This window comes from Benincasa hispida, chromosome 4 (genome assembly GCF_027475165.1).
Source record: "Benincasa hispida cultivar pf3 chromosome 4, pf3_genome.v1.1, whole genome shotgun sequence".
NCBI classification, from domain to species: domain Eukaryota; kingdom Viridiplantae; phylum Streptophyta; class Magnoliopsida; order Cucurbitales; family Cucurbitaceae; genus Benincasa; species Benincasa hispida.
In genome coordinates, this window is record NC_143481.1 from 446 (window position 1) to 72,534 (window position 72,089).

The 72,089-nt window shown below is 35.7% G+C and overlaps 4 protein-coding genes and 1 long non-coding RNA gene across 13 annotated transcripts; 2 read left to right on the forward strand and 3 right to left on the reverse strand.

The window, feature by feature from the left end:
• Positions 1–2,878: 2,878 nt before the first annotated feature.
• Positions 2,879–5,044, forward strand: LOC120076880 (uncharacterized). The gene is made up of 3 exons (XM_039030829.2): positions 2,879–3,742; positions 4,277–4,369; positions 4,460–5,044. The coding sequence occupies exons 1-3, from the start codon at positions 2,879–2,881 to the stop codon at positions 5,042–5,044; spliced, it is 1,542 nt and encodes a 513-aa protein (XP_038886757.2).
• Positions 5,045–21,903: 16,859 nt separating this feature from the next.
• LOC120076372 (strigolactones hydrolase CXE15-like) lies at positions 21,904–23,196 on the reverse strand. The gene has a single exon (XM_039030185.2). It carries the CDS (start codon positions 23,194–23,196, stop codon positions 22,189–22,191), a length of 1,008 nt encoding a protein of 335 aa, XP_038886113.1. The 3' UTR covers positions 21,904–22,188.
• A 4-nt stretch (positions 23,197–23,200) lies between these two features.
• LOC150036387 (uncharacterized) lies at positions 23,201–24,948 on the forward strand. The gene is made up of 2 exons (XR_016529142.1): positions 23,201–23,366; positions 24,685–24,948. It is a non-coding gene; the product is annotated as an uncharacterized LOC150036387 (long non-coding RNA).
• Positions 24,949–34,385: 9,437 nt separating this feature from the next.
• Positions 34,386–41,755, reverse strand: LOC120075317 (transcription factor TGA2.3-like). Of its 8 annotated transcripts, none has more exons than XM_039028597.2 (11): positions 41,418–41,627; positions 41,152–41,214; positions 39,173–39,256; positions 38,304–38,503; positions 38,035–38,109; positions 37,873–37,932; positions 37,178–37,255; positions 37,006–37,057; positions 36,308–36,579; positions 35,705–35,953; positions 34,386–34,794 (listed from the first exon to the last, which is right to left on the reverse strand). In XM_039028597.2, exons 4-11 carry the CDS (start codon positions 38,370–38,372, stop codon positions 34,648–34,650), a joined length of 1,002 nt encoding a protein of 333 aa, XP_038884525.1. In that variant the 5' UTR covers positions 38,373–38,503; positions 39,173–39,256; positions 41,152–41,214; positions 41,418–41,627; the 3' UTR covers positions 34,386–34,647. The 8 variants fall into 8 exon arrangements, with proteins under 8 accessions (XP_038884525.1, XP_038884526.1, XP_090168924.1 ...); XM_039028598.2 differs by having other exon boundaries at positions 41,148–41,214; XM_090312798.1 differs by having other exon boundaries at positions 41,304–41,537.
• A 2,815-nt stretch (positions 41,756–44,570) lies between these two features.
• NUDT16 (nudix hydrolase homolog 16) lies at positions 44,571–52,892 on the reverse strand. 2 transcript variants are annotated; one of them, XM_039030724.2, is made up of 4 exons: positions 52,371–52,892; positions 50,600–50,714; positions 50,268–50,351; positions 44,571–45,096 (listed from the first exon to the last, which is right to left on the reverse strand). In XM_039030724.2, exons 1-4 carry the CDS (start codon positions 52,439–52,441, stop codon positions 44,845–44,847), a joined length of 522 nt encoding a protein of 173 aa, XP_038886652.1. In that variant the 5' UTR covers positions 52,442–52,892; the 3' UTR covers positions 44,571–44,844. The 2 variants fall into 2 exon arrangements, with proteins under 2 accessions (XP_038886652.1, XP_038886653.1); XM_039030725.2 differs by having other exon boundaries at positions 52,401–52,882.
• Positions 52,893–72,089: the final 19,197 nt, after the last annotated feature.

Here is a 72,089-nt window from a genome sequence, read left to right on the forward strand (position 1 = left end):
CCTATTATATTTGGGATTTAATCTAAGATTGAGTAGTTTCGGAATGCGCAACGTGTTGCCCAGCGGATTTGAGTTCGTACGATAAGTAGTTTGGTAAGCGTTGTGATCCTTGTTGTTGGTTGTTGGGCACCCATTGATTATTGGACTAAAGAATGGTTTAATTTTAAGTATTCTTGAAGGTTCCAAGTCACCATCCATTGAGTTTTAAAATCTGCTAAGAGGAGATTTTGGAGTCGAAATCTTGCGAGTGTTTGTTGATCAAGTTTCGTTTGGGTAAGTTAGTTGATGATCATTGGATTCAATTTGTATGTTTGGGTCCTGGTTCTAAGACTAAAATTTAGTATTATGTATGTATTAGGGGACTAAATTCAGGACTTATTTGGTTGGAGATCATTAGCTTTGATTAATATCTGAATTTGACTTCGAAGTAAGTAATCTTACTACTAGAACTGCCAACGGGCTAGTCACTGGATGTATGCTAGCATGATGGATGAATGTTATGGTAGAATGACAGCATGATGAACTGATAGTTTAGTATATGTTACGATAGAATGACAGCATGATGAACTGATAGTTTAGTATATGGTACAGTAGAATGACAGCATGATGAACTGATAGTTTAGTATAACTGTTGTGCGTTTTTTCTTGAGGCTATGAAAGATGTATTTGTGCACATGGATACTTAAATGCTAGCATGAGATGATATTTGATTCCATGAGGTTGTATGTGATCTGTGGATGTTGAGGCATGTGTGTTTGTTGTAGAGCCATGGTGTTGAAGCATATATGTATGTCATAGAGTTGTTGTGATAATTATGATGTCAAGCCTATGCTAGTGATTTTACTGATTAGTTAGAGTGCCCGCTAGGTTTGTGTCTCCTTCGAGATTCACCAGTTTGTGTTTCCTTCGGGACTCACCAGTTATTGTGTTTCCTTCGGATACACCAGTTCGTGCTTCCTTCGGGATTCACCAATTATTGTGTTTCCTTCGGGATTCACCAGTTTGTGTCTCCTTCGGGATTCACCAGTTTGTGTGTCCTTCGGGATTCACCAGTTTTTGTTTCCTTCGGGATTCACCAGTTTGTGTTTCCTTAAGGATTAACCAGATTGTGTTTCCTTCGGGATTCACCAGAGGTAGTGGGCATATTTAGCTAGAGTAGGATAGAACTCAATTTTTCATGTATGTACGTGTCCCCTGAGGACTAGGACAGTTTATATGTTCCACCAGAGGTAGCCATCTAGAGGACATAGATGCCTAACCTGACCCCAGTAGTGGGGTTACTTATTGTGTATTTTATACTCATTCTTTTTCATGTTGTTATTTCAGGTAAAGGTAGAGAAGCATCGGCGATGGACAACGGAAATTCGTGATCGAGCTACTGGGACTAGTTTTATGCTTCCGCTCATGAGATTTAGATTTCTTTTCATGTTTTTCTTAACTTTCAGTTTTGATGTTTAAAACTTACTATTTAGAATCGTTTTCAGACTTATTTATTATCATTTATGATTTATGGGTTCTCTATTGTTGTTTTTAATATTTGAATTTAATGAAAGTCTTTTGAACTTACCTTATTTAATTAGTATTTATTTCACCATGATAGAGTGTCGTTTTAAGTTCCATGCATGCATGTATTTAGTAACGGCCTAACTTAAGTCCTAGGGGGTCGGGTCGTTATAGTTGGTATCAGAACCCATGCTTTGGGTTCTGTAGACCGACTTACTACATAAGTGTAGATAGTCCCTGTGGCACTATAACGGATCCCTCATCATCGCCAGGTATGTCATACTAATGAAAGTTTCAATGCATATATAAGATTAGTGATGTAGTGTTTTAATAGCATGATTTCTGAGAAAGACCCAGAGATAGATAGTTAGTTTATAAGTTCATGACAGGACATAACACCTAAACTTAGAACAAGAAAGACCGCTAGAGAAGGAGTGCAAAAAGAGGGAGCTGAGAGTAGCCAGACTGTCCCGACAGCTCTAAACCCACTTATGACCCAAGTTGATGAGAAAGCAATAGAAGCTAGAATTAGTGAAGTTGTTGCATCCTCCCTAATGGGAAAATTGCAGGAGCTGATCTGTAGCATGATGGCAAGATAGACTGCCCAGACCCAGGCTCAAGAGGAACCAGTGCCACCCAAGCAGTTATAGCAGACCCAGTCACAGAACAGAGACATGCATAGCCTATCTCTTGAGACTAAGCATCTTAGGGATTTTAGGAAGTTTGACCCCCGCTCCTTTTATGGGTCGTTGGGGGACCCCACTAAGGAAGAGATGTGGTTATCATCTATTGAGACAATTTTTTGTTTAATGAGGTGCCCAGAGGAGCACAAGCTTCAATGCACAGTTTTCATGTTGACTGGTAACGCAGAAATTTGGTAGTGCTCAACAGAGAAAATGAGTGATACTTGCGGTGAACTTGCAACCTGGAAGCAGTTCAAGGAGCATTTTTATGAGAAGTACTTTTCGGCCAACACTCAGTACAACAAGCAGGCAGAATTCTTAAACTTGAGGCAAAGAGTTATGTAGCAGGAATTTGATAAGTTGTCCCGCTTTACTCCTGAACTAGTAGCCACTGAGGCAACGAGGACAAAGAGATTCATCCAGGGTCTGAGGAGCGGAATGTGAGGCATGGTACATGCCTTAGACTTCAAGACGTATGTGCGGCACTGCGGGCTTCCGTGAGAATTGATGCTGACTCCCAGGTGGGAGAGGAATACAAGAGGTTACTCTAGATTGCGACCTCCGCAGGTCAGAAAAGAAAGGCTGAACATAGGGCTCCTGAGCATCAGCAGAGGAACTAAAATACAGTGAGTGTTCCACGTCAATGGGGACAGCAGGGTTCCCAAGTTTTAATTGACAAGAAGGATAGGTCGATGTGTACTACTTGTGGTAGGCGACACTGGGGACGTTGCCTAGCCGGCTCTTGGGTCTGTTTTCGATGTGACCAGAAGGGGCATATGTCAGAGAGATGCCCAAGGAGGAACGCGCCTGAACATAAGGGGCATCCCGTAAGCTTGTTTCAGGGGGGCTCGAGTCATCAACAGCAGCAGGGTAGGGTGTTCTCTACCACTCGGTGTGAGGCCGAGAAGTCAGGCACAGTGGTGACAGGTACGCTTCCCATTTTGAGGCACCATGCTTTAGTTTTGTTTGATTCTAGCTCTTCGCATTCATTTATATCTTCTATATTTGTAAGGCATGCCATGTTAGACTCAGAACCTTTGCCATTTGCATTGTTCATTTCCACTCCATCAGGAGAGATCATGTTAGCTACAGAAAAGATAAAAGCATGTCAGGTAAAGGTAGAAAATCGCGCATTAGATGTAACCTTGATAATTTTAGATATGCGTGATTTAGATGTGATATTGAGCATGGATTGGTTAGCTGCTAATCATGCCAGCATAGATTGCTTCCGTAAGGAGGTTATCTTTAACCCTCCTACAGGAGCCAGTTTTAAGTTTAAAGGGGTTGGGATCGTAGTCCTACCCAAAGTGATTTCAGCATTGAAGGCCAGTAGACAGTTTGACCAAGGAGCCTGGGGCTTTATGGCGAGTGTGGTGGACACTAGAGAGACTGAAGTCACCTTGACTTCAGAACCAGTAGTGAGCGATTTTCCAGAGGATCTTTTCGGACTGCCCCTGCAGCGGGAGATTGATTTTGCTATTGAGTTGGAGCTAGGCACAACCCCTATTTCGAATGCTCCATACAGGATTGCCCCGGCAGAGTTGAAGGAACTGAAGGTCTAATTGCAAGAGTTGTTGGACAAGGGTTTCATACGCCCTAGTGTGTCACCATGGGGTGCACCCATTTTATTTGTGAAAAAGAAGGATGGAACGTTACGTCTATGCGCTGATTACAGAAAGCTGAACAAGATAACCGTCAAGAAAAGTAATCCCCTCCCCAAGATTGATGATTTGTTCGACCAGTTGCACGAAACTAATGTATTCTCAAAGATTGATCTTTGGTCAAGATACCATCAGCTGAGAATAAAAGACAGTGACATACCCAAGACAGCTTTTTGTTCGAGGAATGGGCATTATGAGTTCATAGTGATGTCGTTCGGTCTAACAAATGCACCAGCAGTGTTCATGGATTTGATGAATAGGGTGTTCAAGGAATTCCTCGACACCTTTGTGATTGTTTTTATTGATGACATATTGGTATATTCCAAGACAGAGGCCAAATATGAGGAGTATTTATGGAAAGTTTTGGAGACGTTGAGGGCCAATCAGCTATAAGCTAAGTTTTTTAAATGTGAATTTTGGTTAAGGCAGGTGTCCTTTCTAGGGCATGTAGTACCGAAGGAAGGTGTCTCTGTGGATCCTGCAAAGATTGAAACAGTTACGAGTTGGGCTCGTACAACCACAGTCAGTGAAGTGCGCAGTTTTCTAGGGTTAGCAAGCTAATTTAGACGATTTGTAAAGGACTTTTCTCGCATAGCCACCCTATTGACCCAGTTGACCCGAAAGGGAGCGGCTTTTGTTTGGAATGAGGCTTCTGAAAACAGTTTCCAAGGCCTCGAGCAGAGGTTGGTTTCAGCCCTAGTCCTTATAGTACCAGACGGATCAGGTGGTTTTGTCATTTATAGTGACGTGTCCAAGAAAAGGTTGGGATGCTCATTGATGCAGCAGGTCAGAGTAGTTGCTTACGCTTCACGTCAGTTAAAGAAGCATGAACAGAATTATCCCACTCACGACTTGGAATTAGCAGCAGTGGTTTTTGCTCTCAAAATCTGGAAGCATTACTTATATGGAGAGAAGATACAGATCTTCACCGACCACAAGAGTTTAAAGTACTTTTTCACTCAGAAAGAGTTGAACATGAGGAAAAGAAGATGGTTGGAACTGATGAAGGATTACGATTGTGAAATTTTGTACCACCCAGAAAAGGCAAATGTAATGGCAGATGCTCTAAGCAGAAAGGTAGCTCATTCAGCAGCCCTCACTACCAGACAGACTTCTTTGTGCAGGGAGCTAAAGAGGGCAGAGATTGTAGTGGCAGTGGGAAAGGTCACGACACAGTTAGCACAGTTGTCAGTGTGACCAAGTCTAAGGCAGAAGATTATTGATGCGCAACGAGGTGACCCTCATCTGGAGAAAAGAGTTCGTAGGATGAAGTCAGGCCAGGATGGCGAATTCTCAATATCAGCGGAAGGTGGCCTTCTTTATCGGGGAGGTTTATGCGTGCCAGCAGTTAGTGATATTAAAGATGAGTTTCTGTCAGAGGCTCATAGTTCCTTATTTTCGATTCACCCCGGCAGCACCAAGATGTATCAGGACTTGAAACGTTACTACTGGTAGAATGATATGAAAAGAGAGATTGCAGAGTTCGTCAGTAAGTGCTTGGTGTGCCAGCAGGTGAAAGCCCCGAGGCAAAAACCAGCAGGCTTGTTACAGCCATTGAGTGTACCAGAATGAAAGTGGGAGCATGTGTCTATGGACTTCATCGTAGGGTTGACACAGAAAGTCAAAGGTTTCATTGTGATATGGGTTGTGGTAGACAAACTTACAAAGTTAGCACATTTCATACCTGGGAAGCCCACCTTTTCAGTGAATAAGTGGGCACAGATATACATGAAGGAGGTGGTGAGATTGCACGGAGTGCCTGTGTCCATCGTGTCGGATAGAGACCCTGTTTTGCGTATAAATTCTGGAAAAGTCTTTAGACAGCTTTAGGGACCCAGTTAGATTTCAGTACAGCTTTCACCCGCAGACTGATTGGCTGACAGAGCGATTGAATCAGATATTGGAAGATATGTTGCATGTCTGTGCCACAGAGTTTTCAGGAAGTTGGGATGCTCACTTGCGTTTATGGAATTTGCTTATAATAACAGCTGCCAGTCCACTATTGAGATGTTACCCTTTGAGGCCTTATATGGGAAGAGTTACAGGTACCTTGTGTGTTGGGATAAAGTAGGAGACAGTAAATTGTTCAGACCCAAATTGGTGCAGACCACGAAGGAGACAATGCAGAAGATCAAGGCTCGTATGCAAACGGCTCAGAGCAGACAGAAGATCTATGCCCATGTAAAATATAAGGACCTGGAATTTGAGATTGGTGTGAAAGTGTTCTTAAAGGTGGCACCCATGAAAGGTATTCTGAGGTTTGGCAGGAAGGGAAGTTGAGTCCGAGATTCATTGGACCTTTCGAGGTTCTGGAGCGGGTTGGCCCTGTAGCTTACTGATTGGCATTGCCTCCAGCACTGTCTTCAGTTTATAATGTCTTTCATGTTTCGATGCTAAGGAAATATGTGACAGACCCATCCCATGTAGTTGACTTCGAGCCCTTGTAGTTGAACGATAAATTGAGCTACGAAGAGAAGCCTGTAGAGATCCTCGCCTGAGAAGTAAAGACATTGCGCCGCAGGGAAATTGCTTTTGTGAAAGTCCTGTGGCAGAATCACCAGTTCAAGTAGGATACTTGGGAGAGAGGATAAGATGAAGGCCCAGTACCTGGAGCTTTTTCAGGAATGAACTTTCAAGGACGAAAATTCTTTGAGGAGGAAAGAATATAACACCCTGTACTTTTTTTAGTATTAATGTAATTTTAATATTTTATTAGTGGAGGGCATTTTTGGAATTTTGGATTTTCAGTGTAAGTCCAGGAATTTATTTTTGACCTTGGAAATTATTACATTTGGAAATTAATGACAGGAATAAATTTCTTTTCGGGAAGGAAAGGTAGTCAATAAAATAAAGTAGAATAAGGAAAAGAATAAAATAAAAGGTATATTTTATTTCCTTATAAATTATTATTATTATTATTTATAAAACAACTTTTTTTCTTCTTCTTCCTTGCGCCACCGAAGACCTAGCCTCCCCCTTGTTTTCGTTTCTCCAACCATCATCGACGCAACTCGTGACCATGCCGCCTCCAGCCACCAGTTTTCCGCCCGACGTCGGTCCGAACCGTCTCTGCCACCGCCAACCCAGTCCGTTCCCACTGCATCGTTGCAGAGCTCAGCCCCGCCCTCCGGATCTGTGCGTCCGCTACCCCTCTGTCAGAAACCCAGCCTCGTTCGCCACTTCACGTTCTCTCCAGCTATAGACTCGCGCGACCAGAAACCCAGCTTCGTTCGCCACTCGTCCAGCCCACTGTCCGAGCCCAGCCGCCGATCTCCACTGGTCACTGTCTTCCTTCACTATCGTTCATTGGATTTCGGCGAATGTTGGTAAGTTTTTGGGTGAGATCGGTTGAGTTTTGAAGGTTTTGGGTTGCTCATTAAATTGTGGATTTTCCTTTTTGTTGATACCTAGTATATTTGGGATTTAGATCCAAGACTGAAGTACTTCAGAGTGTGCAACGTGTTGCCCAGCGGATTCCTTCGTTCGATAAGTAGTTTGGTAAGCATTATGATCCTTGTTGTTGGTTGTTGGGCACCCATTGATTATTGGACTAAAGAATGGTTTAATTTTAAGTATTCTTGAAGGTTCCAAGTTTCCATCCATTGAGTTTTAAAATCTGCTAAGAGGAGATTTTGGAGTCAAAATCTTGCGAGTGTTTGTTGATCAAGTTTCGTTTGGGTAAGTTAATTAGTGATCATTGGATTCAATTTGTATGTTTGGGTCCTGGTTCCAAGACTGAAATTTAGTATTATGTATGTATTAGGGGACTCAATTCAAGACTTATTTGGTTAGAGATCATTAGCTTGGATTAATATCTAAATTTGACTTCGAGGTAAGTAATCTTACTACTGGAACTACCCACGGGCCAGTCACTGGATGTATGCTAGCATGATGGATGAATGTTATGGTAGAATGACAACATGATGAACTAATAGTTTAGTATATGTTACGGTAGAATGACAGCATGATGAATTGATAGTTTAGTATAACCACTGTACGTTTTTGCTTGAGGATATGAAAGATGTATTTGTACACATGGATACTTGAATGCTAGCATGAGATGATATTTGATTCCATGAGGTTGTATGTGATCTATGGATATTAAGGCATGTGTGTTTGTTGTAGAGCCATGGTGTTAAAGCATATATGTATGTCATAGAGTTATTGTGATAATTATGGTGTCGAGCCTATGCTAGTGATTTCACTGATTAGTTAGAATGCCCACTAGGTTTGTGTCTCCTTCAGGATTCACCAGTTTATGTTTCCTTCGGGATTCACCAGTTCGTGTTTCCTTTGGGATTCATCAGTTATTGTGTTTCCTTCAGGATTCACAGTTCGTGTTTCCTTCGGGATTCACAAGTTATTGTGTTTCCTTCGGAATTCACCAGTTTCTGTCTCCTTCGGGATTCACCAGTTTGTGTTTCCTTTGAGATTCACCAGTTTGTGTTTCTTTCGGGATTCACCAGTTTGTGTTTCCTTCGAGATCCACCAGTTTGTGTTTCCTTCAGGATTTACTAAATTGTGTTTCCTTTGGGATTCACCAAAGGTTGTGGCCATATTTAGCTATAGTAGGATAGAACTCAGTTTTTCATGTATGTAAGTGTCCCCTGAGGACTAGGACAGTTTATATGTTCCACTAGAGGTAGGCATCTAGAGGACATAGATGCCTAACCTGACCCCAGTAGTGGGATTACTTACTGAGTATTTTATACTCATTCTTTTTCATGTTGTTATTTTAGGTAAAGGTAGAGATGCATCAGCGATGGACAAGCAGAATTCGTGATCGAGCCACTGGGACTAGTTTTATGTTTCCACTCATGATATTTAGATTTCTTTTCATGTTTTCTTAACTTTCAATTTTGATGTTTAAAACTTACTGTTTAGAATCGTTTTCAGACTTATTTATTATCATTTATGATTTATGGGTACCCTATTGGTTGTTTTTAATATTTGAATTTAATGAAAGTCTTTTGAACTTACCTTATTTAATTAGCATTTATTTCACCATGACAGAGTGTCGTTTTAAGTTCCATGCATGTATGTATTTAGTAACGGCCTAACTTAAATCCTAGGCGGTCGGGTCGTTACAGCAGAAAAAGAGAGAAAACTTCAGCTACTAAAGCTGGACGAGTGGAGATTATAGGCGTATAAGAATTCCAAAATTTACAAAGAACATACCAAGCGATGGCATAATAAGCATCTTTGCGAGAAAAACCTCAAGGCAGTTCAAAAGGTATTACTGGTCAACTCTAGGCTGCGTCTCTTTACTGAAAAACTGAAGTCACGTTGGTCCGGGCCTTTCATAATCAAGGAAGTATTCCCGCATGGAGCGGTGGAATTGACCAACGAAGATAGGACCAACACATTTAAAGTTAATGGACAAAGAGTAAAGATGTATCATGGAGGAGATTTCCAACGCGAAAAAACCTCCATTGACTTGGGTAAGCCAGAATAAAGAAGAAACACTCAGTCCCTATAATGATAAGCGACATACATTCATCAGGGACGATGTATATCCTTTTCAGTAACTTTTTAATTTTTTGTCAAGAATCTATTTTACTCTTTGCATATTTACTACTCTTTATGATTATCAACTCTTTCTTTCGTACTTCTAATTTTTTTTATTTCATCATTTTGATCGCAATAAACAAATGCGGTGGGCTTAAAACATGCGATCGGTTAAGCTTACAAAAATAATAAAAATAAATAATAAAATAAAAATATCAGTCCATTGCAATTACAATTTCAGAGAATCACAGGAAAGGATGCGATCATAATAATGCGGGTGAATCCTTCCTTGCCTCATCTTATTTCAATTTTTGTACTTCTCACTTTCAATTTAATATTGTTGAATTCTACTATCGCATTCTCTCTCGTTTGGCTCAATCCTGAATTTTTTATTACTTTATTTGATCGCCGCATTCATTCTGTACCATTATGACTTCAATGATGAAATATATGCTTCTTTTCTTATTACATGAACTAGCGTCAGATTAAATTTCAGGACAATCGATTCATGAAACATTTCTAAAATTTAGTGGTCTACCAAGTTTACTTCAAAATTATTTTTCCAAAATTTTCTAAGTCCATCGCATGAATTATTTCGTCTCCAATAATGAGAGCATTGCTTCATGTTAAATTTTTTTTTTTTTTTTTTTTTTGGGGGGGGGGGGGGGGGGGGGCTATTTTCAGCCTTGTTATTTTCAGATTTTCAATTTAACAGAAAAAAAAAATAAAGAGAAAGAAAAATACTATATAACGTTGAGATCAGATCCTGCTCATAGTTAGATATTTGCATGACACTCGTGGGGGCAAACTAAAACGAAGGTAGGAATCGTGATCAATGCAGAAGCTAAGTGATTACAACTCCGCTGCCAAATAAAGAGATGGGCATAAGTTTTGACTGAAAAGAGTATTTCGCTCGTAGTTGGATGTTCGCATGACACCCGTAGGGGCAAACCAAAATGAAGGTTGGGCACTCGGATCAGCGCAAGATCACAAAATGAATATCTGAATCATGCGAAGGCCAAAATCAATTGAACATCCCGGTTTGATAAAGTTTGAAATAAATCATGCGATGTCCTGGGAAATAAGCAAAGATTTTTTTGAAGAATAAGCTCGTGGTCTCTAAAGATTAGAAATATTTTAGGAAAAGATTAGGATAGAAATTAATAAGGCATTAGTACAGCAATTTGAATAAGGCATCATGAGAAGCCTAGGCAGGGTGAAAGCGATTAAAATTTTGAGAAATCTTTAGTTTTATGCTTGAGGGCAAGCATTATTTTAAATTTGGGGGTGTGACAACTGGTAAAAATACAAGTTATTAAAGCTCAAATTATTAAAACAATGGGAGAATGCGATGTTGAAATAGGCAATATTATGATTGAGTGCACCAAACTAAAAGAAATTGCGATCGCTAATGCTTATCACATAAAAGCAGTTAAATTGCATTATTCTATGCAGGTACAATGCGATGGCACGTCTGAAATTTCAATCTAAGGGAATAATGCGATGGCACATTTGATTTTGCGATCCAATAGCACTTCAAAGATGATCGCGTAAAGACCTTACATAAAGGCGATAGCATAATAAAGCATGATAGAACGTAAAACTGATAATAGTCAATTCTGAAATACAGTTGACGGTCGTTGAAGACCATACCATTGCAAATACATTGAACTTCCGGTGACTTTTAGACTACGCAACAGGGTATGGAAATTTTTGCCACCCATCCATGCAATCATCAGTGAAAAGAACTGCTTCGCCTAGAAGTCTATAAATACCCAATGTTACCACACCAGAGAGAAAGCGCGAGGAAGGAGGCGAAGCCGAGGGAAGGGAATTACTTTTTCGGATAGATCGAGAGACTGCCAGAAACAACACAGAGGAGAGACACCCAACCTTCGAGAGAGCAAGATTCTACAATTCGGGAAAGAGTTGAAGTGATAAGAGCAGTGTAAAAAGTAAGAGGAAGCAAGACATAGCTTACCTGGCTTGATACTTCTTACTCCATTTATTGTTTTGTACTCAAGACTTTATTTGCAACAATGGAAATTTCATTTCAATTTATGATCAGTCTCTTCACACCATGCATGAGTAACTAAATTTGTGAATGGGTTGAGAAGTATTTAGCTGGCATGACTTAAGCTATGCACTTTATGCGATCATCTTGTCTTATGTATGCTTTATTCATCATTTGGAGTACTTGAAAAAGTAAACTAAAGACAGCTTGAGAGAGTCAGATTAGATCGCATAAGAAAGAGTATAGACTTAGAAATAAGTTCTATCTGCTACATTCTATACACATTGCATGCATCCTAGAAATAGGAAATGTGGCATTATGCATTGAGAAATGTAGTGCTTAATATTTGTGATAGCATGATTGCATGAGTTGTACAAAATCTTAAGAAATGCTAGCTAAATTTCTTCTCAACCCCCTCATCACATACTTGTCACAACACCACTATTTCATTGCTCCGCATTTAGTTCCATCGCATTAAAAAAAAATTAATTAAATCACCATCTATTTCTTTATCACTATCGCAATAGAATCAAAGAGTCTATCGCATATCTATTTAGTAAACCCTGCATTCGACCCTGGACTTACCAAGACCCTAAGAAGGCTTATACTTGGCTTTGTTAGGAAAACTTGTATGATCATCGCATCCATACATCCCTACATCGCATGATAAATCAACTCATCAGCTATCGATGATGGTTGCTATCAGCGATAGCTTTCAATTTGAAAAAAAATAATACAATCTTGAAATATTAGCTTTTAATTTGTTGTCAATTATCAGTAGCTATCATTGATTCACTTTCATCAATTGGAATCAACTTTGAAATATCAATGCTCAAGGCTATCAGTGGTTATCAATGGTAGATTTATAAATTGTGATCAACTTTGAAAGAAGACCAACAACTTTGATTACCATAGTAGCTATCACTAATAATCTTTTATCATAGCTGTCACTAATAGTAGCTATCAGTCGCTATCACTGATAGACTTTCATCAATTAGAATCAACTTTAAAATATTAACACTTAAGGCTATCAATGATAAACTTCTATAACTGGTTATCATCTTTGAAAGAAACTCGATATATAGATATTACCTAAGTTCTATCACTGATATCATTAACATCACTCATATTGTGGTTATCAGTGATAGCTTCTTTCACTGATAACAACACTGATAAGATGCTATCAATGATCTCACTGATATCATGCTATCAGTGATAGTTCTCTATCATCGATAACGTGCAATCAGCGGTAGCTTCTATCACCGATAAAGTGCTATAAGGTAACTTCTATCACCGATAACGTGTTATTGGATAGCTTCTATCATCGATAACATACTACTAGTATTAGCTTCTGTCACTGGTAACATGCTATCAGTAGTAGCTTCTATCAATCATAGCCACTGAACACCTTTTTACCCATTTCTTGTCCTTCCTAAATATTTATAAGTCCCTTTTCTTTTCGATGATAGCTTCTATTGTTGATAATCATGTTATTAGATATAACTTCTAGGCATTCCACTTACATTTTAGTTTGAGATTCAACTTTATTAATTAAATCCATTAATTTGGCTATCAATGATAGATTTCTATAAGTGGCTATTAACTATGAAAATATAATCGAAGATTAAGCTATCAATGATAGAAAATATTAGTGACTATCACTGATAGACTTTCATTTGCTATTTATATTTATTATCTATTATAATAATCAAACTTGCTTGTTGGTGTTAAGTCACTTATGAATTGAGTACTTTCAAGTATTGGGTATGAAATTCAGCCTCATAATTCTTGTAAAAAAAGGGGAAGAAGAAAAAATTCAAATAAAGGAAAGAAAAGTTTTTAAAATAAGAGAAAGAGAAGAAACAAAAACGGAAGAAATGAAAGAAAATTAAATAGAAAAAAGAAGCAAAAATCAAAGAAAAAATAAAAACAAGGAATAAGCAAAAATTGAAGAAAAAAAAATTAAAAAAGAAAAAAGGAAAAAAGAATGAAATGAAAGAAAATAAAAAATAAAGGAAACAAAAAGAAAGGAAATTTAAGGAAAAGAAAGAAAATAAAAAAAAAATAAAAGAAATAAGCAAAAATCGGATAAAAGAAAGAATAAAATAAAATAAAAGTGAAGAAGAAAAGAAAATGAAAAAATGAAAAAAAAAAAAAAAGAAGCAAAAATCCAAGAAAATAAAGGAAATAAAAAGACTAAAAAAAGGTGTCTAGCAAGATATGACAAGAGATGGCAAAATTGAAAATTAAAAAATATTTAAAAATTGACTAATCAACTCATCTATATTTACAAATATTTTAAAGATATAATATATTTTTAGATTTTTTATCTTATTCTACTATGTATTACAAATATCTTATTATAAAATCACGTTTAGTATTTAATTCTCTTTAAAAAAAATTATTAGTTTTTAACCTTTAATTTTTTTTATATTAACTAAAATTATGATATATCTAAACATATTTATAAATAATATTGAAAGTTTTATTTTTTTTAAACATGTGATGAACTATATATATACATATATACATATTTTGGTTGGCTTAATGATAAGCTTATTGGTCAACTTGATGGGTTGATCCAAATAGGGGAATTGGAGTGTATGGCAAAATTTAATGTTTTATTTTGAAAAATGGCAAAACCACTCAGGAATAAGATTTATGACAATTCACGTGACAAGCACATGACCACACATTTCTAAGTCTCTAATTTGTCCTTGTTGGTTTCGTAGTAGTTGTTGTTGATGAAACTACAAATACTAGGTTATTGTAGAATAAAAAATAGGATCGAGTTATGTATACAAAATAATCAATTGCTCTCCTAATTTTGGCCATGTTGTTAACATAATCTCCATATTTTATTATTATTTTAGATTATGTTTAACCACTTTTTGAGTCACATATTCCATCAAATTCATCGTTCCAACAATTTGAAAAATATATCCAAGGTAAAAAAAATTCCTCCATTAAGGAGTTAATTATATTTCGTTTGACAATGTATCGGGTTGTTTCTGTCAATTTAAATATTGTTGAAGATAAAGAATTGTAGAATAAAAATCAGGGTCGAGTTATATATATACAGGTAATTGCTATGCTGATATTTCTTAACAACAACTGTCCTCCTAATTTTGCTTTTAGCATAATCTCCATATTTTATTATTATTTTAGATTTTGTTTAACCACTCCTTAAATAAATCTCACCTTAATTAAATATACAGATTTTTCTACCAAATTTATACTTTAAATATCTATATATTATTAAATTTCATTTTATCCATATATTTTATTCAAATCTTTGAATGGTTTTTCATTATTTTATACGGATTCAATTTTATTCAAATCTTTGAATTATTTTTCATAATTTTATATATACATTCTTAATAAATTAGTTGTACATTCTTATATTCTTAATAAATTAGTTTTATATACTGTATTTGTTATTATTTTAACGATTTGAAAAAAAGAAATATGTAAAAAAATGGCCATAACTTTATGTTCATGGATTTAGGTTTTGTTTTGGTGGTTGTTTTTTAACAAGCTACTGTTTTTGCCATGACTTTACAACGAATTAGACTCCTTTCTATGGTCGATGGGATGAGAATTCTCACTACCACGATTTTAGAAATTTTGAGGCGCATATTCTATCAAATTCATCGTTCCAACAATTTATGATATATATGCAAAGTAAAAAAATTTCCTCTGTTGAGTTATTTATATTTCGTTTGACAATATACAAACCGAATTGGTTCTGTCAATTTGAATATTATTGAAAATAAAGATATTTTGTGGTTGATGTTAGTTTTATTAGAGTTTTCAAATTGATGAAACTACAACAACTATCTCCTAATTTTGGTAAAGTAGTTAACATAATCTCCATATTTTATTATTATTTTAGATTCTGTTTAACCAGTTTCCGAATTAATCTCACCTTAATTAAATATACAAATTTTTTTACCAAATTTATATTTTAAATATCCATAATTTATTAAATTTTATTTTATCCATAGATTTTATTCAAATCTTTGAATGGTTTTTCATTATTTTATACATATTCAATTTTATTCAAATCTTTGAATTATTTCTTATAATTTTATACATACATTCTTAATAAATTAGTTGTACATTCTCATATTATTAATAAATTAGTTTTATATACTGTTTTTGCTATTATTTTAACTATTTGGAAAAAAGAAATATCACCTCGTAAAAAATTGGTCATAACTTTTGTTACTCACACGAAAGTGTTTATCGATTTATATTTTGTTATGGTTTCTTTCACAAGCTACTGTTTTTGCTATGACTTTACAACGGATTAACTCCTCTTTGATGGTCGATGGGATGAGAATTCTCACTTCTATAGAATATATCCTAGGTAAAAAAAAAAATTCCTCCGTTGAATTAACTATATTTCGTTTGACAATGTACTGGATTAGTTCCGTCAATTTGAATATTGTCAAAAATAAATATATTTTGTGGTTGATTTCTGTTTTATCAATCCCCAAATTAAAAAAATTACAAATACCAGGTAATTGTAGAATAAAAAACAGAGTGAGTTAAGTATATAGGTTAATTGTTGATATTCCTTAACAACAACTACCCTCATAATTTTGGTTAACATAATCTCCATATTTTATTTTAGATTCTATTTAACCACTCCTCGAATGAATCTCACCTTAATTAAATATCCAGATTTTTTTACCAAATTATATTTTAAATATATATATATTATTAAATATTATTTTATCCGTATATTTTATTCAAATCTTTGAATGGTTTTTCATTAGTATTCAATTTTATTCAAATCTTTGAGTTGTTTTTCATAATTTTATACATAATAAATTAATTGCATATTCTCATATTCTTAATATATTAGTTTTATATACTATTTTTGCTATTATCTTAATGATTTGGAAAAAAGAAATATCACTCTGTAAAAAAATGACCATGACTTTTGTTACTCATATAGAGTGTTCATCGATTTAAGTTTTATCGTGGTTTCTTTAACAAGTTATTGTTTTTGCTATAACTTTACAATAGATTAGACTCCTCTTTGATGATCGATAGGATGAGAATTCTCACTACCATGATCTTCGAAATTTTGAGGTGCATATTCCATCAAATTCATGGTTCCAACAATTTTTGGAACAGATCCAAAGTAAATTTTTTCGCTCCGTGAGTTAACTATATCTCGTTTGATAATGTATCGGATTGGTTATACCAATTTGAATCTTATTAGGATTGTTGAGGATGAAGATATTTTTTTATCAAAGTCCCCCAAATTGATTTATTTGTAATGGTTGACCATGACTCATCTTTTGTCCCGAACATTGGAAATACACTGTATTTGAATAATGAATTAGAAGACATTAATCATTCTTCCCAACCTACTAAGGGCAAAGAAAGCAATTTATTTCTTATACACGTGATTAGACACTTTGTCAGAACGCATTGTGTGTAATAGTTGTCTAGGTAGAGTGTCTTTGTTGTTTTCAAACGGTTTTGAAACTCTCACACCTTTAGATTTCCATGTGGGTGTAATTTTGACAATGTTAATCATTATTTTTTAATTTTATAATCTGTTTTGCTATTTTTACAATTTTTAAAATTTTTTGTTATTTATCCAAATGAAAACTTAAATTTTGCTATTTATCTAGTCAGTCCATCTAAATATGACTTAAATGGACCGACCTAAATTTCAAAATAATGATCCAAATGAAATTCAATCCAATAAACAAATAGGCTAGGTTCGGTTAGGTTGATCAAAGTTGACTTTGGGCCGAACTTGAATTGAGTCTAAGCCCTTTGATGAGGTTGACTTTGATTTCTATACATTTAACTTTAGTTCATTTTGCTTTTATAATTTTAAAGTGCTCTCTTTGATCCTTTTAACATTTTTTTATACTTAAAAAAAGTAACTATTTTTCCCTTAAATACAAACAGGCCAAGATGGTTGCTTTTTAAAAGTTTAAGGACCAAAATGAACAAAAGTTCAAAGTACAATAACCAAAATAAACATTTTGAAATTACAGGAGCCAAAATGAAAGCATTGAGAATAAAATGAACATTTTGAAAATATAGAGATCAAAATGGACAACACCTAAAAGTACAAAGACCAAGGTAGTAATTAAACATTTTTCTAAAAACAATTTATGTTAAAATTTTGCATATAGAAATCAAAATCATCCTTACTTTTAAAGTCAAATTACCAAAATAAATATTATGAATTGAAATTATATGATTAAATTAAACATTTTAAAAATACAAAAAATAGTTTGAAATAAAGGAGAAAGTAACCATAGTATTTAAAGTTACGGATAGGATAGGGTGAAGGTAATTAGATAGTAGGGGTAATATTTGATAAATGCTACCATGAAAAACCCATAGGTGAGAAAATTGACCAAGTACAACGTCATCAACTAGGGTTGGAAACGGGGTCGGGGTCCCCCATCCCCGGCCCCGTGGGGGAAATTGTGCCTCATCTCTGCTCCTGTCCCTGCTATTTGAAGGCAGGAACGGGGGCGGGGATTCCCCGTCGGGGAAACGGGGTCCCATTCCTCGTTTCTCCACAAGGATTCTTCGTGGCAGACTTCAACAAAGGGGAGGGATGAGCGAGAGGGGAGAGATGAGCGAGAGCGAGAAGGGAGGGATGAGCAAGAGCGAGAGGGGAGGATGAGAGAGAGCGAGAGGGGAGGATGCAAAGAGCGAGAGGGAGGGATGAGCGAGAGTGAGAGGGAGGGATGAGCGAGAGTGAGAGGGAACTGAGGAAGGATAAAAATATATATAAATTCGGGGTCGAGAATTAATTGGGGTTAGGGCGGGGATACTGTCCCCATCCCCGTCCCGTCCTCGAACGGGACCCCGAATAAATTCTCCGGTTTGACCCCATCCCCGGTCAAATCAGAGAATCCCCGCCCCATTGGGTTTTTTTGCCAACCCTATCACCAACGAGAAAATTGTTGGAGTGGGCCAAGCTAGCTCATCAAACTTCGATATCTAGGTTCTATTTAGATGGACTAAAAAATATATATTTTTTCAAAAGGTCATTATCATTTAAACTATTCTGATAAAAATTATTTAAAATCCACTTTAAGAGTGTTTCAAAAATTATTTCGAGGGGGTTAAATATTATAATTTTCTTTTTAAAATGTCTTATTTTGAAAATTAAATATTTGAAAAGTTAAACCAAATGCATTCTTAATTTGCGTTTGGATCCTTAGTCTTTGTAACATCCAGAATTTTTCAGGTAATTTTTATTAAATTATCTTAAAACATTTGGGCGTTATTTTAATAAAATGGGACTAAAAATTTAGTTTCGAAGACAAGATAATTAATTTAAAAATTATTTATACAAAAATTGGAATTTTAATTCAATTTGAGGGAAAATTGGATTAATTTACTTGGGAAAAAAAGTGTGATTTTATATTCATTAAATATTTGGAAAGAAATAATTTATCTCAACTATTGGATGGTATATTCTCTTTAATTTTGGTTTGGAGCCAAAATTAAATTAATTGAAGAAGTTAATTGGTTTGAGATTAATTTGATAAGAGATTTGAAAATAAAGAAAATGAAAAGATTTGGAAAAGATTTGATAAGAGATTTAGAATTTTTTAGATTATTTTGAATAAAGATTTGGAATTTTTGGATTATTTTAGAATTTCAATCTGAGGTAAGTGTGTTTCTACTAGTTCACCTTCAAATCAGTCGTCCCTACCACTTGAACTGTCTATTTTAGATTGATTGGCTGTTTATTCTAGACTGATTGGACTGCTTATCTTAGACTGAATGGACTATTTGATTTAATGAGATTGAATGTTGAACTATTTTGACTGTGATGATATGTAAAGTTGACTGAGGACGTACTTGTAATTTTCCCCTAAGATAAACGTTTATAATTATAACAAATGAGTTATATGTTAACTGATGTATGCTAAGTTTAAATAATTCTTGTTAACTTTTCTTATCTAGGCAGGTGTACACATACAATTGATTGTGTGCTCCTTCGGGTCCACACCATGACTGTATATGTGCACATTTATGACTAATTTGTGGACCTTCGGGTTACGCACTATGACTGATGTATGTTCCTTCGGATTCATGTTTATGATTTGTGGACCTTCAGGTTACATACTATGACTGATGCATGTTTCTTTGGGTTCATGTTTACAACTAATTTGTGGACCTTTGAGTTACACAATATGACGAATGCATGTTTCTTTGGGTTCATGTTTACGACTGATTTGTGGACTTTCGGGTTACACACTATGGCTTATGCGTGTTCCTTCGGGATCACTTTTATGACTGATAGATGATTTTTCGAGATCACTCCGACTAATATGATATGAGTATATACCGATGCCTAGATAAACTAGTTAATAGGTAACCCAGAGGGCCCAGTAGTGGGTCACTTACTGAGTATTGATATAATCACTCTTCCTCCTTTATGTTTTTCAGGCAACAACAGGAATGGACTGGCGAGGGACTCGTGATAGAGCCATAAAGGGTAATAGAAAACACTTCGCACAATTCATGTTTTGTTTTTGTTTACCTATTTTGATGTTTTATTTTTATTTTATTTGAGTTGGTTGACAGATGACATGTTTTATTATTTTGGTTTTGGAATATTGTCTTTTTTGTAAACTTTTTTTTAATCCCAACTAAGTGTGTCGATTATTGAATTTATTATTAAATTAATATTTCAGTTCAAATTGGTCATTCATTCATGTTTTCACTGAATTTATGTTATGACGATCAAAATGTTTTGAATGAAAATAAGTATTTAGTCATAACTATCCATGTTAGAGTATTCGAAGAGTCGGGTCGTTACCGTCTTTGATATTATCATTAAGGACTTTCCTATCATTAAATTTTGAGACTTTTAACAATATAAATGGCAAAAAAAAAAAAAAAAAAGAAAAGAAGAAAAGAAGAAGAAGAAGAAGAAGAAGAAGAAGAAGAAGAAGAAGAAGAAGAAAGAAAGAAGAAGATAACACCAGTTCTTGATTATGATGCTGAAAACTAAAAGAAATAGTTGTGAATAAAGCCAAAAGAATCAAAATTAATTGAGCGAAAGAGGAAAGATAAGTATATGATCAGAAACTTGAAATTTAAAAATTTTACCGAATCAATGTATAAAAAAAAAAACAAAATATCTACACAGAAAATCTAAAGAAAAAAAAAAGATATACAACTTTGAAAAATCAATTAACGAAATATTAGTCGACAAAATGTTGGAATACCCTTTCGTAAAAATACAGGAGCATTACAACTTAATTCATTAGAAAAAAAAAAGGGTAAACCTAAGCTAGTAATTTGCAACTTCTAAGGTTGAATGGTTGCATAATTAGATATTATTTATTTTTCCCTTTTCTTTTGCATGAATCACATTTGTTCAGTGGAGTTGTGGGCCTTGTGGCTAATATTCAACCATTAAAATAAAATAGTTTGCTTTTTCTTTTGATTTTTACAAGTAAAGGTCAAGTCTTTGTCCCTTGAAATTTGCTCCACACAGAATAGCGTGTGAATGAGACCTTTTATTATTTCCACTAACCTCTTTTACAGCCCATTGCAACTTGAAAGGACATTTTGTAAAGTTATTTTGCATGAATTTTGGAATCTCTCTTTTCCTACCAAATTTATGTTGACAATGATCATGCAAGTCCCTGCACTGTCCTATAGCAAAACTTTTTAGAAAAGAGTGCATGTTCTTTTGACTTTTTCTTTATATTGGTTATCACATGCACGGTTTAAAATGTGTTTGTCGATAGATATTTCTGAAAGGAATTGTAAAATTAAAAAATTAAAAAAAGTTATATTAATAATAGATTTTATACTCTTTTTGAAACAGGTTAAAAGATTTATTACAGTCCGTGAGCTTTTGTTGTTGTTTTTTTCATTATAGGTAGATTTTTTTAATAATATAATAGAAACGTCAATTTATAGTCACTCACATCGATCTCAAGAAAGTGTGAAAATATCATTGTGTTGATGGAAAGTTAAAGACTAAATTTAAAGACTCTATTTTTCGTAAATGATGTATATATAGATTAATATATATGTTATGAACTATTAACCATATGTATATAAAACATTAATTATAATCTCAATTAAAAGATCAAATATTCAAATTTTTTTTTTTCTACCGGTTAAACTTGTTTTTTTTCAAACCTCAAAATTTGGAAGGATTTCAAATGAAAAAAAGAATGATTTTCGTTTTAATGTAAAAAAAGAAAAAACGTTACAAACAAAAAAAATGTCGGATTTATATGATTTAAAAGTAAATTACTTATTTAACCTTGTCATGTTCTCATTTTCAATTAACAAATCATAATTGAAAACCTAAATTAGTAAATTTTTAATCTTTTTCTTTTTGAATTATCATCACAAATATAAAATTATAAATATATTCGTTTTAAAATTTTCAAATTCCAAATAAAGCAAAAGATTTGAAATCATTTTCGATTTCAAGGAACTTTCTCAAGGAAAGAAAAAAAAATGAACTAAATGATAATGAAAAATATAACTAGATATATAATTTTTTTCCCCAATAATTATTTTATTTATTAATTTTTTTTAGTAAACCTATAATTTAAATTGGAACTTTGGACTATAGACTTTTCCAGAAAATATAACCTTTGGATTTAAGACTAAACTTACAATTTGTATAATTTTTTAAGATTTATACATAAAAAAAGAAGGTAAGATCGATCTTAAATTCTCCACTGCCAGCTTGTTGATAAGGACTACCATTATTCACCAGAAACTTGATACAATTCACCGTCCACGACGGAGGTATGCAAAGATTCACCGGAAAACGCTGCTAATGTTGCTTTATAAATCGAGCAATTCCGGCGAAGAGGTGGTCCGATTCAGCAGCTGTTTCTGGGTCCATTTTCATGGCGATCTTGTTCAAATAGAAGCTATGTCCCATTCCTTTGCTCATTAAAAGCTCCACTTCTTTATTTGCTACCTTCATTGCTTTGTAATACTCCATTTCAGTGTCGATTATCAGATCCTTATCTGCAATGCACAGTAAAAACGGCGGCAGATTTAGCCTTTCGAGCGGCGGCGCGTCGATTCCCATCGGACATGTAATCGGATGATCCTTTGAACTCCCCACCGGTAATGCGAGGCTCAGAAATTTGTCTACCATATCCAGAGTCAAGAATGGCGATTGTGGATTCTCCATCTCTGATTTGCTTCGTTTTGCTCGGACAAAACCAGGATGAATCGGAATCCCACCAGCTAGTTTCAGCGGAGTAAGATCGGTTTCTCCGGCTAGGGCAGCGACAGAGTGAACGAGATTTCCGCCAGAGCTATCTCCGATTAGGAAAACGCGGTTGAAATCCGCGTTTTCGACTATCCACGGCTCGATTTCGTTACCGAGAGCCACCGATTGCAACCACTTGAGAGCGGAGAAGCCGTCGTCGATCGCCGCTGGAAGACGGTGCTCTGGCGCTCGACGGAGATAAACAGAGACACAAATTGCTTCGGCAGATCTAACAAGGTTAGTGTAAGTATGATAATACATAAACCAATCTGCTTCGCTAATACAAAATCCACCGCCATGAAAATGAACGATAACTGGCAGTTTCTTTCCGCGGCCGCATTTCACCTCCGGTAAATAGATTCTAACACGGAGACCAGAGTTCTGATCAATCACCAAGTCACGAACGGCGACTCCATCGATGAAGTCGTCATGAGGCGGCACAGACTCCGCGACGAACTTCACCTCCGGCGGTCCGGTCCAAGTCCGGTCGACGGAGCCATCGTCGAAGAGTCTAAGCCAACCGGAAACGTCGAGAATTAGGCTCTTCTCTTTCGTCATCGGATCTCTCTGAACAAAAACAGAGTTTCAGGAAAAAGAAAACGATGGAATTATAGAAAAGAAATTGGGAAGAAGAAAATATGATGGAGAGAAATTAGAAAGAAGTTTATATAACAACTGAGAATTGGAATCAAATGAAATGAAGAAGGAATTGGCGACGCAATTTTCAGGTTAGTTCGTCTGTAAATCATTTAAACTTCACAAAATTAAAAGTCTTACAAACTTTTTTTAAGTCACAATTTGTAAACTTCACAATCATTTATCTGTAATTCGATTCCATAAAATAATAATAAACAAATAAATTGTTTCAAACAACTTAGCCGGGCCCGTTGTTAGGAACAATTTATTTTCTTAATTGTTTTAATTATTTTCTTATTCACATATTATTTACTCTACAAAAACGAAACTATTTTCTATTAGGTTGTAGATATTTTTATTTTTATTCTTTTGTTTAGTTACCAAAACATGTAGGGTTTTAGTTTTTTTTTAAAATTGAAAACTAAAAACCAAAAACCAAAACAAAAAAGAAAGGTTTATCAAAGAGATCCTGCACAATTGAAATTTTAGCCAATGAGGAAAGATGGAAATTAAATGTGAAAGCAAAACAAATAACTTAAAGAGTTTTGAATTGAATTCCAAACAGCTCACCTTTTTCAATCCAACTTGTTTTCTCCTTTTTCAAGGAAAATCAAACTATTACAATCCTAACCGTTAGAAATTAAGTGCAAACGATAGAAACAAGCAGTAGACTATCTATTCAAAAAGATAAAGTAGAGGGTAAACTAAGAAACTAGAAACTTCATAGAACTTTATGTGTTGCAACCAAGATGGAGGATTTTGGAATTTTTCCTATTTCAAACTTTCTTTTTCCTCATCAAGATCACAAAACTTATTGGACGATCATTTGCAAGATTAAGCTTGGTTTTGTTATACCTACTTTAAGGTAAATACATTCCATTTATCTTCAAATATCTTAAGAGTCAGTTTGAATTGACTTGAGAAAAAAAATATTTTTTAAAAAAATCATTTTTATTTAAATATTTTTAATAAAAACCCATTAAAATACATTCAAAAAACTATCTGGAATGATTGTCAAATATTTTAAATTCTTCTAAAATGACATTTTTTTAATAAAAAAAATAAACGTTTGAAAATGTATTCCAAATACACTCTAAACTTAGTAGATAGATAATCTTTAAAAATGAGAACTATATATAATGTATTTTAGTATAAACTTGACTTAAATTAATATGGGCTAAAGGATAAGTTTAATTTTTCTATAATATTCAACTCCTTTTTAGATTCACAAATTTTGTTGACTTAAAATTAGAAGTCCATGGTCTTGTAAATAGGTCTTTGATAATAGCTTTAAAAAAAAATTCTCGTAAATGAACGGAACCTATTAAACCATCGATAGTTTAAAAAGATATTAGATATTTATTTATAAATTTAAAATGTGGTTGAAGTGTCTAATGGAAATTTTTTCAGGTACTTCCGGACAAGCATTTTCCAATTCCCAATATTTTATTTTATAAATGGTTCCGAAAAGGAAAAATAGTAGGGACAGAAAGACCCGCATAATTTCTGGTAGATTACGAGGAAATTCGTTAGAAATTGTTCAGATTATTTTAAAATAAATGGGTCAATTGTCAAAAAGCATGGTATAATAATTTATCATTTTTCTAACAATAGAGTGAGGAAGTTTTATAGCAACCGAAGTGATTAAATAAATTAATTGGGTTCTTTCCGAAATTGTCTTTTTTTTTTTTTCTTTTTGATAATAAATATATATTAAAAAACTAACCAAAAAGTCCAATACAAACGCTTGTCACTAATAGCAAAGAAGAAACAAATAAGCAAAGTAAAAAGACCCCTACCAACTTCTAGAAAGGATGAAGAGAGGTTTGCAGAACTATATCCAAACTTACCAAAAGAAACCGCGGCATGAGCTGCTGCCCCATTCATCAATCTCAGACACCAAACGAATGACACGACCTAATAGCCTCAGACAAGGAGACAATCTCCTCTACTAAATTACTCATTTCAAAAAATCTCGGCCCTCATGGCTAATGTCATTGACAAGATCAACACAGTCTGATTCCACAATCAAAGGAAGAAAATAACCATCACTAACCCAAAGCAAGAGATCAGACAGCCTCCTGACAACAACTAATAAAATAGCTATTCAATTTCAATATATGTAATTTTTTCATTTCTTCTTCTTTTCATTTTTTCTATTACCATTTTATTGTCTCTCTCTTGGTTGTTATTGGTTTCTATCAATGTGTGATAAATGGCATATATACATTAATAAATATTAGTACCGTGGCTCCAATCATAGTGGTCGAGCCGTTTCATTTTCCACAGAGTTTTCTTCTTCCTTTTCTTCTTCCTTTTCTTTCTTTCATGGTATCAGAGTTATAAGCATCCTCCTCCTTCGCTTCCATGACGTCAAGCTCAGGAACATCAGAAGAAGACTCAGCTCAATCGGTGATGTCGATTCCAGGTATTCAATCGACCAACCCACCCCCTCCTATTCGAAATCCGATCTCCCTCCCCAATATGGTCCTCCACCGTCACACTTTCATCCACGGTACGCCGGTTTTCCTGCCCATCACTCCTTTCCAACCCAAGTACCACATAATCCCTTCTCCACCTTCCCATCCCCGCAATCACCGGTAGCAAACTTTCCTCACATGTCTAAATCCCTCACGGTCAAACTCTAACGATTCCAACTACCTCCTCTGGAAAAACCAGCTTCTCAACTTGATCATGGGCTACGGCCTTGAAAGCTTCATCGACGACACCTATCCTCAACCTCCAAAGTATCTCGACCCTCAGCAAACACACATCAACCCTCACTTTTCTTATTGGCAAAAATGCAATCGCACCATTATAAGCTGATTCTACTCCTCACTAAATAAAGATAAGATGGGCGAAATCATTGGCTATGAATCAACATTGGAAATTTGGGAAGCCCTTCGCACAGTCTACAAATCATCCTCAACAACTCGAATCATGGGACTCAGATCTCAACTGCAAAGAATAAAGAAGGATGGCCTCACCGTATCCCAGTACCTAGCTCAAATCAAAGACGTTGTCGAGAAGTTTGTTGCCATCGGTGAACCTCTGTCTTATCGCAACCACCTCAGCTATACCCTCGAAGGACTGGTAACGAATACAATCCTTTGTAACTTCTATTCAAAATAGAACTGATCGCCCTTCTATTGCTGATGTTCGCAGCCTCCTCATTGCATATGTTCTCGTTTGGAAAAACAAACTGCCATAGATCAACTCCAACTTGTCCAAGCCAATGCCGCCCACCTTTCTCTCAACTCTTAGAATCGACGTCTACAGTGGCAAGAAAATAGCAGACCACCTTTCAGGCCCCCCTCTCCCAAGCATTCTTCATAATCCACCCTTTTCCCCTGCTACTACTGACTATACTGTCATTCGACCCCCTGCTCGAAATCAGCGATCATCTCCTAACCAACCACCCAACTTCTCCAATCGCCCTCAATTCCAAATTTGCAACAAACTTGGTCATACAGCCTTAGCTTGTTACAACATTGACAACCCCAAATACAGAACTATTCACCCTCCCCAAGCTCATCTCACTCAAACTGTTCCAACCACCAGCCAACCTTTGTCTTATGTAACTTCCTCCCTTGCATCCAAAACCAACCATCCTGATGAAGGCTGGTACATGGACTCTAGAGCCACTCACCACATGACCCCTGATCTGTCCAACATACAACAGGCTACTCCATATTATGGTAGTGAACAAGTTGTGATAGACAATGGCAAGTCTCTTCCCATTTCTCACACTGGCTCTTCCCATTTTCTCTCCCCCCTCTCCAACACCCATGTACATCTCCACTCTGTCCTCTACACTCCTTCCCTCGAAATCTTATTAGCATTGGTCGTTTATGTTATGAAAATCATGCTTATGTTGAATTTTTCCATGACTCATTTGTTGTGAAGGATCTTCGAACCAAGAATCCACTCCTCCGGGGCATACTTGATCGTGGACTCTACAAACTCTCTATCAATCCAGCAACTCCAAGTTCATCCAACTCCTACTTCCATCCCACGGCTCTTGTTTCAACACTTACTGATGTCTCCCTGTGGCATCGCCGCTTAGGGCACCCTTTCATTCCAATAGTTCAATCAGTTTTGTCTAAATGTAGTCTGAAGTACAAAAATAACGCTACTATGTCTGTTTGCAAACACTGTCAAATGGCTAAAAGCCATCGTTTACCATTTTATGCATTTGCCTCTCGTCCCTCCTCCCCCTTTGAAATTGTGTATGTTGATGTATGGGACCCTTCCCCTATAAGTTCAGTGAATGGAGACAAATATTCCCTTCTGTTTATTGATGTTTTCTCTCGTTTCACTTGGATATACACACTAAAAGCAAAATCTGAAGTTGATGCATTATTTTATTGAATAGAAATATGGATTATATGCGTTGATGGAATTACGTTGTGCACTCAAGTTTCCCCAGCGGAATCCAAGTGTAAATTCCTCTAAGTTTCCTGGTAAGTCCAGGGTCGATCACAAGGACTTGTGAAAATGGTTTGTGTTGATAATTTTCTTATGAAAACTTTACGGTAACCGGTAAGTAAATAAGGTGGTTGGTTTGTTGTTGCATTAATGAAAATAATAATAAATGCGATAGAGTTCGAAAAGAGTTGACAATGGAAAATACGATGAATATGTGGTGAATGGGTTAAGAAAGGTTTCAGCTAACACTCCCTAGGTTGCGTTCATGCCTTGCAATCATGCAATATGCATACAATAATAAATCACCTCTCGGTGTGAATGCCACGGCTTCTAAGGCTAGAACGCATGCAAAAAATATGCGATAAGTCTACAGGGTTTATACATAAACCTCTATTTCTATTTATGCGATGACAACATGACATTCACACAAGTATGCGACCGCATAATATCATTTCTATTCGTAAGATGCATGCGATGCAAGTTGACAAACAGAGCTTATCTTTAAGTCCCCATTTCTTGTTTATGCAAGTCTAATCTTGCTCTTTCAAGTCAGATTCTAACCTAGCTCTCTCGAGACATTAGGTTCTTTCTTTAGATTCTCTCTCAAGCAACTCTAAAGGGATGTTTCGCACAGCATAAAACAAGATAATCGCAAGCAATGAACTTCCTAGATCATGTTAGCTTAGTTCCTCTCAACCCATTCAACTAGTTTAGCTACTCATGCGTATTAAGAGAGTGAGCAAATGTAAAAATATAACTTCCATTGAACAGATAAAAGATGAGTACAAAATAACAATGCAAGTATAGTAAAGAGCCTGGAGCAATTTCTTGCCACCAGGTGTTACACTGTTCTACTCGTGCTCTAAAGATGTTCTCTCTTTCGTGAGAGTCAACCCGCTCTCTGCTCTTACGCCCCAAGGTCCTCTTTCGAGCTGCCTTGGACGATCTCCGGCGTCACCACTCTTTTCTAGCTCCGCTGTGAAATGGAAAAGAAAACTATGAACAGAGGTGTGAACTTGTAAGGTGATAAAGTAGTCGACTGCTTAACCCCTTCTCTGAAGAATGCACTTGGTATTTATAGGGCATCGAAGGTGAAAGGCGGCTTCTCTCTCCTGGCTGTACAGATGGGACAGCTTTAATTCCTGACTGATGCGCCAGATAATTGCCACTGATAAAGCTGGATGTACTTTGTGACCGTTATCGGCTGTCAACTTAATTTGGATCCGACTGCTGTCAGCTTTCTGTCTCATCGATCTTAATTGTCCTTTCGTCCGGATATGCCCACCTTGTTGTGGTGATTCTTTTTGGGTGAATATTTACGAGCGTGATCAACACAAAGTCTTGCGGTGAAGTTGAGCTCGACCGATGAATTCCTATGTTCTCAATCTCTGCAATGCGTTAACGCATATTCTGCACAAAAAATACAAAAATCAATAGTTCCATGCGCTGATGCATGCGGCCGCGATATTATAGATTTTATGCTTAATGAATGCATTTTATCATTTTTTTCATCAACGCAATCCAACATTGTTTAATAACTTAGCACTATGATAATGTGCATTTCTGCCCGTTATCAGAAGTCCTCCCTTATTTCACTAAGTTTAAAGCTATGGTATTTACCCAACTTTCTACCCCTATAAAAGCAATTCAAACTGATGGAGGAGGTGAATTCCGAGTTCTCTCACCTGTCCTAGACACCCTCGGTATCCTCCATCGTCTATCCTGCCCCCTACACCCCCCAAAAAAATGGCAATGTTGAAAGAAAGAATCGACATGTTGTCGAGGTAGGACTGTCCATACTAGCTCACTTCTTTGTCCCACACACATTTTGGCCATTTGCCTTCCACACAACCACCTATCTAATAAATCGGACACCTACATCTGTTCTTAAAAACAAGTCTCCCTATGAAGTCCTCTATAATAAACTCCCAGATTACCATCTTCTTAAAGTCTTCAATTGTGCTTGTTTCCCCTTTTTTCGTCCGTTTAATGATAATAAGCTTCAATACTGATCCCACGAATGCATCTTCTTAGGCTACACTTCCTTATACAAAGGATATCTTTGTCTTCACCCAACCTCCAGTCGCATTTATGTTTATAGGCATGTTATATTCAATGAAACCGCTTTTCCCTTTGCAGCCAATCTCTCAACACAAAATCCTTCACAATCGTCCTTTCCTTCTGTCATTTCCATTCTTATCACAATCACCCCTCCCTTCTCCTCCCCACTTAGTCCTTCTACTGCCAGCCTTTATCACAATAATGTTCACCACCATGATTCCTCACATCCATCCTCTATTCTCCCACTCTCCAACTCCTCCTCCCCCCACCAACCTACACCAACCAACCAACACACTGCCTTTGACCTCCAATCCCCTACTCCTACCACACACTTAACTAATTCCCCTATTTTCTCACCTGCACCAACATTAACCCCTGCCTCTGCCTCCTCAACTCACTCTCCTTCACCATCACCAACCATCTCCAACATTTACGACCTACCACACCCTCTCTCCCTCACCATCAATGCCCATTCTATGATCACACGCTCCAAAATGGCATCTTCAAACCCAAGGCATGGCTTTCTGTTGTCACTGACTTGGACAAGGCAGAACCACACTCTTACAAGGAAGCTCTCCTTCATCCCAAATGGCGTCGTGCTATGCTTAAGGAGTATGAGGCCCTCATTCACAACAACACATGGTCCTTGACACCTCTTCCTCAGGATTGTAAGGTCATTGGTAGTAAATGGGTGTTTCGACTTAAAAAAAACCAGTCAGGTAAGATTGATCGTTTTAAAGCCCGTTTAGTCACTCAAGGTTTTAGTCAAGACTATAGCGTTGACTACTTTGAAACATTTAGCCTAGTTGTAAAGCCTACCACCATCAGGATTGTCTTATCCATTGCCTTATCAAACAATTGGGCCATTCGACAACTTGATGTGCACAATGCTTTTCTCAATGGTGACCTATCTGAAGAGGTATACATCAAGCAACCACCGGGCTTTATCAATGATCAATATCCGGATCATGTCCTGCTCCTTCACAAAGCATTGTATGGTCTCAAACAAAGCCCCCGTGCGTGGTTCTCCAAGCTTAGCACATGTCTGATGCAGTGGGGTTTTTTAAATGCAAAATTTGATACGTCCATGTTCATCTTTCGCAGTAATCATTACTTAATCATTTTTCTCATCTATGTTGATGATATCATTGTAACTAGCAATAACCCTTCCCTCACTTAACACTTTATCAACTGTTTACATACTTAGTTTGCACTCAAGGACCTTGATGATCTCTCATTCTTTCTTGGCATTCAAGTAGCTCGCTCATCCAATTTTTTACACTTATCTTAAACTAAATATATTCACAGCCTGTTGGATCGCGCAAGCCTCTCTGATTGTAAGGCCATTCATTCCCCCATGGCTTTTAGTACTACTTTGTCTCTCACTGATGGACTCCCTCTGGACAATCCTTCTGAGTATAAGAGTTTGGTAGGAGCCTCCAATACTACACTCTAACCAGGCCCGATATCAGCTTCAGTGTCAACAAGTTATGTTAGTTCATGCACGCCCCAACTTCTTCACACCTTCAAGCAGCAAAAAGGTTTCTTCGTTACCTCAAAGGCACTGTCAATCATGGTATCCTACTGTCCAAATCCCCTATTTTAGCCTTAACCTGCTACACTGATGTTGATTGGGCCAGCTGCCCGGACGACCGATGAAGCACAAGTGGCTTCTGTGTCTTCTTAGGTTCAAGCCTCATATCATGGTGCTCCTCCAAGCAAAAGGTGGTCTTCCGGTCCAGTGCTGAATCAGAGTACTGTGGCCTCTCCAATGTTGTTTCCGAATTACTCTGGATCCAATCAGTCCTGACTGAAATTGGCATTGGCCCAATCTCAACGCCTCTTCTGCTCTGCAACAATCTGAGTGCCACCTACATGGCTACCAACCCCGTTTTACACAATCGCACCAAACACCTTGAGATTGATCTTCACTTCCTTAGAGAAAAGGTGGCTACTAAACAACTTTCAGTAAGATTTGTTCCCTCCGAAGACCAAGTTGCAAACATCATGACCAAGGCCTTACCAAGTCCCCGCTTTCTCAATCTCAAGACCAAGCTCACAGTTGCGGCAACTCTTCGTTCGCTTGCTGGGGATGATAAAATAGCTATTCAATTTCAATATATGTAATTTTTCCATTCCTTCTTCTTTTCATTTTTTCACTGTTTTTCTATTACCATTTTATTGTCTCTCTCTTAGTTGTTATCGGTTTCCTATCAGTGTATGACAAATGGCATATATGCATTAATAAATATTAGTACAGTGGCTCCGATCACAATGGTCGACCCGTTTCATTTTCCACAGACTTTTCTTCTTCCTTTTCTTTCTTTCAATAGCAAGCACTTCCAGGTTCTTAATCCTCCATTCACAACTACCTTTTCGCATCTCGCACAAACAAGAGATTCAGCGAAATCACAAATGATTTAGCTAATCCCACCCACAAGTGAATCTTTTAGATTCATGAAGCTCCAAGACTCTTAAGGCTGCTACTCGTCCTTGTATGCTTATTACTCTTATTCATATGTGGGTTTGAAAATTTATTGAATTTTTACTTATTAATTGGGAAGGGCATAACATTACATAAGTTTATCTATTGCTCTAATCCCAATGTTAAATCAGTGACTGATCCAAAAGCTTAAACTGATAGATAAAAGTAAATTTAATATTATATCAATGTTTTAACATTCTCTCTCACTTATGGGATTGACATATGTAAAAGACCCAACAAGAAATTTGAACACATGACAGTCTGAACTTCCTACTCTGGTATCATATTATCATCCATTAACAAACTTAGTAAGAGGAAGAGCCTTCCCACACAAAATGTTAAGACCTTTTTTTCTTATGAAAATAATTTAGAAGATCAATGTATGATAATTAACCTGCCTTTTTTAATATTTTTTTAAAAGAACTTATTACTATTGCATTTAAGTCGGCATAATGTGATGATTGGTTTTAGTGTTGATTGAGATGGTGATAAGGTACAAATAGATTAGGATGATTGGCCATAGACGAATTGAAAATTAAATCAATTAATTTTTACGTCAGTCTAATTTTTTGCCAACTTAATTCAATAGTATTAATATATGATCTGATCTATAGGGTCGAAAATTCAATCCTTCACCCTTATAATTATTGTTGTACTAAAAAAGTCTAATTTTGACATTTTATTTCAATATAAACAAACAACATAACATAACATAGTTATCGTTACAATTTATATTAACTTATAAATAGATTGACTATTTGATTTCTTTTTAAAGAATATCCAACTCCATACTGTTCCTCAAAAAGGGGGGGGGGAAAAGTTCCATACAAAATAATGTGATAGAAACATAATTGTAATTTATTTAACTGGGAGTAATATTAGTTGAAATTACATTATTTTTATCCTTTGTTTAGGAGAACAAACCAACAATCAAAAGTGTCTATCTTGCTCAACAAGGGTAAGCAACCAGTAAAAATAAAATAAAATAAAATTCCCAAATTTGCAATCCCACCCATCACGCAATATCATTAGGAACAAAGTTTTGTGGGCTGGAGTTGTTTGGAATGCTAGAATGTGATCAAAATCACTAGAAATCATGTGTATTGAAATGGGTGAAATATCGAGGATGGAATGGAAATGAGATTGTGATACACGAAAACAATGGAAAAGATGGTTGGGTTGAAAACTACGGAAACGAAATAAATTTGGTATTATAAATCGGATCCAACATCCAAAATGCTCAATCTAAACATGATTTTGGATTGCATTTCATTCTAAACTCATCCCATTCCAACAAAACAAACAAGATCTTAGTGCATGTTTGGGAATAATTTTTAAAATAATTAAAATCACTTTTGTGATGTTCAAAATCACTTCGGAACTCATTTTTAATCACACAAAATCAATTTAATGTTTAATTTTATACTTTTGAATGTAATTTGTATTATATCAAAATCGATTTTGAATGATTAAAAGCATGTTTCAGAGTTATTTTAAAAGTGACAAGTGATTTTAACCATTTCAAAATCACTTCTAGACATACTCAATGTGCTTGAAAATCGATACCAAACTAGTAAGTAATCAACTAATTCATTCACGATTAAATAATAGAATTAAAATTTTGAAATAATTATAAATAAATAAACCAACTTATTTACAAATATAACAAAATGATAGTCTATCAATAATAGACACTGATAAATGTTTATTAATATCTATCACTAATGGATAGTGATACTTTATTATATTTGAAAATATTTCCAACGGTTTTTCCATTTAAAACAATTACTATAAGCTTTTTACAAACAAAAACATGCCTGATATTTTTATTATTATATAAGAAATCAAATTTTCATAGAGAAAAAATGAAGGAAAACAACAAATGATGGAGACACCTAACACCAAAAAACACACGATAGAAATGTGTGGTCATGACGATATTGTGGTTCAAAAAGTACTTCTCTTTGTAATGAAAGCGAAAGTATACCAAAATAAAAGTTGTTATATAGTTGTCAAATCAAACATAGCTCAATTGATATTTGAATGTGCTAGAAACCACGAGGTTCGTAGTTCGAATCCCCTTCTTTCAATCGTACTAAAAAAAAGAAAAAAAAAAGTTGTTACATAGTTTGGTAGGTTTGTTTTTTATAGGACTATTATTAATTTACTTGAGAAACAATGGAAGTTGAGTTAGTTTGTGTTGATATTTATACAGATGTAACAAGAACACCTAAAATACCAAATTACAAGCAAATTATTCTTTGTGACAGATCATCTCAATTCTAAGAAGGGGGGGCATTGCCAATGAATTAAAAAAAGGTGTTACCTTAACTGCTCCTTTGATGTCTCTGCAGTGTCACCATGACCTAGCTTTGGTTAAACTAAACAAAGAAGCTCTCTTACTCTCTTGGACGAGCAAGCCAGAGCGAACTAAGAGCTCGTAGTCTTGATAAGTAGTCATGTATGGCAAGAAGCGCACGAGCAGACTGACGAGTTGTCAATATTCGGTGCATTTGTTGAAGTGTCTGTTGTCGCAAATTGTCGGCCTGGAATTCGAGAACCCAAGTATAATACAGAAAAAGGAAGAAAAAAATAGTCATTTTGATAAAACTGTAACTGCACGAGACGGAATCATAAAAGGCATTGCAAAGTACATGTTTCTGGATCACACAGCCATGGAGTTTTTGAAATGCTAGAGCATAAACGATGTGAAAATGGAATATGTTTCTGGATCTTGAATCAGTTACCTATAATTTGTAAGATTCAACAAAGGGACATGTTTAAATTTCATATGATAATTACCATTTTGTGCAAGAACAGGTTGCTTTATTCATATTACAGAAGATAGATATGAAACAAATAAAAACCAAATGGAAAAATATTTTTTTGGCCCCTAGGCCCTAGTTTTTAGGTCTACTTTTCGTTTGGTCCCTATATTCCAAAATGTTATACTTTTAGTCCTTAATTTTTTAGTTTGATTTCAATTTAATCTCTAGGTTTCAAGATGTTACAATTTTTCCTTGAGGTTTGAGTTTTGTTTAATTTAGTCCTTAGGTCTCAAAAAACTTTACGCTTTTAACCTCGATTTTGAAACCTAAAGATCAAATGAAAACCAGATCCAAAACCTAGAGACCAAATGTATTTTTTCCAAAATCAAATCATTTTGAAATGATCCATTAAGGATTAAACAAATCATGGGTCACAAAACAATTTTTTTTAAAAAAAAATTCAACCGTTTCCAGGGGTGCAAAATTAAACCATCAACCTTTGGAATGTAAATTAGTGCTTTATCCACTAGACTCGAGTTTTGAACTATTTAACATGAAACAATGGCCCTTACTCTGTACCGGGTGGGGCGACAATTCAATTCCAGAAAAGTAGGGAAGGGGAACCTTACCAAAATGGAAAACAAGAAAAAATGTACACACACATATATATACAGTTGAAGAGACTTACTTGGCGTATAAAGCCCTCGAGAGTCCCAAGTTTACCCATGGCCATGGCCATTTGACCCATGTAGTTTGCGACGTTCCCTGACGAACCGGAGGAGCCGAGAGCTCCACTCGATAATGTCTCTGCCAGGGACTGTTGCAAGGCCTCCATCCCTTGTGATAATGCATCTTCTGCCTGCTGCGATGATTGCTGCAAGTTTGTGATTCCCACCAACTGCTGCTCTGTTAGAGGCTCCAGTTGATTTACAAGAAGCTGCAACATTATCATTCCTTAATAACTTCTAGAAGCATAAAGAACATAGAAAAATGCTCAGATGAAGAACACAACAGAAACAACATTAACATTCTCTAGGAGAGTCTTAAAGTAACCAGAATCAAGTGTTCCATGCAATCACAAAGAAATGCTTAGATTACATGCATAGTAGTATCTTTCTAATAACGGTTTTAATAGTTTATATGATATTAAAACAGGAACATATCCATATTATCTTTCCATTGTTTTCTTGCCACTTCCACATTAGCATATTTTGCCACCACAATCTCAGTTTTTTGCTTTTTACTTTTTACATATATATATATAGAGAGAGAGAGAGAAAGCATTAATCACCTTTAGAAGCTCAGATGAACGAAAACCCCCGAGCCATAGAAAACATCTTTCTGCAGGTGTTTTCCACATGCCTGATAATAAATGGAAAACGTCAGCCTTTGCTGCATTTCCCTTGAGCTTAAAGAGCTCATCATAATGAACCAAGATGCCGTCGACAATAATACGCAGTTCCGGGTCACTTGCATGAGAATTAACAGCCGATCTCAATTCGTTCAGTTGACGGTTGTGATCTTCAAGCCATCGAGCATATTCTACATCAAATGCCATGGCCCCTGCAAAAAGATAGTAATGCATACATCAGTTCACGTTGCAGCAGAGCCGAGGACCAAATTAGAGGGAAAAATCATGAACACTTGATTCTATTCTTTAAACAGATAATGGGCACAAAATCTTGAAGGTGCACTTCTTTTTTATAAGAAACAATGCTTTATCATTCTTCCTTCTTCCCCTTTTTCTCAACTTCATTAATGACCATCTCGAACAAACATTTCAGGATGTGATACAGGCAGTGAATTGAAGAAAAACTCGAGCAAATTGATTAAATGTGGTTTTTACACTTCAAATTGAAGGGAAAATCTTGACAAAACAGATGCTAACATCTATGGAATTAGAAGCATAAACAAACATAACAACACATTTCTAAAGTTAACATAACAAAACAGAGAGGAGAGACAAATATTAGGAGAGAGATAGAATACCATTTCCACTCATTGAATGGGTGTGGTCACCGGAGCTTGATATGAAAATTCCCTATGAAGAGGCATGACAAAGATGAGCATAGTGAACTTCAAATGCAGAAACCCGAAGAGAGTGATATTTAAAAAACACATGATGAAAATATTGATACATTCATTTGATAGAAAATATAACCTGCTGTCGTGCTCGCTGAAGCTCCTGCTCAAGTTGTGTCAACTTTAATCGACTGCTCTCTAGCTGTTGAACGTACGCCTGCACATGGATGTGACTCAATAGGGAAAACTCATAATAACCAGAGTATACATGCAACCAAACAAAAAAGGGCAACTGCATGTATATTGTTGATACAAGATGAACAAAATTTTAAAATGAAGGTTGTCAAATCCCGAAGAAAGGCATGTCAGTCATTCAATGAACGTTCACATATCACAGAGCATCTTCCAACAGAATCCTCCTTTTGTTCTCAAAGAAGAAAACAATTCAATCAATAAAATTGGCCCTTAACATTGATTCATTAGGATTTTATTCACAATGTATCTGTACCGAACCATGTCATTATTCAAAAATTTATTCAGCTGCTTACACCTAGGTTATAAGCATTTTGGTGAAAGCAAGCTACAAGGAGAAAAACAACACACATTAGTGGATGGTTAAGGCCTAGACTAAGCTGTTGATTGTTATTTGAGAAAAGGGAAAGTAATACCAGCTTAAAATATCATGAGGAATGCTATTAGTCAATTAGCATTCACCTCAAAGGTATAAAATCAAATCCAAATGTTAAAGATATATTGCAAAGATGTGAATTTATTATCTAACTGAACTAAGCACTAACAACAATAATGAAATGAAGTATAAATTTTAAGCCATACTTTTTTTCTCAATCGGCTTTTCCTTGCAGCCTCACGATTTTGTGCTAGCCGGCGAAGAGTCTGCAAAATGATTATTGCATTGCTTAGTGTTAGTGAAATATCATTAATACATATTTTGATGAACTCAAGAATTAATTAGAAAAGTGATCCAGAGAATACAACCTTCTGATCAGTTTTATCCTTTGATCTGTCACTAGAATCAGAAGCCATAGTAAGAGCAAGTTGGCCTCTATCAGGCTGCAAAATGAAAGGAAATTAGATTATGGAAATGACAAGAGTCAGATTTTCATTAACTAGAGAACCAAAATTATCCAGGCCGGCATCTCATAAAAGGAATTCTGTATTGAATCCCTGAGAATAAAAATATCATAAACAAAAAATACACTGAGGATGAAGGGGCTGGGTGATGTGAATATGAAGTAGTACATTACCCTCCGGCTTTTTTCATCTGTGTCCCCATCTGTTGAGATATCAGTCCTGGGACTGCCCTCAGTAGCCATGGAAGCCCTCTTCTTGTTTATATATTACCAATCAATATAGCAACCTAATGTGGTAGAACCTTATGATGAACCAAGCTCCACAACGCACACAAAAAGTGGAGTTATCAGCTGTCTGGTGAACCCGTACACAGCTATGGAGTTATGTCAATGAACATAATGTTAATTAACTAACACAAAAGGAGTATCCTCTGGCAACAAAAATGTTCACAGTGAGCTTGAAGCTTAAAATATTTGGGGGCCTTCTGGTAGATACCTTCATTTAGTTTTTAGTTGGGGAGATACCTTCTTCCCTATAGCTCTTTTTGTATCCATTTTGCTCTATATATAAAATGTACCTAATTTATATATATTTTTAAAAAAATCCAAGACTTCATTGTCACTTGAACTATCTCGACCTTGGCCATTTCCTAAGACATCTATACATATATAATTTTTTCTTCCATTAAAAAAAAATAACAATCCATTCTAGGATATCATCAGCTCGTTTCCAGCATAAAGTATCTCAGCATCAGATTACAATATATTATCTATTTCCATTATAAGATGCGGAACCACATATTTACATTTCCTGAATTGAAAAATCCTTTTTTTTAAAAGCTTTCATAGAAACCAAAGATTAGTAGATAGTCAATTTGATTGCACTCTCCTGGCATGGTGTAATTCATTAGGTTTCTAAAAATAATAGATAGTATAAAGAAGAAACAAATAAGGATGAAGAATACATTTAAAAAGCACCCAAAACACAACAGTTTTAATCCCAGTTCACTAAGTAATGCTAGATACTATCAAGAGAAGCTTACATTAAACAAATCCCATGAACAGATGGAGAACCACTTGGTTTAATAGCTTCCTCTAAAGGATGACCACTTGATTTCTCACATGTCCTGAATCAGAAATGCAAGAAGAGTGGATTGATTGTCTTCCTGTGCAACTAAGAATACCAACCCATCAATTTATGAGTTTATCCATCAAATCTTAATTGGTCCTCAGCGGCATCTTTTGAAGAACCTTTTGCGGGAGAGGTATCTTTTTCAAATTTTTAAAGAATTGCTTTCATGCTTCCAGCATAGCACCCGATAATGGTTTTTGTGATTATACCTTGAATATAATTCTTTTGAATTGAAATGCCTTTGCATACTCACCTTTGTTTGAATTTCTTTTTCATAGTTAAAATTTGTCATGTGACCACAAAATGCTTTTAAATATAACACAGATTGTATAAACCCATGTAGCTCAAATAGGTCCACACCATACAGACAATGTGAAACAAATACACCAATGGGAACATTTCATGAGACAAAGCTCTACAAAAAATATATCATATGATGTTGCTCAAATAGTTCAACTCCATTTAAACGATTGAAAAAACAAAAAACAATAACTAAGGCAAGGAAAACCTGAGCAAGTGATGGGCATCCAATACTCAAGTGTACATCAAAAAAGAGAAGCGAAAAGGGCATGACAGGGGGGTTATTTGTGTACTAATTAATTGTTTGTAATTCTTGTAACTAATAGTTGTAACAGAAGAAGGGACGGAGTGAAGTGAGTGAGATGTAAGGGGTAACTCAGCAAAGGAGTCACATAAGTAATGCCTATGATATAATTCTCAGCATTCAGATTTTGAAATCCAATCGTTGGGATAGCTAGTTTATATCAGTGAATTGGATCTATGGCTGACACAACTTCGTCCATGGGGACAGGACAGAGAATGGAAAAGGCAGTTCTTAAGAATTTTTGGGAAACTAAGGGACTTCAAATCAATGAACCAAATCAAATTCACATTAAGATGCATTCGAAGTGTAATTTTTTTTCCCGTTTTATACTGAATAACAGTAAAATGAAAAAGTACAGTCAAGTTTGAGTATTCACAACATCAGATACATACTGCAGTTAGGCATCTAGGGGATCCTACACAGAACTTCAGAAGGGACCAAACAAGAGAAATGTACAATATAAGTTAATGTATAACATCTTCTCATCTATTTTTTTAGATGTCTGATAGTAGAAGGATTGAGATACCAAAAAAACAAAATATTAGAATAAAGTTGCAGTATCTTGCATATGTAGAAAGAGCATTAAATAAAAAGGGGACTAGAAACAAGTTTAAAAAACCAGAAGCTTTAAAATTGGCAACAAAATACAAAAGTTGTTTCAATATAAGAAAGCCTCCATCAAACAAATAAATATTAGAAATTCCCCTGCCTTCCAAAAGCGCAGGCAACAAGACTCTTCAATTATCAGTAATTATAAAAAGAATAATAGAAATGAAGAAGTACAAATATTTAAGCTGAATAACTCTGGAAGCCAAAAAAGTTATAATCTAGGATAACAAGGCATCTATATGCCTAGCATACATCAATTTTCAAATCTATTCTAATCTCAATCTAGAATATCCAAAAATGCATTGGTCCACAAAATTTTAGCTTTACCAGCTGAGGCAAAAAACTAAGTTGACATATTACACAGGCAAAAGAAGATCAACTAAAGGAAAATACAGATCCACTCCAAATATTACAACAGCCATCACAGCGATACCAGAGTCACTCAAAAGTGAACAGCAAGCATTCAAATTTCAGATTGCACAGAAACAAAATTCAGTACTAACAAAAAGATAAGCAGATGCCAGAAACGACTGCTGAACTACAGAAACATCTGAACGAATTCTCAACCATTAATCACATCAAACCAATCCAAGAAACTCAAGAAACCAAATGATTAGAAAGAGTGAATCCGCTAAATTGTCAACGGGGCTACAAAAAAAACCAAGTTTCATACCGACCCATTAAACTCAATGACTATGCTAACCCAAAGAAAGCGGTAGCACCCACGATTCCCCAAAACACTGCGAGTCAAAAAGAAGTAATTTCAGCACTGTGAGAAACCCAGATACCCAAAATCAACAAGACCCCAAAAAACAATCAACCACTGTACATGTAAGTTAGGCAAACACCCAAATGGCCAAAATCAGCTCAAATTTGTAGCTCACTGACTTAAAGACCTACTTCAAAACTTGGTGATGATTACTAGTTTCTTCCTGAAACTCACCTGGGTAACTAACGAAGACGATAATGCTACTGGGTCCTTACTGAAATCTGTGTGGGTGAATCGTAAGGAGGTCTTAGGGGGTTTGTTCAAGGCCACGCCAATCTCTAGACGAACCGTTGCGTGAAAATGTTCCACTTTCCAAGGACTAATTGTCTGCAATTACTGTTTCTTTTGTATATATATATTTGAAGTATTAGACCCTTTTGACGTGAGTTGTCTTTTAGCCTTCGAAAAGCTTTTTTTACTTCGTCTTCGACGGTGTCAGAAAGGCGAAATTCAGAAAATAGTGCGACGCCAATTTGACGAGAGAGTCCAATTTTGGGTTTCTAGTTTAGTTTATTGTCAGTAAACGAGCAGTAATCAAATCTCTAGCTATGATTTGTGCAGTTTTTTCTCAAGTGTTTGTTTTGCCATTCAGAGAGGAATATCAAATATGGCCCCATATGAAGGTTTAAATTGCTCTTCCATTCCAAAGGCCAAAAAGTTAAATTATTGAAAATTCTAGTGATTGTTTTTCACAGTTCAACCATTGTAGGATGGTGAATCAAATTATTCTTTTTTACCATGATAATTGATGTCGTATTGATTGAGTTTCGACTCAAATTGAATTTTAAATTAAATTTTTTTTGTTGTTAAGAATTAGGATGAGCCAAAATTGTGCAGAAAGTTTTAATTTTTAATTTAAGTATAGAAAGCATCAATAGTGAGTCACAATCAACTTATTAAATTAAAAAAATTGAGGGAAATAGATGGATACAAGAGGAGTGCCTAGATGTATTGGATATTGAAAAGATACTAATAGAAAAAAGACTAAAAGCTCACTTTTCCCCCAAATGATAGATCTATGTAATGACAATTTTAGAATATATTTGGAATGCATTTTCAATTATTTAATTTAGAAAATAAGTCATTTTAGAAAAAATTGGAGTGTTACACAACACTCAAAATAATTTTTGAAGAGTATTTTTAACCATTTTTGTTAAAATAAAAACAATTTTTTAAAAAAAACATTTTTTTCTTAAGTTAATCCAAACAGACTTTTAAACTAATTTGATTTATTGAAGGTGAGAGAAATTAAATTTTATGATATAGCCATATAATTTTAAAATATAATTGTTCTTAATCATAAAAAAAAAGAGTAACAAAATATAAACTCAAAAGACTATGTCCCAAGTATATTTTGCCCACCGATCCTCTAAAAACTGTACGTACATGTCTCTCTATCTAATTCACTGAACAATCGAAATTACGTACTTTGTTATAACCTCCCTACCTCCTGATTAAGTGCTAGAAAGTGAGCCTCTAGGTGCTATTTTTGCTACCAATCCATCGCTTGTTAGACTAATTTGGGCGATATATTGTCTACTAGTGAAATGAAATTTTACCGTCACATTTGATCTTAAGCTAATTCTTGAGTCTCCTTTGTGATGATGTAACTGTAAAATTTGCAATCTCATTGTTTAACAATTTGGTGACTCTTCAAGCGAATCGCACTCTGCCCTAATTACTCAAGTGGACTATGTAAAGATAGTAGTGAGGCCTTCAATGATGGTCATATGACCATCTTTACATTGCATTTTGTTGTTAAGTTTTTCAATTCAATTAGTCAAACTCTTCCTAAATTTGCCTCTTAATTTAAACTCTTTCCATGCCTCAATTTGTTCCTAGTTCAACAATGCATGATTAGTATTTAATTTCCAAACAATCTTCTACAAGAATCTCCACTCTTTAGTAGCTACAAATTTCTTGGTAGTCTTGCATTTCCAACAAAGATGTGTTGACGTTCTTCCAACACAAAACACACAGAGTCAATTTGGATCCCTTTTAGACATATTAACTTTTACTGCATGAGACTATGTATAGATTTTTCAATAACAAGTTTTTAGTTTGTGCCAAGGCTTTTTGCCTTCCAAAAATATTTTCATTTTTTGCTAGTCAAATTTAAGTTAGAAGAGGAAACCTTTCAAGCTGGCGAGCTTGGTTGTGACATGAGATTTGTTGGATATCCTTGAGGTTGGTGCATGTTTGATCCCTCAAATTTCAAAATGCACACTCTTAGTTTATAAACTTTGAAAAAGTATTTGCAATAGTCCCTAAACTTATTTGGTCATTAGCTTAGAAAATAAAATAATTATTTTTTTTATGATGGTATATGAGTTGGAAACTTCTTGTTTGCCCTTAATCTCTTCTTCTCCTTCTCCCTTTCCCCTTTGATAATCTTCGCTCCCACCCTCTTTTCGATTGCCCTCAGTCAGTCACTGCAATCCAAAAATAGATTTGCAAACAAGGGGGCTCTCTGATTTTTTTTTTTTATATGAATTGTGGGTCTAACTAGGTCCAAAAATTTTCTTTTATTTTTGAAAACAATGTGCTTTCATGATATTGGTGATGGGAGTGGAGACTAGTAGTCCCATAGTGCAAGTATATGTCACCAAAAATTAGTATAAAATGGATGAAGTCCAAGTATCAAATTCCAAGGGAATAGAATACATACAAAATTTCAATTAGATAAAAGTGATTGTATTTTATGTATGTTTTAAAAAAAGTGAAATGAAAGGTAAAATATGGTGGAAAGATGTAAAATGTTGTAAAAAGATAAATGAGAGAAAATAAGGATTCAAAATTGTTTCAATTTAGGTTAACAAGAAACATTTAATCAATGAAAGCAAATGAAACTAAGTGTTCAGCAAGTAGCTAGAACACAAGTGAAGCTTTTATCCCTTTCTTAGGACATTCATATATTTGAAAAAAAAAAAAAAATTAATTCATAGGCTTGAACTCGTATTAAATGAAACTTGAAGTGATACAAAAATTTCTCTATAAAAAGTATGCTTAAACCAAGACGCGAACATGAAAAATACAATCTAAGCTATAGAAAAGTACCATGAAAATGTAGAGAAGCAAGAGGATGTAAGTCCTTGAATTTGCTCCTTTATCTAGCTTGTTTTTATCTTTTTCAAGGAATCGTTATGAAACATTTTTAATACCTAGGTTTGGCCTAAAATTATGAGTCCTTAGAGAATGACTTATTTGTCTATATCTTAAGTTGGAATAGATAAATTATCCACCAAATGACCTATGACAACTTTACGACTTCGTATTCCTCCAATACACCATATTAAATCATGGCATGTAATTCATCAGACTTGTAAATGAACAAAAAAATTTGAAATACATTTGTAAAAGCTTCAAGGAAGCTCGAACGAGTACTTATATAAGGATTGAATTCCCTCCGAATTAAAAACATCAGGGGTCAAAGTGTATAAATGAGCAACCAAAAGCATTGCCTATGTAATCCTGGTGTTAGTTCTACTACTTGATTCTTCATGACTGGTTGGCAAAGGGGAAAAAGGGACTATCCTTTAGATGTTCGTTAGCATGCACAATACTTCGTAATGTGCATACATTGTCTAGATGAAGATTCAAGTTATTCATCATTCATATTTTCTGCATGCCATTTGTTGAAACCAATGACAAGGGCATCCCTCATCCATGCGTGCCTGCATTTTTCAATTGCCTCAGGTATGGTCACCCAACTTCTATTTCTCGTGTTCTGCTCCGGCCAGAACTCAAGCTCCTCATTGACAAATAAAGCATACATTGCTGCTCTACACAATCCATCTGGACTAAACTCGTCTTGTTGTGTTTTACTCTTGAAGTGATAGTCCCCCAAAAAACCCTGTAAAGCAAGATTTTAAGAAAGAAAGTTTGTGTCAAACTAATCAAAATGAGGGAAAAAAAGATAAAACAAAACAAAACAAAACAAAATTAAGAAAAACAAAAAAAGAGAGACGAAGCTGACATGCTTTGCAAATAATGTAAGTGGTCTAATCAATTGAGTTTTATTGCATGACTTAGTTAACAACATAAAACAATCTACACGGTTACATGGATAAAAACTAGTACACAATAAGTTTGATACAAACTAACTTAGGAGGGAAAAAACAGAGGGAGGAGGAAAAAATATAGAGAGAGGAAAAAAAGAGGAAGAATGACAATCAAATAACCACATTTAGGTGAACTTTCTATGGCTTTTCCATCACTTCTGTTCTGTTAATTTTTGGTCTCTTACGGATGGAAGATAAGAAAGGCAATTCATGTTTCTTTAAGTATAAGATTGTAGTTATTCATTGTCTATCCACTCATTAATAATAAAAGATAAAACACAACAAGTTACTAATTGAATGTATTTATGCCAAACGATTTATCTTTTTGTAATGCATCTGGCAAAAAAATTATCCGCTTCTACAGTTCTACTTCCTAATATTGTCGCCAAAACAAGATTTGTCTATCCAATCATGCATTACATGTCATATTTCACAGGAAAGACAAAGCATCCTATTAACAGAAAAAAGTCTAGAAAACCATCCGATTGGTGTGGATAAAAAAAGAGGTTGTAATCACATAAGGGTTTTTATAGAGCTGCAAATAAAATCATTAAATCCTAATATCTTCTAAAGATAAACGTCTCTTGTCCCTTAAAAACTATAGCCTTTCTTTCCAACGAAACCAAAAATAAAAAAATAAAAAAATAAAATAATCCAAACATCTCTTGTTCCTCGGTGAGAAAATAGCTCTCCAATCTTCCGGGAGTTGGCATTTACTTGTATCTACCAGCCTCGGTAATAAGCTCAAGATCCTCCGGGACGTCCACTTCATATCTCCCACCATAAGTTTCCAGGGCCTTAAGGTTGGCCTACTTCTTCTGACTGGCATTTTTCTGGAAAGCAAAGTAGCCATTCCTCTGTCCTTCTATATCTCAATTGACAATGACAAAATACTACCTTTCATCGTGTTTCTTATGCTACTTCTAGCAACGAAGTTTCCTTCTATCCAAAAAGATGCTTTCACCTGCCACAATCACCTTTCCCTAGGTTAATTGTTCTATGTCTTAGAATTCAAATACGTTTCATCGCTTTATGGTTTTTGTCAGCTAAGCATATGGGCAGTTTGTCTCTTCGAAAATAAAAGAACTACGACCTCTCTTTAAACAAACCTCCAAGAACAGCCAACCACTTTTCCAACATTAAAGAGTGTAGCATGAGAAACGGCTACACAGTTCATTTGGACTTGAAAACTTCTCCTTCCCGAAGGAATAAGGTGAGAATTTTTATTTGATTTTAGTGGTTGCTTCCACTAACATTTTTAGTTACAATCTTTTCTTAGCATACTTCCCAAAGCGTCCACCCTCCCCACCCCCACCCCCACCCCCCCCCCCCACCCCCCCCTTTTTTTCTGAAAACTCCCCTCTGTTCATTAAAGGTTCTATCTAATAGAGGGTTTCTAATCTCGATCCAACATCATGAAGGCAACATATGTCAACCTTCCCATGATAGCCTTCATTCTAAGGCACAGTCATCTCCCATTTGATAAATGCCTAGGTTTATCATTTGAAGCATAAAAAGAGGTTTATAAACTTACATAGATGAAAAGGGTTTAACATAACAATAAGGACTCGCTGACTGTTGAAGAGTTAAGAGAATCTAGTTTCAGTCACTGGAAAGCATTACCTAGTTATCACAATAGTTCTGTACACCTAATGCTTGGACTGATCATTGGATTGGGATCACTTCTCTTCCCTATGACTTGACTTCCCCACCACTTCTTCAGCTTTCAAACCAACAAAATATCTCTGCATAAAGCGTCTGGAATACTACCTTAAACTCTTGGAACCTTGGTTTTAGAAAGAACTTTTTAGAAGAAGAAATTGAAGAATGAACAATCCTATCAAACAAGCTGTACAATTTTTGCCCAACCATCTCTACTGACCAAGTTGATTTGGCCTTTAGATCCTGATAGTTCCTTTTGCTTCCACACTCTTATTATTGATCTGATAATTGCTCCTAAGAACCATTCTCTCTTCACAAAAAGATTTGGCACAATAAATGCCTAAAGGAAAACTAAATTCTTCATGTGGGAACTCGACTAGCAAGGGTAGACACACTGATACGATAAGTTATAAAAAGCAACTCTCCAATTTCTTCCTCTTGCCAAGATAGTGCACTCTTTATAAAACGGACATGGTGTCAACGAGGCCATATCTTCCCCACATGTTCCTTTGCTAGAAGATTTTGGGATTTTTTCAATTCCACCTTGTTAAATCACGACTGAACCATGAGCTTAAGTTGATAAATGAAGATAAATTTAAATATAAAATCATCTAACACTCCTCACTCATGGGCTTGAAATATGTAGAAAACCCAACAAGTGGTAATCAATATTAATTAGGGAGGAAATAAAATTGTAAGTGTTTGAATACAGGATTTCCTGGATCATCTGCTCTAATACCATGTTAAATCACCGAGTGACTCAAAAACTTAAGTTGATGGATGAAGGAAAATATTATATCATCTAACACACCTTCAATTGGCACTTCAAACAGTTCTTCCTCAACATGTCAACCAGCTATGATGCTCTACATTGGTCAGCCACCCTCTCAGAAATGAAATGAAAAGAAAGTTATATGGGTCCAATTTATCGAAGGATTATTTTGGCTTCTAAGGCTTGAAAACAACTAGAAACTTTTTGACAACATATTTTTTATAATTTCATAGAAACTCACAATCCATGTCAATGTTATAAACCTTACAATAGCTAGTTGAAACATTCTTATAGTCAATTGGTAGAGTTTTGCATAATCTTCATAGGCTTGGGGTTTGGCTCTCCTGCCTTTTCTGTAATTTCGTACCATTGATCCTAAGGTTTGGGTTGGTGTCTATTTGATCCCTAGATTTCATAATGGACACGTTTAGTTCCTTAAGTTTGGAGAATGATTCTAAATGGTCTCTAACCTCCTTTGATTTAGTTGACCTAACGAAATGTTGACATTGTGGTTAATTTACTAATTAAACTTTGGTCATGGTGGCATTTTTGTTGGTCGGAGGCTGGGGTGCCAACTTCTTTCCAACTCTCCTTTTTTCCTTCTCCCTTCTTCTCCCTTGTTGACATCACCCGCACCCACTCACCGCTTGCTATCAATATCATCGTCCCCTGCCGCATCATTGTTGATGGAAAGGACTTTCAAATCTATGGACAATTCCCAAATCTTTGAAACAGCGACCATGGATATCAAATGGAACAAACATTGGTAGTGCAAAATTGGGAACAAACTTCCTTGAGGCAACACAAATCAAATCTGGAATGGCATGATTGAGCACTCCTTTCCAACATGGGCATGCAAACCTGACACATGAATGGTGATTTACCTCCACCCACAATGGCACTTAACTACAACGAACACAAGTTTGCTACACATCCTACTCTCAAAGCGAAGACACGACCTTCTTGTCGACAATAGACTCAATCTACAACAGCAGATCCTTGAACGACGTCAACTCCTGCAGCCTCCAACCAACAATGTTCCACCAACAACAGCATCCATACCAATGGTGGTGCCAAGCCAAACTCAGTATCTCTAGTCTAGTCTAGTTGTTTGCTCACGTGCTGCCATTTTCCACTCTTGGTGAGCATTGACAGGTAGAGAATGAGGAACACTGGAAAGAGACAGTGAGCACCCACACCGAAAAGTTTGCGAAAAAAGGGGAAGAAGAGAGAAAGAAGATAAAAGACAGGAGAAGAAAATTTTCAACTCACTTGTCTAGTCATCAATAATCAATATCAAATATATTTAATTTGCAAAGGCAGCAAACTAGTAACTAGCACCAAAAGAACTAAAATTGATCCTTTTGAAATCTCTGAGCATCTCCAAATCTCAAGGACCAAAAGATGTATATTTCCCTAGAAATAATGGTAAAAATATTTGAAATTTTCAACTGGACCTTGGGGGGGGGGAGAGAGAGAGATATTGACAAACTTTGATTTGTAATCCATAACCCTCATAATTTATGAATTATGACCAACTGAAGAAATCTTTTGTAACTCTTTTGGATTGGGCTTTGACCTCTTTTTGTAAATTTCATATATCAATAAAATTTGTTTCTTTAATAATAATAATAATAAATTATGCATAGATACCCCACTCACATATAAGATATTATCAACCCAAAGAATGACTTGGGTTCTTTGTTGTCCTATTAGACATTTCTAGCTAAACATAAACAACATTAACACCTTGAAGTAATCACAAATGAGGCAACAAACCCTAAGTCTTGAAATATCAAGATACGTCTCCAACCATCAATCAACTCTTTCAAAATCAATCTTGCTTCCTCTAGATTTGCCATCGAAACTCACAAAATCTCTCTCCTTTCAGCCCTAGGCTTAACAACCCTTGGACTTAGACTAGGCAACAATGGACCAGCTAACTTCCACTACTGTTTCATTAGATCAAAGCAAATTGCAAGTTCCATATGGTTCGTGGAACTACCGTTGAAATATCAAATGGTTAGTCAGGAAGTCTATGAGATACTAGTTCAAAGGAACAAAAGGTCTTCCACCTTATAATAGTTCCTTACATGTATTCCCGGAACAAACAATTATGGTCTGTCATGCCCTAATTTTCTCATTTGCTACATTACAAGTGATTGGTAACCTTAGTTAGCAGCAATCATTACTCCTTCACAACAACAAACCGATAACTTCAGTCTTCCTATTTATATCTGTTCTACTAATGAGGAGTTAGCAGCAATCATTACTCCTTCACAACAACAAAAACAATCCAAAGAAAAAGGGAACTAGTTGCATAGTCCTACAGAAAGGTATTAAAAATGATACACAATACACACACCCCTCAACACTCTCAAGCACTCCCATTCAACCATATATAGATGGAAAGACCTTCAATTTTCACCAAAAGCAATGAGAACAGAGCTATCACTATCATAGACTGTCATCAAAATTTTGAAGCTCAAGAAAAATCATTGCAAATGTTAAATTAAAGTACTATTTCACCATAAGTTCACCACGAACACCCGCTTCTTCAATAGCTTCCCTTACAGCAGCCTCCTCCACTGTCTCGTCATTCTCCCAGCCTCCCTTTTAGAGAAAATGCTGATGTTAGAGATAAAATATGCTTGATTACTTTCTTCTTATGAGAGAAGCAAAAAAGCAGAAGTTCAACCTTAAGTTCCCAACACAAAATATTGAAAATTATGAGATATATACGGTCAAAATCAAATCAAATCTGTGTAATCTCATTTTGGATCTTTTTAAGCAAACTCATTTTGAAAATTGAAATAAATAATTTGTTCTGAGAAAGTTAATGGAGGGGAATAATTCCATACCTTTGGGAACAAAAGGCCCGGTCCACTAGGTGTATCAATCATAAGCACCTCCACTACTTTATCTGAAATTTCATCACTACTGCCATCGGAACTTCTATACCTAAAAGGAATACACCTACAAAAGAATAGCAAAATTAGCAAAATTAGCATCAACAGATAATGGAGAAGAGGCATTTCTATAATATGTTAACCTCGTGGCTAGACATGAAAGTTATCATACAGGCATCAACTGCATTTCATTAGTTTAAAATAAAACATAAACTTTATGAATTGTGAACAATATACAACATCATAGCAGATGTACACAAGCAGCTATGAGAGTATATAACGCAATGCACTGAGTTAAATTTCAAATGAACCAACACTTATTAATGACAAGAAAGTATTTAAAAATAGAAGTATAAGCGAGAGAGCTGTGAATAATATACAGCATCATAGGAGATGTAGTGAAGCAGCCCCAGAGTATGCAATGCAAAAGGGAAATTGAGATAAATTTCAAATGAGCCATCACTTATCAGCAACAAGAAAGAATAGAAGTATAAAAGAGAATGATGCTATCAAATGTGCTCAAAGAGCATGATGCTATTCCAGTTATGCAGATTTATTCTCTACATTTCTCACGTCTGTTCTACCTTGCGAAGACAGGATGAAGAGGGAAGAAATTATTTTAAATTTTGTGGGATCATATGAATAGCCAACTTTGCATCAAGTCATCAAGAATGCAATACACTTCAGCCAAAAGACAATGCACTAATCTCAAAAATCATGAATCAGCTATCATATCTATTGCTGTGAGTAGTGACAGATAAAGGACACATCATGTTTCCATCCTATAGAAATTGCGGACTTCCTGTACCCCTTGTTTCTGGTTGGTGCCAGTCCAACCATCATCTGACAGAGCCCTCCATCATAACCAACCATTAATTTGTTGCCTAAGTACACGGTTTGACAGATTAACATTCTAGATAACCGAACCACGAATCAAAATCTGGCAGAACATCTACTCTTAGGTCCATTTCACTGATGATTAAAAAGAGAGAAAAACTAAAATTTCTGCTGACCTATAGGAATTTACTTCAAACCTAAAACAACTAAAAAACTACTAAAAAGTATCTCATGACCTAAATGATTCCACTGGATCTCACTGAAATGTAATGTAAGAAAAAGTCAAAGAATCACCCACAGCAACACAACTTGAAAAACATAGTCAAAATCTCTAATGCCAGTGCTGTCTTCAAAATTTTCCGTAGTTTCTATGGTAATTGGAACGAAGGTGGTAGTTTATCATCATTTTTGCAATGAACTTACTACCAATTTCAAAATTGTTTGAAGCGCAACAGTAAAAACGTAGAAATTAGGACTCGCCAAACCTTAGAACTCAAGGACACAATTGTACAACCTATGGAAGAAATCCTATTCAAGTATCAAACCAACCAATAAAATCCCGAGTGTTATACGTCATGTATTAGAAATGCTCTGATCCAAATCCAAACTTCTCGAAACCCTGATCTATAAAAGAATCTACCAGCCACATATACACAAACCAGAACCACAGTGAAAATCAAAGCAGTCAGTTTCCATTAGGTAGTAAAATAAACGTAAATGATAATGACGACAGCCTCATTTTTCACCAAACTTCGACAAGGATGGTCCACGAAAACGACTAAGAAGCTAAGACAGACACATAGATACAAAATAAAATAAAATAAAATAAATAAAAATCAAATCGCTGAAGTCTACGAATCTTAAAAAAATATTGGTGGGAATGTACCCAGCAATAAGGCGACAACCGGCATCGTACCGCTGCTGATGCCGTCCAGTGCGGGCCACCAAATCAGACATGCTAAAGAAAAATATATGATATATAACCTATCGTCCGTGGGGTTCAGAATTTTGAGAGGAATGCAAAATCCTGCACATTGCTACAGCAGGGGAGAAAATCCGCCATTGTCCATTTCTTTCAGAATGGAGGGTTGAAGAGGATCTGGAACTCCATGGAAGAGTAGCGAGATGAATGAGGATTGTTAGGGCAGAAAGGAGAGAAACCCAGATGGAGAAAGTTGCGGCTGAAGCGGATCTGGCGGTGGGGTTGGGTCAAAACAGGGGAGGGGAGGGGATTTGGGATTTGATGGTCAAAAGAGAAAACAGTGGGTCCGTTTTTGGGAGAATCCGGTGGAATCAGCACCAAGGAAATATATATGGAGGGAGGGGAAGATGACCGTTGAGATCAACGGGTAAGGGCAAATGGTAAAATCAGTAAGGTGTCTTCTGTTGAATGGAAATGCGACAATTTTGGTTAATTTTGATGGCGGGGTTGGTTTGGAAGATTTGAAGTAGTCATTTCTCGTGCGCCGTAAAAAGCTAGGGATTTTTTTAAAAAATATTAATAATAGTTTTTATTGGAAAAAAAAATTAAAAAAGAGTTTGCTAATTGAACTTTCATTACTTAATCTATCAACTTAAATATTTAGTTGATATACTCTCAATTTTGTAACAATTTAGTTTTTAAACTTTAGTAAGTAATAATTTAATTTTTATACTTTCAATATTGTATTAATTTAGTTCCTATCGTAAAAAGTTATTAAAATTTTTGTAAAAAAAAAAATCAAGTCTCTGATTAGTTTAATAGTTTATTTATGTATGAAATCTCATTAAATTTTAACATCAATTTCTATAATATAAACTAAATCGTTACAAATTTTAAAGTTTAAGGACTAGATTGTTACCTTGTGAAATTTATGGACTATATTGTTATAAAATTAAAAATATATGGAATAAATCGTTATAGACCAAAATTTATATAAACTAAATTGTTACTTAGGAATTAAAAGTTATTAAAAAAAATGAAATGCCGGAGATTTCGGCAAACGCTTGGATTCCGTGGGCCAACATTATAGCTTTTGTTTCCTCTTCTCTCTTCTCTCTTCTCTCTTCTCTCTTCTCTTTTCTTCCCCTCCTGGCATAAGAATAAAGTTAAATTCAATTTTTAAAGAAGATAATAGGATAAATATCAATTTATGGTTGAGAATTTTATATTGGAAAGTTTTGAAAAATTCTAACCATTCTTTTACGTTAAAATATCATTTTAATCCTATGTTTTATTGTTTGTTCAATTTTAGTTTTTGTAATTTCATTTGTCTAATTTTAGTCTCTATATTTTGAACAATTTTAAATTTAGTCTTTATTGTTTCTTTTATTATTGATTATTTCACAAACTTCTGTTTATTTGTAAGCATTTTCACTGTATATGATGAAAACATATGCACATAGGAAAAATGAACACATAGGAAAAATGAAAAATCCTAATAGTCATTTTTGGTTAAATTATCATTTTGGTCTCAAAATACTTAAATTTAATCCTTACTGTTTGTTTATGGTTGATTTTTTAAAAAATGTTGTGCTATTTATTAGTAGTTTTCCTACAAATTTTAGAAATATATTCATATACTATATTTTATTGCATGTAAATTTCTATTATTATTTAGCCAATTTTGAGAAAAGTATGAAAACACAAGTAATTAAAATTAGCTCAAATTTAATGACACCTTTACACTATCTTTTTTATTCTCGCATTTTTATTTAATTTACATTAATCTTTATATTTAAAGAAGTCATATACACATGTGAAAGTTGAGCATTAATTGTTTTAAAGCAAAAATTCTCATTGAATGTCTAAATTAGTTCACTAACAAAAGAAATTTATGATTTAAATTGATAGAGATATTAGTTTGAGGTTTTAATTAATACGACCACGAGTATACATTATATTTGTTCTAAATAATAAATATAGCCAATGATGTCAACTGTATTTATTGGTATGGGGGCGATGGATGACAATGTTTTCAACTGGAACTCTTTCCGTGGAAGATGATAATGATATATGTATATATATTAATAAAATCCAGGGAAAAACCAATATGTGTTCTAGGTTAATTAAAATATATCAATTAAAATTTTAGAGTATATTAATTTATACCATTTGTTAGTGCTTTTATAACTATTTTTGATTTCATTTCATTTAAAATTCACCACAACCGCATAAACAAAATTATTCATCTCTTGAAATTCCATCAAAATAAAAAATATGTGTTGTAAAATTGAGGAGTACAACAAAACATAAATATCGAGAAATTATAATATTAAAATAATTTAAATAAAATTATGAAATTTTCTCTCATTTCTCTCCAAAAAAATGTTGGGATTTCTCACCAATATTCACACACCCATATGAACCCACCAAATGTCACTATTTATAGGCAATTTGACAAGTTCGGGTGGGCTTATTTGTACATTAATAATGCGTAGTTGTAAGGCAAATGGTCAACATGTACAAAGACACGTGGAGGCATGAAGGATGGGTAATATTTATATAATACTCTCCCCTAGATATCCGTTATTTATATATATATATATATATATATATATATATATATATATATATATATATATATATCGTTAAAATCTTATTATGTAAAACCCAATGGGAAAAATCCTAGTGAAGGGGAAAAAAGTACATATTTCATATAATTTATACTCCTAAAAAATACAATATATTTGCTCCCCTCGTGGAAACATCACTTGAGATTTTTAAGTCGTCGCTTTCCAATGTTGTGCACCAATTTCTCAAAGATTGCAGTGGGTAATAACTTTATAAATAAATCTGTCAGGTTATTCTTTGAACAAATTTGTTGTACAGTGATATCACAATTTTCTTCAAAATCATGAGTGTATAAAACTTTTGGTGAATTATGTTTTGTTCTATCTCCTTTAATACATCCTCCTTTGATTTGGGCTATACATGTTATGTTGTCTTCATATAACATCGTTGAAAGATTTTTACTAGAAGACAAATCACATGTTCCACGAATGTGTTGAGTTATTGATCTTAGCCATGCACATTCTCGACTTGCCTCGTGAATTGCAAGAATTTTGGCATGAATTGAGGAAGTAGTCGTTATGGTCTGTTTCACTAATCGCCATGATATAGCAGTTCCTCCACATGTGAGCAAATAATCTATTTGGATCTAGCTTTGTGTGGATCGAGAATCTGCATAACAAACTAGATCAAAATTTGATTTATTTGAATAAAACAAACGCATTTCGACCATTCCTCAGAGATAACAGAGTATATGCTTAATTTCGTTCCAATGTCTTTTTGTTGAAAAATAACTATATCTTGCTAATAAATTTACTGAAAATGCAATATAGTCTTGTATTATTAGCAAGATACATAAGTGCACCAATTGCACTAAAATATGGTGCTTCAAGACCAAGAAGTTCATTATTATCCCGAGGTTGAAATATATCTTTCTTCATATCTAGTGAATGAAATTCCATTGGAATATTCAATGGATGTGCTTTGTCCCTATAAAATCTTTTAAAAAATTGTCTAGTATAAATTGGCTGATGAATAAATATTTCATCTGCTAAATACTGAATTTCCAAACCAAGACAAAAAAAAAAAATTTCGAGACCTTTCATCTCAAATTCTTTCTTAAGATATTCTATTGTCTTTGAAAGCCCTTCATGAGTTCCAATCATATTTAAATCATCAATATATATAATTATAATAGCAAAGTCTGACTGTGATTTCTTTATAAAAACACATGAACATATTGAATTATTTTGATATACCTTCAACAAATATCTACTCGAGAGATTGTACCACATTCGTCTTGATTGTTTCAATACATATAATGATCTCTGTAACCTTATTGAATACAATTCTCGATAATCTGATTTATATGTTTCAGGTACCTTAAATCCTTCTGGGGTTTTCATATAAATATCATTATCAAAAGATCCATATAAGTATGTCATGACTACATCCATAAGAATCATGTTCGGACTTTTATATACAGCCAGACCAATTAAATATCTTAGTGTAATTGCATCTACCACTAAAGAATATGTCTCTTCATAATCAATATCAGGTCTTTGTGAAAAATCTTATGTAACTAATTTTGCTTTATATCTTGTGACCTCATTATTTTCATTTATTTTTCTCACAAATACTCATTTGTATCCCACAGGTTTAACACCTTCTAGAGTTCATACTACTGATCTAAAAAACCTAACGTTTTGCAAGTGAATTTAATTCTGCCTCGATTGCTTCTTTCCATTGAATCCAATCTTTTCTATGTCGACATTTTTCAACAGGTTTTGGTTCAGGATCCTCATTTTCAGATATAATATCAAGAACAACATTATACACCAAAATGTTGCCAATAACTAAATTAATTTGATTCCATCTTTTTCCTGTCATGACATAATTTATTGAAATCTCATTATTATTTTTAGGTATTTCACCTTTCTTATTAGTCATGTCAAGGATTTCTGCATGGGTATTTACATCCTCAACCAAGTCTTCTTGACTATTAATTATTTTTCTTTTTTTAGGATTTTTATCTTTGGAACCTACTGGTCTGCCATGCTTTTGGCATGTTCCAGAATCATTAGTGATAACTTGTTGTGTTGGGATACCAATTTTCAATGGAACATTTGCAACTGGTATATGTGATTTAGTTACTTTCTTTGCATTTATAAATGCACCTGGTAACTTATTTACTATATTTTGCAAATGAATTATCTTCTGAACTTCAATTTCACATTGATTTGTAGGGGGATCTGAGTGAGACAATAACGATGCATTCCATGTAATTTCTTTTTCTAACTTCTTAATTCCTCCCTCTAATGTTGGAAAATTTGTCTCACTAAAATGACAATCAGCAAATCGTGCAGTAAATCCATCACCCATTAAGGGTTCAAGATATTTAATAATTGATGGGGAATCATATCCAATATATATTCCTAACCTCATTTGAGGACCCATTTTAGTACGTTGTAGTAGAGCAATTGGAACATATACTGCACATCCAAAAATTCTCATATAGAAAATATCTGGCTCTTGACCATAAGATAATTGTAATGGCGAGTACTTGTGATAAGCTACTGGTCTCATGCATACAAGTGACACTACATGCCAAAATAACATGTCCCCATACAGATGTAAGAAGCTTAGCTCTCATAAGCAATAGTCCAGTAATTAACTGCAAACGTTTTTTGAATGATTCTGCTAAACCATTTTGTGTATGAATATGAGCTACAAGATGTTCAACACTTATCCCAATTGACATACAATAATTATAAGCTTGGGATGTAAGTTCACTAGCATTATCAAGACGAATGGTCTTATTGTATAATTAGAAAATTGTGATCTTAACTTAATTATTTGAGCAAGTAATCTTGCAAATGCAAGATTTTGACTTGATAATAAGCACATGTGTGACCTGTTGGGTTTTATGCCTTAAAACTCGTAGGTAGTTGTTAGCTCTAAAAAAGATCTAATATTCCTAGCCAAATTCGGGCTCGTTAATGAATTTCATGTGTTTATTTACCTATTTTGTAGATATCGAGCAACCAAGAGGTAGAATTAATCATTTAGTGAAAACGGGGTTAATATGAAACAATTTAGAGTTAATTTGAACATTCGGCTTCAAAGGAGTTGAAAAGACCAAAATGCCATCGAGTTCCATCGAGCATCATCGAGTACCACAGAGTAAAAGACTGTCGAATAGTCAAGAAAATGCTATCAAGTGAACAAGGATCGAGTATCGAGTTGTCGAGCATCGAGTAGCGAGTATCTGGCAGTGCACGCAGCGTTGCGACACTCCGAAGCTGCATCACTGCTAGCCTCCCAACACATCCTAACGCTTCACTCTAACTCTTGAAGGTAGAAGCATCAGCGTTGCAACGCTTCTTAAGAGCATTGCAATGCTGCGAAGAATGACGGACATGGAGCTGAGCACACGCGCAAGTAAGCATTGGAATTCTTGTCTAAAGCTTCCCTCTCGCTGCATCAACAAGCGTTGCAACGCTGTGTTGATCACTATATCTCTTCTCGGCCCTAGGTTGAGATATGATGAATTTTAGGGGTGAATGCCGAGATTGGGAGCTGAATGCATGGAAGTTGAAGTCAGACTTCCTTCTTCTTCTATTCTCTTCAATTTTTAATATCTTTAGGTTAGTTTTTATTTCATTTTTGAATTATGAATTTGTATTGGATTGTATCCCGTCAGTTTTTCTATGAATCGATGAGGTAATCTTTCGTTTAGTTCTTGGATCGAACGTTCCTTGTATTTTGATGAGTTTTCTGTTCAATCTTTGTGCTTTAATTCAGAATTATGTTTTTCTTAAATCCTCTTTAATTTAGACTTGCTTTTTGTGTTGAATTGACGCCCCTATCATGATCATATGTCTTCATTAGTTAAATTCAAGCTCGCACGCATCTTTGTATTCATCCATGCTTTAAATTTACCCTTGTAGCATAGATTAGATAGGCATGCTTAGGTTTTAAGGCTATCCATGGATCTTTGCATCGCATGTTTAATCCAGATTTAAGAATAAATTGATTATTTGAACACAGCTTTCCTGACACTTAATCAACATAGTTGAATCTTGAATCTTAATGCATGTGTTTCTTGTTCTTTATAGCCGCCGAGAACCCAATTGCATCTAGGAGCATGTAGGTTAGTTAGGGCACGACTTTCTAGCCTTAATTACGAATTAGGATGCTCGATCAGTTCAAATTAATTGATTTTCGAGCTTATAGAGTTTGGTTAACTCGCATCAATTAGGTAGCTATGCATGCATAATTCGAATATATGATATGTTGGCTGAAAACAATGATTTAATTTACATTGAATGGATACTTGATCTGAGAACTAAATGAATCTATTACCGTTTCATATATCCACTGCACTTTATTTTAATTTCATGCATGTTTCCCTTCCACATCAAACCCCTCATTTATCACTCTAGTTAAAAAATTAACTTAACGAAACTAATCGCACTTCTCTACAGATCGACTCAGACTTACTACTATTGCTACGTTTTTGTAATAATAGGTGTAGTTCGGCATTATAAATTTTCTTTTGTTTCGGTTTGGAGTCGAATTAACGACATCGATCCCCGATTCGGACAATAGTAAATGTTATTAATTGACTGTCATCAATAAAGAGTTATAAATGTTATTATGTTGTTTTCCATTTTGTCTTAATAACCCTTAATCCAATAAACTAATATCCAAGGCTACCTTATGAGTCTTAAACTATATATGGAGACATATAGGGATAAATGTTCAAGATACAACCTAAAGAGCCTATAGTATAAGGATAAATCTGGGTACCTTATCCTAGTGACACTATGGATACGACCCACTTTTTATTTGGTACAAACGCAATGATCCAATGCGTTCGTGTAGGTGGCACATAAGTGGGGTATCATATGCAATGAGTTCGCATAAGACCGAATTGCAAAAAATAGTAACCATTAAATATAATACCGTTAACTAGTTAGGTTCCTATTTCAATAGGATGGACCTAGACAACTTAGTCTTAATTCTGAGTATATTATGAACTCTTGTTCACAAGGGATTGTCTTTTAATTTCTATGGGTGAGGGTAGCCAGTTCACCAACTTTATATGTCTACCATTTTGGGGACAAGATTGAACAGGGAGCTGGGAATATAATAATACAAGATGGAATTCACTCATTTCTATTTTCAGGGTAAGTAGATAAGTGTTCCCTTAAGTTATGTCTCTAGGACTTGAATAAAGGGCCTACCCTTTCATTGGCCCGAGAGAGGTTTCTGTTTATTGGTTGGACCATAAACAGGTTTTTCATTTGAGGAGCACTGGTACTTAAGGAGTCAGAGGTAACCCAAGAGTAAAATGGTAATTTGACTCAGTTGAAGTTACGAACACTCGTGAAGAACTAATTTATTGTTATTGGTCTATATTCGTGGACACAGAAATATATTTGTAATGAGAATAGTGCAGTCGTGGGTCTTTAGTAGAGTGTACCCATAATTAACGAATATTGATTAACTTGGTTAATAAGTTTAACCAATTAATCTCATATAGTTTGGAGCTTATAATCTAAAGGTCTACTAGGTCCTCTTGTTAGCTCACTAAAGAATATTAAAGAAGGGTGATTTGAATTGTTCAAATCAGTTTGAGGAAAATGTATATTAATATAATTAATATGTAATTTATTATTGATGTGATCTATAATTCAAATTAATTTGGGAAAAAAATATTTGAATGAGATTCAAATAATTAACTCAAATGATTAGATTCACAAAGAATTAATTAATTAATAGAGAGGTGTTGCACATATACATATGATGTTTATGATAATTATACATATATATAAGTGTGCTAATTAATTAAAAGTGTTATTTAACTAATGTGCTACTTAATTAAAAGTATTATTTAACTAATGTGCTAATTAATTATAATTGGATTTAACGTATAAATAGTTATTTAACTAATGTGCTAATTAATTAAAAGTGTTATTTAATTAAGTATTATTTAATTAATTGTGTACAAGAGAGAATTGGAAAAAGACTAGGGGAAGGGGTTGAAGTCTTCCTTATGGCCCTTTTGGAATACACAGAACACATAAAATTGCAAGCATTCATTGTGCAATTTTCCTAAGCCACAAAAGAAATCATTTCTACTCTCCCAAAAGGTTTTCCTCCTCACCCTCTTCCAATAGTTGGATACCACCTATTCTTATATTGGAATCCTTGAGAATAACAAGGTTATTCTCGTGGTCATGTTCAAGATTGTTCGAGAAAACGTTCGTCTCCAAGATTGTTGGAGGAGTCATTCGTTGGAACATCGAGAGAGTCGTTCTAGGAGCTTGGGAATCTACAAAGGTAATAATGGTTTTTTCCTTTCCATAGAACATGCTATTTACATGTTCATTCTACGTATATCCTGTTTTAGTTTACTGTCTTGTTTATGTAAAAATCGATTTGCGGGATGTAAGGCATTCACAATGCTTTTGCTGCAGGGTCTGATCCCTTCATGACCATCTACCAGATGCGTCTATTAATACCATAAAATATCTAAATGGTCCACTTAATGGGTTAATAAGTCCACATATATCACCATGAATTCGTTCTAAAAATGTAGGGGATTCATTTCCCACTTTGGCCTGTGATGGTTTAATTATAGATTTGCTTTAAGAGCAAGCATCACATGATAATTCATTAGATTGAAGAATTTTCTAGCTCTTCAATGGGTGTCCATTTGAATTTTCAATAATTATTCTCATTATTATAGACTCTGGATGACCTAAGTTGTCATGCGAAATTGTAAATATGTCTGAATTCATGAAGTTTTCATATATTTCAATTACTTATATATGAGTATAATGAAGGATCTCATACCGAGAGTTCCATGAGCGGGCTTAGATCGCTCCGATTTCACAGTGACCAAAACATAAACGATACATTCCATACAAATATTTATGCATATTAAACTCATAATCGGCATGTTCAAAATACAAACATTAAGAAGGATGGGTTCATACCAGATGAAGACTATCTTCATATGTGTGAACCCAAAGTAGGGAAAACCCTCCCACCGATCTACCAGCACCCGGCGAGTCTGTCGACTACAACAGCATGATCCAAATGTACACGAACAATGTCACGGGGATGACACCACCACAAGAGAAACCCGGGTATCCTCGGCGTCAAAAACCCAAAGAATGAGCTCTGGTGAGTTTGGTAGAGGACGGAGGAGAAGACGTCATGTAGACGATAAGCAAGTGGGAAATGAACTCTACTATCGTATAGCGAAAATGCTTATCGTGTAGTAAAGCTACACGATCGTTTAAGAAAAACTGAACGATCATTTAGAAAAGATGTATATGATCGTTTAGAGAACGCGTGAACTAGACGATCGTTTAGATGAACAAGCTTCTATCGTATAGGCTCTTGCGATCGCTCTTTCATGGATTTTTTTGGGCGCGGACGATACGAATGCACGACTGAATAATAAAATGAAAACGATTTTCATAGCTTTAACTTGCCGGTTACCATAATCTTCGCAGCCCACTTCCCACGTCCGAACGTGGATTAATCGGTTAATTATCAAATAATTAATCAATTAATTTAATTAATAAATATAATCATATTATATTTATATCCTATAGTTTGATATCATATATCTACTATAGTATTTTTTCCTCTACTTGATATAAATCATATTTATATATAATTTCCTCCAAAATAATGTATCTCATACATTTAGCCAATTATATCATATATAATTAACCAGTCTAATTATATCATATATAATTTAACTTCCTCTAGTCAATTTGAACATTTCAAATTAACCCAAACACTGGTTCTCAACTTTATCCAAGCTACCCAGGTGACCTAATGGACTTGTGGCTCGAAGCTCCAACGGTACGTGAATAGCTGACTAAACTCTTTAGCCACGAGATTCACCATCCGTTAACTATCAGTGATTTCACTAAAGACCAACAACTGAACTCTTCTTACCACAGATATATTTATGTGTCCATTGAATATAACCAATCATGAGTACAATGATCCTTCACAGATGCTCGTAAGTACAGCTAGGCCAATTTACCGTTTTGCCCTTATAGTTACATCTCACTACTTGAGTACCACCGATTCCTCTTATGAACAATACAACATAGTACAACTATGTGTGAACACCTCTCGGGCCAAGAGAAGGTGTGTGGCGCCACATCGTTCAAGCCCCAAAATTAGCCCTTAAGGGAGCCATCTATCTACTTACCCCTACCTCGGGGAAAGAGTGAATTCCATCTTGTGTAGCTGAGTTCCCAGCTCCCAAATCAGACAAATTCCCAAAATAGTAGGTTTGAATCGGCGACTTGGCCACTCGCACCCATACAAATCAAAGGAATGCCCTCAATGGCAAGAGTTCCTAACTCACTCAGGATTGAGGTCATATTACCTATGGTCATCCTAGTGAAGTGAAGTCTCTGTCATTAACGGTGTTATATAACGAGACATTAACATTTCGTGGTCAGATCTTATACAAACTCTTTGTATAAGACACCTCGCTCGCTTGTCCCCAACACGAATGATCAGGATCAGACCATCTGTGGCAAGTCACAACACTTGTGACCATTCCACAAAGCGGGTTCCATTTGTAGCATTACCAGGATAAGGTTTCCCTCCTATATCCATATACTATAGACCATTTTGGTTATCACTCAAGACATGATCCACTTATATGTCACCACATACATGCTTGAGTCGCATACAGATAACTGGGGATTTTATGTTTATTGGTTTGTGGTAAAGTAAATAAAAAAAAATAACCGAGTAAAACAACAAGATGTGAAGTAAATATCATATATTAACAATCACTGGTGTTCGTATATACTGTTTACAAACTACAGGACACGAGACTTTAAGGCATCAATCCCAATAATCTTCCACTTGTCCTAAAGCGAAGTGGGGTGTACAAAAAACTTAGTACAAAACAATAAACTAAGGCATAAAAGCCCAGTACAATAAAAGTAAAGGGATGCACCTCTGCTTAATGTTTCGCCACACTACAGCTCCTCTGTTAAGAGTAAAGACTGACCCTGATGTGAACTTGCGAAAGTCCTTATCAGTCTGAAAGTCATAATCTGTGTATTCTGTAAGGATCAAATCCCTTGAACCATACACGAGCATGTAGTCCCTCGTTCTCCGAAGATACTTGAGGATTCACTGCGGTCCAGTGACCCTAGCCTGGGTTAGACTGATACCTACTGACTATGCCCACAACGTAGCAAATGTCTGGATAAGCATAAAGCATCGCATACATCAAACTGCCTACGCAGATGCATATGGGACTCGTCTCATCTTCAACCTCTCGAGGTGTCTTAGGACACATTTCCTTAGACAAAGTGACTCTATGCCTGAACGGCAGTAGGCCCCCTCTTGGAGTTCTGCATCGAGTACTTGAGCAACATATTGTCAATGTACGATACCTGAGACAGTGCTAGCATTTTGTTCTTACGATCTCGAAAAATCTGGATACCTAGAACAAACTGAGCCTCTCCCAAATCTTTCATTTGGAATTGGGTCGCTAGCCAGTTCTTAACTGCAATCAATAGACCTACATCATTCCCAATGAGTAGGATATCGTCTACATACAACACTAAGAAGACTACTGAAGCATTGTTGATCTTCTTATAGACACAAGGTTTATCAGCTTTTTAGTCAAAGCCATACGACTTGATCACAACATCAAATCGTATGTTCCAAGATCGAGACGCCTGTTTCAGTCCATAAATGGAACAATTCAGTCTGCAAACCTTTTGCTCTTGACCTTGGGCTATGAATCCCTCGGACTGCACCATATAAATGGTCTCCTCAAGATTGCCATTCAGAAAGGTCGTCTTGACATCCATTTGTCAGATCTCATAATTAAAATAAGCTGCAATGGACAGGAGGATGCGGATCGACTTTAACATGGCAACAAGCGAGAAAGTCTTCTCATAGTCGACTCCCTCTACCTGGGTATAACTCTTTTCCACAAGTCGAGCCTTGAAGATCTGTACCTTCCCATCAGCACCCCGTTTGCGCTTGTAGATCCATTTATAACCTATAGGGCGAACCCCATTAGACTGATCTACAAGATCCCATACTGAATTGAAGTACATTGACTCCATCTCGAGATCTATGGCCTTGACTCATTTATCCCGGTCAACATCCTCCATTGCCTTCTTATAAGACAGTGGATCCTCAACGTCGCCATCTATTACCATAGCAAGGATTTTCGTGAAACTCAGATAGCGAATGGGTGGGTTCGCAACCCTCCCACTACGTCGAGGTTCCCTCAACTTTTGAGGTGGAACCGACCTACTGGATGAACTTCTATTAACAACTCTTGTTGATGTAGCAGGCTCTTCAACAACTCTTGTTGAAGTTTCAGTAGTTTCATTGGAAAGCTCACGCAACATGACTTTGCTCCGTAGACTGTGCTTCCTTATATGATCTTCCTCTAGGAAAGTAGCGTTTGTTGAAACAAACACCCTATTTTCTATTGGATTATAAAAATAACCCTCTCGTGTACCTTTGGGGTAGCCTACAAAGAGGCATAACCTTGACCGTAGTTCCAACTTCTTAGGATTAGCCTCAAGCACATGTGCAGGGCAACCCCAAATGCGAAAATGACATAAACTAGCTTTACGCCCATTCCACAACTCCAGAGGTGTTATTGCAACACTCTTGGAGGGAACACAGTTGAGTATGTACATTCTAGCCTCCACTACGAAACTCCAAAACGAGTCCAGTAAGGAAGCGTAACTCATCATCGAACGAACCATGTCTACAAGGTCCCATTTCTCCTCTTCGCTACACCATTCTGCTAAGGTGTACTCGACACTGAGAGTTGGAAAACGATTCCATGTTCTATCAAATAGTCCTGGAATGCGGAGTCCAAAAACTCTCCACCTCGATCTGATCGAAGTGTTTTAATCTGTCTATGCAATGTGTTTTCAACTTTAGCCTTGAACTCTTTGAACTTTTCAAAGGATTCAGACATCCGTTGCAAAAGATAAACATACCCATACTTGGAGTAATCATCAGTAAAACTGATAAAATACTCATAGCCACTTTGGGCTCACACATTCATAGGACCACAAAGGTCAGAATGTACTAACTCAAGAAGCTCATTGGCTCTAAAACCTTTTCCAGTAAAAGGTCGTTTAGTCATCTTACCCTCAAGGCAAGATTCGCACACAGGTAAAGAATTTTCTTCTAACTCACTTAGAAATCTATTCTTCACCAATCTCTCAATCCTATTGAGATTGATATGCCCTAAACGTAGATGCCAAAGTTGGGCATTTTCTTTTGGAGAAATTCGTTGATGTTTTGATTGAGTTAGGACAGTTCTGAACGTTTCAGTATTATGGAGGGAATTAATGGCTAATGGCCTTAGCACATATAAATTCGATTCCATATTTGCTGTGCAAATAAAGACACCATCTTTATAAATAAACACTTTACTCAAATTGAAAGAAACAGTGTATTTACATTGCAATAAGCACTTTACAGAAATAAGGTTCCTTTTTAGTTCAGGAACAATATATACATCATTTAAAATTAGAAACCTATTCTGTAAAGTCAACTAGAGTCCTCCCACTGCCACAACTGAGACGACGTGCCCGGTATCTACTCGCATTGTCATCTCACCAGCCTCCAGCTGTCGCCAAGATCTAATCTCCTGAAAAGAAGAACAAACATTGTTAGTGGCACCTGAATCAATTATCCAGGCTGAATCATCATTCTCCACTAAGCAAGTTTCGAGCACAAGTAAATCACATTTACCTTTATCCGCCTTGGCCTTAGCCTTGGCTGCTTTCTTCTCCTTCAGATATCAATGATAGTTCTTCTTCCAATGTCCACCTTGGTTGCAATAGAAACACTTTCCCTTAGCAACTGATGGACGCTTCCTCGGGGCGACAAAACGGTGGGTTAGCAGGTGCCTTCCCTTTTCCCCTACCACCCTTCTTCTACTTCCCCTTTGCAGAATTAGAAGTAGAAGGTGCAGACTTCGTTCCTGAGGTTGAACTTCTATGGAACGTCCTCGAGGATGAAGCAATATTTGCCTCATTCTTTTGCATCTCCTTACTTTTCAGTAAAGAATGGTATGTCTGTAACTCGATGAGGAGAGTTGTAAGGTTATATTTCACTTTGGTAAGAATCACATTGCTAACAAAGTGTAGGAATCTCTCCGGCAAAGAATGCAGAATTATGCTAATCTGACTGCCCTCATTGATAATAGACCCATTCAACTCCGCCACATTGAAGTGGACCATCATGTTTAGCACATGTTCACGAACAGAGGTGCCTTCTTGCATTTTGGAGTTGAATATGTATTTAAGAGCCTCATGCATAAGTTGTTCAGACGATTGTCCAAACATCTTCCGCAGGGACTCCATGATCTCACGGGCTGAGATCATAGGCTCATGTTTTTTGGTCAAGATGTTAGAAAGACTTGCCAAGATATAGGCCCATGCCTTCTCATTCGCCCTTGTCCATCGCTCGTATGCCTCCCGAACATTTCGAGCGACATTTGGAGTTGGAATAGGAGGACAAGCCTTTGTGAGAGCGAACATGAGATCCTCGATGATTAGAATCGTTGTGATCATATGTTTCCATGTTGAAAATTTGTCGCCAGTTAATTTTTCAGCGCTTAACAACGATAAGGTGGTTGTAGCCATTTGAAAAAGTTGCTGAAAATACAAACAAATCTTGATTAGATTTTGCTAAACCACTTTTAAACCAATTAGTTTTGCAAAATAGATTCAAGTACCCTAAGTTATAGACTTCTATTTTGCAATGATGCCCTAGTGAGTCAAGACAAACGCCACCAGTAGGGTGATCAGTTGCCCCTTCACTAGGATGAGACATTCTCAAACATTAGGCAGAACCAACTCTTGGAACTAAACCTAACAGCCACCATTTTTTGGTCTAGAATCGTTAACCTTTAACTATTTCGTGTAAGTGTAACACCTCATTTTTTGTGCCAGAGTTCCGCCCTAATACGTTTACCGTAGGGAAAAGACAGATTAGGATAAAAGACTAAGTTACCTTATCCTCTTGAGACTAAGTTACCTTATCCTCTTACAGGAGATCAAATAAAGAAACACGAAAAACTGCCATCCTTTAGGGGGACACTCCCAGGTGCCTCGAGGCGATGCGCAGTAACTTTATTCAACCTAACGAGGGAGACCGAGGGATATATTGTCGCACTTCCCGCTCCCACTTACTATAAACATTCTCTCCATCCACCTTGATATTGACCTACCCAAACACCATCTATTAGGGGGACACGCCAAAGGTGTCGCGAGGCCGAGGATAGATCTTACGGTGTGGACTTTAGGAGAAAAGTGAAAAGTTTAAGTGAAGCATCTTATGCCCCAAGTATCTCTCGCTGAATGTTCTACCTAGGGATTCATTAACCTAGACAATCTGGCTACTGATTTTAGTCTAAGTGGTCTTTTTAAAGCCTGCTCATAAACAACGTTTATTTATGAAATATAAACAAGTTCAAGTAGTCACATTTAAACACTTTAATGGTCTGTCCTTCACTTGCATGCATGCATCAAATTTATCTAATTCACCTTTCCAAGTAAGTTTTCAGGTAGAGGTGTTACGTTTCCGTCAACTTAAATACCCCAGCCTAGACAGAACCCGCCTTAGACAAAAGGTCCTTTATAGATAGATTTGCTACACTTTAATCTTTTAATAGCCAATTTAATTCTATTAAAATAATTAAAAGATTAAAGCCTTAAGGTTGCTAATTATATTAGAACCGTGATCTTAGATCTATGTGATCCAAGTTTTAAACATTTTAAAACATGAATTAAACCTAAGTTAGCATGCATGTCTTTCTTATTTCTTTTAGTTCTAATTTCTCTTTAACTCTTAAAAAGAAACAACTAAAAAATATTGCGCATAACGAGGCATTTATAACAATTATAAAGTAACCTATGTTCGATCATTACACTACAAGAAAAATGAGTTTTCTCGACGCCCAAATAGAGCGTCGGGAGTTGGGTCGTCAGGAGAGACCGCTCTTCCGATGCCATAAAGTCCGGGGAACTTTCGATGCCGTAAAGTATCGTCGGAAGTTCCCCAAGAACTCTCGACGATTAAAAATAGGCGTCGGGAACTCCCGACGGCTCTCTCGACACTCGTCGGACGACGTCGAGAAAGGGGTCTGGTTTGGCGTCGGGAACTCCCGACATCGTTTGTTAACCAGACCCCTCCTTCCCCATCTCCTCCATTTTTTCCCCCATTTTCCAAAACCCTAACCCTACTGGCGCCGCCTCAACTTCTTCCTCATCTTCCACCTTTCTTCTGCCTCTCCCTCTCTAATTTTCCCCTCACCGCCGCTCTTTCTCCCATTTTCCTCATTCTTCTCCACTATTCTCTCTCCCTTTCCCTATTTTCCCATCCTTTTACTACCGCTGTCACCCTTCACCGCGCCGCCTCTCCTCTCCCTCCCTCTACCATTTTCCCCTTTTTTTCCCGCCGTCATTCGCCCTCCCCCAATTCCTCTCCCACCATCTCCCATTTTCCCCCATTTTTCTGCCGCTGCCGCTCCTCCCTTTGGTCAGCAGCTGTAATCAACTGTCCGCCGCCACTATCGTCTCCTCGTTTCGTTCAGCCACCGCCGCCGACGGTAATCTTCTCATTTTATTTTATCTTTTATATTTATTTAAATTATTATTTCACATCCTCTCGTACAAACTATGCCCATTCAAATGTGTGTACATATTGTCTTCACTTTTGTTAAGATCTCGTCAATTTTGCAGAATATATTTGTTTTACAATTCTCTAAAATTGTTGAGAGTAATTTTATAACGAACATGTCATAATTCGTTAGAGATAAACATTATAAAATTCTTTTAAGTTTCAAGTTGATCATAACACTATCTTTATATCTAGAAAATGATATGATGTTGTTATTTGGAGCCTAAGCATACATGATTTAACATTTTGAACTTTCCATGAGCGGGCTTAGATCGCTCCGATTTCACAGTGACCAAAACATAAACGATATACATTCCATACAAACAGTTATGCATATTAAACTCATAATCGGCATGCTCACAAACATTAACAAGGAAATGGTTCATACCAAATGAAGACTGTCTTCGTATGTGTAAACCCAAAACAGCGGAAAACCTCCCACCGATCTACCAGCACCCGGCGAGTCTGTCAACTACAATAACATGATCCGAACGTACACAAACAATGTCGCGGGGACGAAACCACCACAAGAGAAACCCGAGTATCCTCGGCGTCAAAAACCCAAAGAGTAAGCTGTGGTAGTTTGGTAGAGGACGGAGGAGAAGACATCATGTAGACGATAAGCAAGTGGGAGATGAACTCTACTATCGTATAGCAAAAATGCTTATCGTATAGTAGAGTTACACGATCATTTAGAAAAAACTGAACGATCGTTTAGAAAAGATGTATGCGATCGTTTAAAGAACGCGTGAACTAGACGATCGTTTAGACAAACGAGCTTCTATCGTATAGGCTCTCGCGATCGCTCTTTCACGGATCTTTTGGGTGCGAGCGATATGAATGCACGATTGAATAATAAAATGACGATTTTCATAGCTTTAACCTGCCGGTTACCATAACCTTCGCAGCCCCACTTCCCACTTCCGAACGTGGATTAATCGTTTAATTATCAAATAATTAATCAATTAATTTAATTAATAAATATAATTATATTATATTTATATCCTATAGTTTGATATCATATATCTACTATAGTACTTTTTCCTCTACTTGATATAAATCATATTTATATCTAATTTCCTCCAAATAATGTATCTTATACATTTAGCCAATTATATCATATATAATTAACCAGTCCAATTATAACATATATAATTGAACTTCATCTGGCCAATTTGAACATTTAAAATTAACCGAAACATTGGTTATCGACTTTATCCAAGCTACCCAGGTAACCTAATGGACCCGTGGCTCGAAGCTCCAATGGTACGTGAAGAGCTGACTAAACTCTTTAGCCACGAGATTCACCATCTGTTAACTGTCAGTGATTCCACTAAATACCAATAGCTGAACTTTCTTTCCACATATATATTTCTATGTTCATTCGATATAACTAATCATGAGTACGATGACGCTTCACAGATGCTCATAAGTACAGTTGGGCCAATTTACCGTTTTGCCCTTATAGTTACATCTCAGTCCTTAAGTACCACTGATTCCTCTAATGAACAATACAACATAGTCCAACTATGTGTGAACACCTCTCAAGCCAAGAGAAGGCGTGTGGCGATACATCGTTCAAGCTACGAAATTAGCCCTTAAGGGAGCCATCTATCTACTTATCCCTACCACAGGGAAGAAGTGAATTCCATCTTGTGTAGCTGAGTTCCCAGCTCCCAAATCAGACGAATCCCCAAAATGGTAGGTTTGAATCGGCGACTTGGCCACTTGCACCCATACAAATCAAAGAACCGTCATCAATGGCAGGAGCTCTCAACTCACTCAGAATTAAGGTCATGTTACCTATGGTCATCTTAGTGAAGTAAAATCTCTGTCATGAACGATATTATATAACGAATGTTGTGGTCAAATCTTATACAAACTCTTTGTATAGGACTCCCCCGCTCATATGTCCCCAACACGAATGATCAGGATCAGACCATCTGTGGCAAGTCACAACACTTGTGACTATTCCACAAAGCGGGCCGCGTCCGTAGCATTACTAGGATAAAGTTTCCCTCCTATATCCATATACTACAGACCATTTTGGTTATCACTTAAGACATGATCCACTTGTATGTCACCGCATACATGCTTGAGCCACATACAGATAACCAGGGATTTTATGTTTATTGGTTTGTGGTAAAGCAAATAAAATAAATAACCGAGCAAAACAACAAGATGTGAAGTAAATATCATATATTAACAATCACTGGTGTTCGTATATACTGTTTACAAACTACAGGACACGAGACTTTAGGGCATCAACCCCAACATATAATATAATCCATAAGATAAAACAGACAACTCTTCCAGTATATGTTTTTCATATGAAACAGTAAAGATGATATAAAGATACTCTATATTATTCTTTCTATC

Bases quoted from the DNA above. Each gene is read 5' to 3' on its own strand.
- LOC120076372 (XM_039030185.2), bottom strand. From the start codon at position 23,196: ATGACGAAAGAGAAGAGCCTAATTCTCGACGTTTCCGGTTGGCTTAGA.
- LOC120075317 (XM_039028599.2), bottom strand. From the start codon at position 38,372: ATGGCTACTGAGGGCAGTCCCAGGACTGATATCTCAACAGATGGGGAC. The intron at 37,058-37,177 runs GTTATATTTTCT...GCCTCTTCATAG, and splicing joins TTCAGCGAGCACGACAGCAG to GGAATTTTCATATCAAGCTC. The intron at 36,580-37,005 runs GTATTCTATCTC...ATCTTTTTGCAG, and splicing joins CCATTCAATGAGTGGAAATG to GGGCCATGGCATTTGATGTA.
- LOC120076880 (XM_039030829.2), top strand. From the start codon at position 2,879: ATGTGTACTACTTGTGGTAGGCGACACTGGGGACGTTGCCTAGCCGGC. The intron at 3,743-4,276 runs GTCTAATTGCAA...TGGTTAAGGCAG, and splicing joins CAGAGTTGAAGGAACTGAAG to GTGTCCTTTCTAGGGCATGT. The intron at 4,370-4,459 runs GTCAGTGAAGTG...CTATTGACCCAG, and splicing joins GTTGGGCTCGTACAACCACA to TTGACCCGAAAGGGAGCGGC.
- NUDT16 (XM_039030724.2), bottom strand. From the start codon at position 52,441: ATGTCTGATTTGGTGGCCCGCACTGGACGGCATCAGCAGCGGTACGAT. The intron at 50,352-50,599 runs GTATGGAATTAT...TTTCTCTAAAAG, and splicing joins CGGGCCTTTTGTTCCCAAAG to GGAGGCTGGGAGAATGACGA. The intron at 45,097-50,267 runs GTGAAATAGTAC...CTTGCTTTACAG, and splicing joins GTGTTCGTGGTGAACTTATG to GGTTTTTTGGGGGACTATCA.